The sequence below is a fragment of the Triticum aestivum genome, chromosome 5A (genome assembly GCF_018294505.1).
Source record: "Triticum aestivum cultivar Chinese Spring chromosome 5A, IWGSC CS RefSeq v2.1, whole genome shotgun sequence".
NCBI lineage: Eukaryota > Viridiplantae > Streptophyta > Magnoliopsida > Poales > Poaceae > Triticum > Triticum aestivum.
In genome coordinates this window covers 41,270,933-41,327,753 of record NC_057806.1, presented here as the reverse complement: position 1 = coordinate 41,327,753, position 56,821 = coordinate 41,270,933, and the positions used below count along the sequence as shown (strand labels likewise).

Below are 56,821 nucleotides of genomic sequence, written 5' to 3'. Positions count from 1 at the left end.
TCCTACAGACCATTAGAAGGCGGCGCTTCATCTTGAGGTTCTGAGGGGCGCAACCTTCCCTGATGTCTTGAAAGGTTCAGGGACTCGGGTTAGGCTACCCGTGGCCCATTACTCCAACAGTAGTCCCCGAAGATGATGAGGCACCGCGGCTGAGGAGCCGAGGGGCCTCAGCAGTTTCCTCCCCCAGGTGCTCTGGAAGGAATCTTTGTCCGACTCCCGACAGGCCGCCTAGCGGGAGCCGGCCACGTCCAGTCAGATTTGTCTGAAACTTCGAACGCAGCAGCGGGAACTAGGTGGTGTACTAGCTAAGCCTCCAGGCCCGCCGGCCGTTGTGGGCACGCCATGTGGCGTCAGCCAGCCGGGCCAACCTGCTAACCCACGCGCGTGATGGGACGTGACAACAGGCTGGGCCCATCACCACCGGGACTCGGCACGCGAGCGGATCCACTGCAGCCGAGGCGGGCGGTTGAGCTTCTTCATGGAGTTACTGCGTGCAGTAACTCGCGCGGTAAATGTGGGGACGTGGGGTTGTGGGCTCAGTTAATCCCACGATCCCATGCCTTGCTCCCTCGGCTTCATAGCCCTCCTGGCTATAAGTAGGGGGAGGAGGGGGAGCGGCGGAGCACGCGCGCCCTCCTGCCCCATCTTCGGCACCTCCTTCTTCCCCTCGCTGCTGCCGCACCGTCGTGCTCCGCCGAGGCACCACCGCAGTTCGCCGCTGCTAAGCTTCCCCGCTGCAAGCCTCTTTCTCGATCCTGCTTGGTCGCCATGACGCGCGAGAGGGGAGGGGACTAGGATGGCTCGGTGGTGATTGACGACCACCTCACCTTCCTCCACACGACGCGGTGGCTGCCCGGCCCGGGCTTCGTCAAGGTGCGCATGCCGCCGGTGACGGAGATCTCGCCGGTGCCACAGGGAGGCGAGCGGGTCATCTTCCGCTCGCATTTCCTCTGTGGCTTCGGGCTGCCGGCGAGTGGGTTTCTCTGCTCCGTCATGGAGTTTTACCATCTTTAGCCGCATCACTTGACGCCCAACACCGTGACGCTGCTGTCTGCCTTCGTCATGGCTTGCAAGGGCTACCTCGGCATCCTCCCCACCATCGAGTTGTGGGGTGCCTTCTTCTACACCAAATCGGACACCTCCGTCCGGGAGGTGGCAGCCCAGTGCGACGCCTTTGTCGCGGTGCGCCAGCCATCACCGAAGAACGCCATCCCCACCATCAAGCTATCACAGTCGGTGAAGCTGTGGCAGAAATTATATTTCTATGTGGAGAACGTCGACCCGGCGATCGACTTCATCAACCTTCCGCCCTATGAAGCCGGCCCCCCAGCTGAGCCTCGGGCCAACTGGGGCTATAAGCCAAAGCCCCTATCAGCCGACACCACTGCCGCCATCAACTGGCTCCGGGTGCTGACGGAGGCGGAGGGCCTCATGGCATCTGACTTGCTGGTCGCCTTCATTCAGCGCCGGGTTCTCCCGCTCCAAGGCCGGCCTCATCTGATCTGCCGGATGAGCGGGCATCACGACCCGAGCCGGATGTGCACAAGGGACATGCCGACTGCCGAGGTGGCCCGGATGGTGAATGAGATCGCCGACCTCAAGTTGTGGGAGGGGTCATGGCGGTTTGGCAAGCGGCCATACTCCCGTGCCGACCCGCCACCTGCGGTAAGCTCTTTCAACTCTTTCCTTTCGGCACTTGTCTTGGTCTTGATCTTGGTCTTGAACACTCGATCTTTGGGCCGCAAATCTACATGTCCCTGGCGACGGCCGCCGTCTTGGGGCCGGGTGGTAACTACCAGTCGGCCCGGGAGGAGAGCGATGTAGATGACCCCGACTTGGGGTCGGCTGTCCTAGAGGACAACGCCATAGGCGGCAGCGACGTAGCGGGCGGCTCCGAAGAAGGCGGCATCGAGACTTGGCCTGACGACGGCGATGAGGACAACGAGCCGCGCCCTGTGCAAGGCGCCGGCAAGGTGGACGCGGGCCCCTCCGCCGAGCCGGCTGCTCGAGGCGGCACGCGAAAGCGTAAACAGGGCGCCACCTTATTCGGCAGCGCGCCGAAGAAGGCCAAGAACCTGACCGCCGTTACTAGGCGGAAGGAGGCCGCCGCGACGGTGGCCAAATATAAGAAGCTCCCGTAGGCGCCTCCCATGGTGTCGGCGTAAGTATCTTTTCTTGCGCTTTTCTTTCTTGCTGACTCTGTCTGAGTTTCTTTACTTTACTTTCCTTGGCTTAGGGCCCCGCTCTCTCTTGAGAAGTCGGCATCCGCTTCCATCATTGGGTCGGTGGAGACCTCCACCACCACCCGGCTAATCAATCCGGCCGCCGACGTCCGGAAGGCGCAGGAGCAAAACGCACGGGAGGTGCGCGAGGAGCAGGAAGCCGCCCGCCTGGAGAAGGCGGAGGTGGACAAGGCAGAAGCCGCCACCTTGAAGAAGCTGGCGGAGGCCGAGGCCGCTACCGCGGTTAAGGAGCAGGTAGAAGAGGCCGCGCGCCACCAGTCGGCATTATTCGTCATCCCTCTGAACTCCGCGCCGCCACCACCAGAGTTTGTGGTGCCGACTGGCAGAGCGAGCGACAAGCACCCGATCATGGAGAGGGATGGCGGCGATGTCGTCATGCCGGACGCGGCTGTGCCTTCGCCACCACCATCTGGAGATGCGCGAGACAAGCAGCCGGCGGACGCACCGGTGCCGCCAGCCGGAGACGAGATGGTGACTAGCTTGACTCCCGAGGTCCGCACACCATCGCGCCTCCGGTTTGCGAAGGCGGCTTCGGCGCCGTGCCCGCTGGAGGCCGGTGCTGTGAGCTCTTCGATCCTGGACGTCGAGGCGACCAGCGCCGCGCCCACTGAGTGGGTGCGGGAAGGCGGGACGGGCCCTTTGAATCAGGCGATCCTAGACGTTCAAGGCAAACTCCGAGCCGAGGCTGATGCCTTGAAGCAGTGCAACCAAGCGTTCCTGGAGTCGCGAGCCGCCGTCCGGGTATGCTTCTTGGTTCTTCGTCTTTGATTCTCGTGTTTCTTATACTTCTCTATGGGGGCGCACCCATGCACCCACTGGGTGTAGTCCCCGAGTTTCGGGCCGGCTACTGAGCAGGCGGCTCGGAACTTTAATTGGCGAGCTCCGAGTACTAACATTTTCTGATATCTTCACTGCAGGATTATCATAACCTTCGCGCTGCCGCCTTCAACTCCAATGTCTAGGAGCTGAATCAATGAGCCGCCGACTTGTCGGAAAGCTGGAGTAAGTCTTTGTTTTGTTTCTCCATGGGGGCGTGCTGGCGCACTCGCGGGCTGTAGTCCCCGAGATTCGGGCTGACTGCTGAGCAGTCGGGCCGGATCTCCCCGGCGACTGTTCTTCTTCTTGGTAGCTAGTGATAACTTCTTTCTCTGCGGGGGCACACTGGTGCACCCGTGGGCTGTAGTCCCCGAGACTCGGGCCGACTGCTGAGCAGTCGGGCCGGATCTCCCCGGCAACTATATCTCTCATTGTTGATTGTTGATGTCTTTTTCTTCTTCTACTTTTGCAGAGGCCAACGTCGCCCTGGAGCAGCTGCTGGGCGAAGCCAACACCGTGCTGCATGCCAAGGAGGCAGACTGCAACAAGCTGGCCAAGGAGCATGACCGGTTGGTCATGCAACTGGCGGAGCAGGCGGAGCTTCTCAAGAAAACCCAGAAGGAGGTGGAGGAAAAGGAGGCCGCCCTCCTTGCTGAGTTCGAGACCGAACGCTCCGCTTGGACCAACAAGGAGGCTTTGCTGACTGCCGACTTCGGCAAAATTGAGGACATGGTTGACGGTGAGCTTCCCTCTTTTGTCTTTCTTCGAGCTGCCGGCTACTTGATCGAACCGGCTTCTTGTCTCTAATTGGCTCTTTTGATTTCTGTCTGAGCAGACTTCTTCCCTGGTCACTCTGGCGCTGCCAATCAGGCCATCAAGGCTGATCGCGAAGGGCAGAGGGCGGAAGGTTCGCAGATTGCTGCCAATGCCCCCCGGACCCTTAGCGAGCAGCTTCTTAGCATCCAGGCCTGTCTTCGGCCGGCTCTCGGATGATGCACCATCTTCAGCGTGTCGGCGCCTAGGCGATCGCCGCCCTGTGGCCAGACATGCCGACTTCACGTACACCCAGCCGGATTGCCGACTGGCTAGAGGTGGCGGCCGGCCGCCTTGAGGCTTGGAAGGGTTCCTTGGCCGGGGCTGTGGCATCCGGGCCTTGGAGTTCGTCAAAGCGTGGTACCCTGGGTTGAATCTAGCCCAGTTGGCCACGCTTCGACTAGAAGCAAAAGAGGAGCTGGTGGCGGTGGAGCGTGAACTTGTCCAGCAGGCAGCGGCGATCGCCTAGTACACCAATACCAGCATCTTCGTCCCGGAGCTGGCTGAGAATGACACCGAGGCGCCGCCAGAGTGGTTCGGGCTGAACCCGGAGGATGGCGAGGACTCGGCCGAAGTGATCGACTCCAGCGACGAAGGAGAAGGCGAGGAGGACGAGGAAAGTGAAGAGGAGGCGCCAGAGGTCGGAGCGAACGGCCAGCCTTAGCTTGATCGCGCCTCAAGCAACAAGCAGCGCTCGAGCGTGCCGACTGCTGCTGGAGGCGACCAAGTGGAGACTGACCAGCCGTCCACTCCACCAACCGGCACCACCGACTCCGCCAACCAGCCTGCCCCCTCAGCTCCTCCCTAGGCTGCCGTCTTACCTTTACTTTTCCTGCTTTACCAGTCTCGACAAACTTTGTTAAATTTGCACAATTCCACCTGCGGGGTGTATTTTAAACTCTGTTGAATGCTGGCCAAGGGCCTTTTTATATGTAAATATGCTCGCCGAGTTCTATCTTTCCTTGCTTTCTGCTCCTTGGCTTTTTTCCATTCCCGCCTTCCCCGAGCTGCCGTCTTGCCAGCCAAAGAGCCGCTCTGCGGACTGTGGCTGGGTCAAGTACTTGGCTGCTTTCGGGAAGGCAAGTACTTAGCCGATTAGAGTGTTTAGCAAGTTAAGTAGAAGCCGGCCGGCCGGCTGCTCGGCAGCTGGTCGGCGAAGCGGGAGGCCGGCTTGGACTATGTGCATGCTTTGGGTCCTTAGCCATTTTTCATGCGGACACCCTTTCTGCCTTAAGTCCTGCCCACCGGACAGTCGCTCTGCGAGCTGCGGCTTCCGGCAGGAGAAGGTTTAAGTGCCAACACATTACTTGTCCGGCTGCAGGAAGCATTACATAGTACAAGGCGGCGAGTCCCCGGGTCGACTGGTCGAACCCGGTGCCACGCGGACTAACGAAATAACACATTCATAGGCATAATACTTATCATATAGATAAAAGAGGGCAGTCCCCGAGCTCTTCTCGGGGGACCCGGAGTCTTTGTACTTAATACAAAAGTTGGCGTGGTACATACTGCATCAACTATAAAACCTTCGGAGGAGATTTGCATTCCATGGTCGCTCCGTCTCCTTGCTGGAGTCGTCTCTTTTGCATGCTCGAGGCTTCTGAGCATCAATCATGTAGTAAGAGTCATTGCCCAACACCTTGCTGATGATGAAGGGGCCATCCCAAGGTGCTGAGAGCTTGTGCTAGCCGGATGTTCGCTGGATCAGCCGGAGCACAAGGTCTCCCTCTTGGAAGGATCTTGGCTTGACCTTTTGGTTGTAGTATCTGCGCAGGCTCTGCTGGTAGATGGTGGATCGGCTGAGTGCCAACAGCCGGCCCTCTTCCAGCAGATTGACGTCGTCTTCTCGCGTTTCTTTTGCCTCCTCTTCGGTGTACATGGTGACTCGAGGGGAGTCGAATTCTATGTTCGTCGGGATGACGACTTTGGCACCGTAGATGAGGAAGAAAGGCGTGAAGCCAGTTGACTTGTTCGGAGTTGTGCGTAGGCTCCAGAGGACGGCCGGCAGCTCATCGAGCCAACAGCCGGTCGACCGCTCCAGAGGCTCGACCAGTCGGGGCTTGATGTCGGACAAAATGAGGCCGTTTGCTCGCTCCACCTGGCCGTTTGACTGCGGATGGGCAACGGACGCTAGGTCCAGTCAGATGCCCTGCGTCACCTAGAAACAGGCCAAGGCGCCTATGGCAAAGTTTGTGTCGTTGTCGGTGATGATGCTGTGTGGTATGCCATACCAAATGGTGATGTCGGAGATGAAGGTCACATTAGTCGGACCGTTCAACTTCTTAATTGGCTTTGCTTCTATCCAGTTGGTGAACTTGTCCACCGCGACAAGCAGATGAGTCATGCCACCGCGTGCTGTCCTAAATGGTCCCACCATATCCAGCCCCCAGACAGCGAAGGGCCAAGCAATGGGGATGGTCTTGAGTGCAGAAGCCAGCCGATGTGGCCTCGAGCGGAACTTCTGGCACCCTTTGCATTTCTGGACCAAGTCTTTGGCGTCTTCTAGAGCAGTCGGCCAGAAAAAACCATGGTGGAAAGCATTGGCCACGAGTGATCTTGAAGCGGCATGGTGACCACACTCGCTTGATGGATATCTTTGAGGATTGCTTGGCCTTGCTCTGGCTCCACGCAGCACTGGTAAACACCAGTGACACTGCGCCTCACAAGTTCTCTGTTGGCGATGGTGTATGCTGCTGCCCGACGTTGCACTTGCCGGGCCGAGATCTCGTCAGTCGGCAGCTCTTTGTTCACCAGAAAGTTGAGGATGGGCTGAGCCCAGGAAGGTGCTGCAATTTCTTTGACTGCTAGGACTGCTACTTGCACAGGATCCGGCGAATGCCGAGTTCCTTGGCAAAGTGAACCCATGAATGAGTGCTTCGTATTCAGCAACATTGTTGGAGGCGGCAAAATGGATTTGCAGCACATATCTGAGCTTGTCGCCTTTGGGAGAGGTGAGGACAGAGTCGACTCCCAAACCGGTGCGTATATTGGAACCATCAAAGTGCATTCACCAATGGGTGGAGTCTGGCGCTGGCGGCAGGTACTGGATCTCGGCCCAGTCAACGAGGAAGTCGGCCAGTGCTTGTGACTTGATGGCAGTGCGAGGCTGGTAGTAGATGCTGTATGGTGAAATTTATGGCCCATTTGGCCACTCGGCCTGAAGCATCCCAGCTTCCAATGATCTCAGCAATTGGGGCAGTGCAGACCACAGTGATTGGGTGCTCTTGAAAATGTGGCTTCAGTTTCTTGGCGGCAAAGTGCACGCCGTAGCACATCTTCTAGTAGTGGGGGTAGTTCTGCTTGGAGGTGGACAACACTTCACTCAGGTAATACACCAGCCTCTGGACTGGTAATGCTTTGCCTTCTTCCTTGCGCTCCACAACTATGACTATGCTGACCAACTAACTGGTAGCGGCGATATAGAGGAGCATGGGCTCCTTAGGAGTCGGAGCCTCCAAGACAGGCGGAGTGGTCAACATCTTCTTTAGCTGGAGAAAAGCTTCATCCGCCTTGTCGTTCCACTTGAAAAAAGTGGTCTTCTTCATGAGCTGGTACAGGGGAAGAGCCTTCTTGCCCAGCCGACTGATGAAATGGTTGATGGATGCCAAGCAGCCGGTGAATTTTTGCACATCCAGCAGTCGGGTGGGCACCTCCATCCTCTCGATGGCCTTGATCTTCACAGGGTTGCATTCTATTACGCGCTCTGAGACCAGAAAGCCAAGAAGCTGGCCGGATGGTACTCCAAAGACGCATTTCTCCGGGTTGAGCTTGATCTGGAATCGGCGCAATTTTTCGAAGGTCTTCTAGCCGCGTTCCATGCTTCTCCATCTTCACCACAACATCGTCCACATAGACGTGGGTGTTTCTGCCGAGTTGCTTGAGGAGACACTTCTGCATGCAACGCTGAAACATGGAGCCGACATTTCTCAAGCCGAACGTCATGGTCAGGTAACAGAAGGCTCTGAATGGCGTGATGAAGGCGGTCTTCAGCCTGTCAGTCGGGTTCAGCTTGATCTGATGATACCCTGAGTATGCATCCAAAAAACTTAACAGCTCACATCCATCTGTGGAGTCTATCACTTGGTCGATTCTTGGTAATGCAAAGGGGTCTTTGGGACAAGCTTTGTTGAGGTTGTATAATCAATACACATGCGCCACTACTTGTTCTTCTTCAGCACTAGTACTGGGTTGGCTAACCATTCTGGAAAGAACACCTCCATGATGAAGCCGACTGCTAGAAGTCGGGCTATCTCTTCTCCAACAACTCTTCTCTTCTCTTCCGACAAGCGGCGCAAGGGTTTCCTGACTGGCTTGGCATCAGACCGGACATGTAGCTTGTGCTCGGCGAAATCCGTCGGAACACCCGGCATGTCCTTGGGAGACCATGCAAAGATGTCCCGATTCTCACGGAGGAAATCGACGAGCTCGCTTTCCTATTTGCTGTCAAGGTTTGCACCTATGACAGCGTGCCTCTCCGGGTGCTCCAGGTCCAAGGGTATCTTCTTCGTTTCTTTCGCCGGCTTGAACGAGCCCTCGGCTTCCGACTCCTTGGGATTGGGCGACATCTCCGGCTGCTTGCCTGCCATTGCCACAACCCGGTCCAGGAGCCGCTTCTCGGCCGCAATCACGAGGGACTCGGCTAGCCGGCTGCTATTTGTTGCATAGGCGGATGACTTCTTGTAGTCCCCAGTTATGGTTAGGATTTCCTTGGTGCTTGGCGTCTTCATCTTGTGGTAGGCATAGTGGGGGACCGCCATGAACTTGGCCAGAGCAGGCCGGCCAAGTAGCGCATTGTCGGGGCTCTCAAGGTCCACCACCTCAAACCAGACTGGCTCTCGGTGAAAGTGTTCTTTGTCTCTGTAGAGGATGTCGATCTGTGTCTTGCTGATTGGTGAGTAGGAAAGGCCAGGAACTATGCCATGCAATATTGTCCGGCTGGGCTGAAGACGTTTCTGCTTGATTCCCAACTTCTCCATAGTATCTTTATACATGATGTTGATGCTGCTGCCGTGATCTATCAGAACTCGGGAGAAGCGAGCAGCCCGCCTCTCCGTGGCAAAAGTGGCATCCAACAACAGAGCAGAAGAGCTAGGAGAAGGCATCACCTTCGGGTGGTCAGCTCTGCTCTAGCTGATAGGCTCTCAGACCAATGCATGAACTCGGGGGTCTCTGATGCCAATGCATTTACTTCTTGTTGCCGCTGCCGTCTACTGTGCCTGTCGTCGGCCACGCTGGTGAACACGACATAAGCCCCATGCTCTTCAGGATATTCATCTTGTATCGCGCCGACTGGCTGAACTGTCGGCTGCTGAGGAGGAGGAGGCGGCGGGCCGGCAGGCGGAGGAGGCTGGAGTCCATCACCCTTGGCAACCCTGGTGAGCCAGTGGCACTTCCGAGTGGTGTGGTTGGACGGCTTCACGGCACTGTGGAACTTGCAGGGTGCATCGAGAGTTTGCTCGTACGAGAAGGCAGGTAACCAATTGGGTGTGCCGCCCTTCTAGCGTTTGGGAGGAGGCTGCCCCTTCGGCAGGTGGTCTTTGACTGCCGCCACCTGCCAGCTCGTGGAAGCCGGCTGCATGGCCTTGCGCTTGTTGTCGTTTGGTTGCTGTCGCCGACTGGTGTCATCAGCCGGTGTCCAAGGAGCTTGAGGGGCCACCTTGCCCGACGCATTAACTTGGATCTCCGCCTTCATGGGGGAGTCGGTCATGGCATACTTGTCTGCTATGATCAACAGTTCGTCGAGGGTCGCCGGCTCGTCGTAGAGAAGCTTGTGCTTGAGGAGAGTGCCCTCTCGGCACCCGGCAGTGAAGTACTGGATGGCCTGCACCTCGTGCATGCCCTCGCAAGAGTTGCGCAGCTCGGCCCAGCGCGTGAGGTAGTCGCGAGTCGACTTGTTGGGGCCTTGGATGCACAAGGAGAGCTAGCGAGGCTTGGGCGGCCACTTGTACGTGTTAGTGAAGTTGCGAATGAAGGCTTCAGTGAAATCAACCCAGCTGTTGATGCTGCGGGGCTTCAGGCTATTCAGCCACGTCCGGGCTGTGCCCTGGAGCATGAGCGGGACGTACTTCATGGCAACGCGCTTGTTGCCGTTGGCGATGCTGACGGGTGTGGAGTAGTCGACCAGCCAGTTCTCCGGCTTCACAGAGCCGGTGTACTTGGGCGTATCTCTCGGGAGAGTGAACCCTTTAGTGAAGGGCTCATCTCGGATGCGGGGGCCAAAGCAAGGCGGACCTAGCTCGTCTTCTTCTTCTAGCGCCAGGGATCAGTTGAGGCGGTCGATCCGGTGGCGGGCGTCGTTCTCTTCGACTCCTTCTCGATGACTAAGGCGGTCGCTGAGAGTCGGGTGGTCTACAGGCGGCAGGGAAATGTGCCTATCCCTGTGGGGAGGGGGAGGCGGACAGTCGTCTCGTCGCCGCACTGCTCTTGGGCGGCCATCTTGGTCGCGCTCAATGGTGATGTGAGTCCGGCTGCGGCTGGCAGCCGGCTCCTTGTCTCTTCTATCACGGACGCCACCAGTCGGCATCCGGGATGTCGCGCCTTGGTCCCGGCGAGGAGGTGGATCGTCATTTCGCCGGTTGGGTGCTTCAGTGCGGCAACCGGCCTCTTGCTACTTAGCAGCCGCGTTGAGGAGCTGCTGGACGCGTTCCGTCATGTGGTGACACTCCTCGCCCTCAAGCTTGTCGAGCTCGTCCGCTGCCGCCTGGGCAGCTCGTATGTTCTCTGCGGGCATGCGGTAGACGGGACGATATGTCCCGAACATGCTAGCGATTGTTGCGCCATGCTGCCGGATTAGGCCAATGCGGCTAGGCCCACCAGGAGTCAGCGTGCTACTGACAGCACGGTCCATCTCCGCTGGTAGGCCTCCGTAAGGCCTCTCATGCTGGCCAGCCGGGTGGCGCTCTCGACGAGCCGGACACGGCGTGCCTCCAGTGTCTCAGCATCGGCGTCTTCCGGGATCGGCACAGTCAGGTCTTGCATCACCGCCTGCAATGGATCCTGGCCACCTCCGCCAGAGTGCTCTTCGTGGCTAATGACGAGCATTTCCGTGATGGTGCTGCCATCGTTGTCCGCGCGAGGAAGCAACTCATCGTAGACCACCACGTTGGTGGGAACGCATCAAGCGACGTCGTGTCGGAGTCATCCAACATCGGGTCGTTTGAGCCAATCGAGTCCAAGTCTGCAGCAGGCTCGCTGGCGACATGGAGCTGATCGAGGAGGCTCACGAGGTGGCTCTCGGGGCCTTATGTGCCCGCGTCAGGCTCGGGCTCGTCGGAGAGGCGGAACTCGCCAACAAGATCCGCGAGGCAGCTCGCTGCGCAGGCGACCTCCACTCGGTCAGTGTATCGGCACAGACGCCGTCTGGCGTGTCGGGCTGGCTGCGCTCGCCAGGAAGGAACAAGGTTCCTGTCCAGAACAGGTCTCCGGAAGACGGTGCACCTCGCCCCACGGTGGGCGCCAAAATTCGGGGGTTGGGTGCGACATATGCCAATGGATGGCTTATCATGGTGGGAGCGAGTAGAACGTCGCCGGTGCCTGGAAGCGGGATGAGGCATAGACACGAACGCCGGCGCACTTTACCCAGGTTCGGGGCTCTCCTAGGAGATAACACCCCTAGTCCTGCTCTGCGGGGTCTCCGCATGATCACTAAGACACTAGTGGGTACAGATGTGCTCCTCGAGCTATTTGCTAGAGGTAGAAGGAGGCCAGGCTTACCTCTTCTCCCCCTATGTGTAAGTCTAATTCTAACAGCTTCCAACCCTTTACATGTGTGCCTTGGGGGGTTTATATAGGCCTACCCCCCAGGGGTAAAATGGTAATCTGGCTGGGGTAGGACCCGGCTGTTAGTGTCTCTGGTCACTAGCTTCTCCGCCGGCTGCTGGGGCCCACTGCCTAGTGGGCCCCGCCGACTGGTCTGGTACGGAGGCGACAGGCCGCTCCTGCCGCTCGCGGGTCTTGCCGGCTGCTGATTACTGTTGCTGTGATGCTAATGACGCATGCTTGGTCGGGGGAGCGTGGCTACAGTCCCACCGCCTAACTGGAGATCACTGTAGCCACACCGGGTCTTATCTAGTTAATGGTGCACGAGCCCCGAGGAAGGAACGGGCTGCCTGCTAGAAGCCGGCCTCCCTCGGGTCCGACTGGTGAGGCTTCCGCCGTCTTCCGGGCTCTCGCTGCCTGGTAGGGCCCGCCGCCTGCAGGCCGTACCGACAGGCCATCATGGGAACAGGGCTTCGCCTGCCAGTAGCGACATCAGGGGCGGAGTGGCGACAGTGCCGCGCCGGGCGGAGATCTCCGCCTGTACGGAGCACTGTGGCCACGCCCGGCCCTGTATATGGGGGCGATGGGCTACACTATAGCCTCACCCTGTCTTGTCTTTTTAATGGGGGCGCAGACTCTAAGGTTGCTGTGGGCCGCCTGCTGGAAGCCGGCCTCTCGGGAGGCCACCTGTGAGGAGTCGGCCCATCTTGGCGCCGCCTTCTGGAGCTTAGCCGCCTTCTGGAAGCCGGCCGCTTGGGCCAGCCAGCCATCAGAAGGCGGCGCTTCATCTTGAGGTTCTGAGGGGCGCAGCCTGCCCCGATGTCTTGAAAGGTTCAGGGACTCGGGTTAAGCTACCCGTGGCCCATTACTCCCACACTGCCGCACCCAAGTCCTCTTAATTTGGTGGCGCCCTCTATGGCACGCCGTGCCCCTTAATCTCGACTATCGTCAGCTATCTCTCTTCAATGATTTTGAAATCCCCAGAGCCATCATCTCCTCCCACCAGGGCTCCATTCAAAGCCTCTGCATCCCGTCATACTACCTGAGCAAGCATACCATGCCCTGCATGGTGGATGCCTAGCTGAAATCCCCTGAATTCATAGAACTACAGCTGCTTGAGTTCTACTATTCCCCTGGAAATCACCTACCAGATACCGAACGCCATCTACCTGTGCCCTCAGCACCGATGTCCATCTCACGGTTTTCCTCCTCTCTCCACACCACCACCTTTGCGCTGTGCAACCTACCAGACAATCCGGTACTAAACCTTCGACTCCCATTTCTGAAGAAACTTTCACTTATGCGGGTTTGTATATCGGAGGCCTCATTGCACAACATCATCCACTCCAGTTGCCCTGCCCTGGAGTGCTTGGTGCTTGTTTTCACAGTTAGAATCCGTTGTCTCCAAATAAAGTCACCTAACCTTGTAAGAATTGGAATTTGTTTTCATGGAAGGTAGCTCATCATCCAAGATGCCCCTTCACTTCAAACGTTGATCATTGATTCTAGTTATTCACCGTTGCAAATAACCGTCCTCTCTGCGCCTAAACTGGAGACCTTGGGTGTAATACATGATCTTTGTGCTCATTTCAATATGGTGTTTGGCTCCACAGTTCTTCATGTACTTTACATTATCATCTACACTTGTAACCATAAGCTGCATTTTAAATTTCTGCGCATAAGTTATATGTCATCTTGGAGTACACATTTTGTACTAATATTGTGTTCTATGCTCAATGAAGAGTTTCTCCATGGATGGCCTATCAATGGTGCTGGATTCTGTCAAGATCTTATATATCCAAATGAATAGTTTTGATCTGAACAAGATTATTGGCTTGCTGCAATGCTTTCCATGTCTGGAGAAGTTGTATGTAAAGGTGATAATTTCACGCACATTGGAAGCCCGCATATAGTATACTATAATTAACCGTTCAGTTGTTGCTCTTTTGACACTCCTTTTTTTAGACCTTAACTATTTTCAATCTTCATGTCTATTCAAGCAACATGACGGGGTAAGAAAGTTATAACCAATCGGTGGATTCGTAAGCATCGTGATTTTCTCACTTCTCATGAGATTCAATTGAAGACAATAACGCTAGAACGATATGTAGCCAACCGTGCAAACACTACATTTGTCACATTCTTCCTGCTGAATGCGAGGTTACTATTGTCCATCAGGCTTAAGTTTATCAGCAACATGGTTTTGACGGATGGGTATGTGGAAGAGCAAAAAAGGAGTTTCAGGTGGGCAAAAGAGCTTCTGAACGTGCCGGCTTCTATTTACAACATATTGTGGTCATAATCCAGTAAATTTTACGACCCAGGATGTTCATTCTATGGACCTGACCGATCCATTTGACTGTGACTGCCAAAAACAGTGCTGGAGTTAGATGTTGTTGCCCTTTTCAACCTGGGTTTTTTTGTAAACCTGATGAACAATTAACCCTCGTGCTTTTGTACTGTTTGCAAGCTGGAGTTATATGTTCTTGCCCTTTTCAACTCGGATGAGACTGTCATATTTTCTTTGAAGCAAGGCAAATGGCTTGCCAGTCGTTTAATTTAGAGTGAAATATTATAACTAACAAATCCCAACCAAGGGAAATAACATCACTCTCGCCGGCTGCTTGAGCTCACTGTGCATTACAGAAGCCAAGTGATTAGCCCCCACCAGCACCCACAAACTTATTTCTAACAAGCACATCAAATGGGCTGTAAATTTTCATAGGAAGGGCTGCATGACCATGACAGATTTGGATTCTGACATTTGGGACCCGCGAGGAAATAGCCTATCCAAGGTAGTGTCGACTTACTAGCCAGTCAATAAACGATTCTGCCTACCAGCCGTTGGATTGACATCCAACATCTGTCATGTATCTTCTATCTCTTGTCTTCTTCTTCCTCCACCCACCCAAACCAAACCACCCCGTCGTCTCCGCCTGCTCCCGCCTCCCATAGTTGGCTGCGCCTCCGCCGCCCTACCGTACGTACCCTCCAACGTTGGCCAGTCCCTCCCTTGATTCCCCCACACGTCCTGTTATTCTCCGGCGACGTTAGCCCCAACATGCACCCGCACCCGAACCAGTCGGCCCTCATACTCCCCTCCACCTGCGACTGGACCGGCGCATCTTCCACAGCTCCTATTCATTCCTTCCGAGGCCTTGTCGTCAGCCTCCGCCTTGCGGCCTTGGTTCGCTCACCGTGCACAGTGCGCTGCCCTCTTGCGCTGTCAACGTCGTCAACAACCGAGAGGAACAAGGATATGACTGTACGTGGGAGGATGACAGTAGGGACCCACCAGCATCATGGCAGTACACAAGCAAGTGCCTCTATATTACAAGCCCAAAAATATGGTTCCTCCTAATGGTTGGACATCTGGGGCTCACGCCATTGTCAACATAGTCAATAAACGAGAGAATTACACTACGAGCGGCTGACACCAGGGACCCAGCAGGTCGCGCTGTTTTTTTGAGGAACAAGCAGTTGTTATTTATACTAGTTTTAGCGATGGATTAGGGTAACAACGGGGCTGTGCGGGGGCTGTGGCCCGTCTAGCCAGGGTTTTATTTATGTTTACCACATCATGAGCCCAGTTGAGTTTTTTTCTTCCTGAAAATGGCTAGCCCAGTTCTATTTTTTAAAAGAAATACCTAAACGAGGCCTACTTGCTTTATCAGCCCTGCTAGGCTGCAAATCTTTCAAAACGAGGAGAGTTTCATTCGGTTTGCCCAGAAATGGGTTGTACATTTTTAAAACACATCAAACCGGGAATTAGTTTCAATTTTTTTTCATTACAAGATTTTAATTTCCATTGATTTTTATGCTTGGACAATTATTTGGATTTTATATTTATATAAATTATTTTTCAAAATAGTTTGAATGTGAATCGATATTTTGGGATTAAAAATAGTTGACCGCACCGAAATATGAAAAATATCCGTATACTTTTTAACCATGGACACAATATGGGGTGTAATGCTAACAAAAAGAAGATGGGCTCCAAAAAAAGTCTTAAGAATTAGCAAATGGGATGTACATTCTTAGAAATAATGCACACGAGAGCAGTGACTGTTGGATGTCCATCCAACAGCTGTCGTGCTTCTTCAATCTTTGCTTTTCCTGCTCCAGCCGCTCAGACAAGCACCGGCGGGACTGCCTGCTCCCTCCTCCCGCAGCCGGCTATGCTGCCGCGCAGGCCTCACCGCCCCACCATACTCCCATCGCTGGCCTAGCCATCCCTCTACTCACCCACACCTGCTGTTATTCTCCGGCGATGACAAACGAACCAGTAAACCCTCATACAGTCGTACTCCCCTCCGCGTGGGAAACAACTACTGAGTCTTCCCTGCCTCCATGTCGTTCCCTTCCTAGGCCTCGCCGTTGGCCACCGCCCTGGTGCTCTCGGCGCGGCCTGGTCAACGTGGTCAATGAACGAGATCCATCGGAAGTGGACTGTACGTGGAGAGGCTGACAGCTGGATCCACGGCCGCACGCAAGGAAATGCCTCCTTATTACGTGCAAAATAATGATTCCTCCACCTGACAGCTAGGACCCACGGGAAGGGCTTCTGTATTTCACGGAAAAAATGTTCCCCCCACTGACAGGTCGGACCCACCAGCTATATCTTTGCACGCAAGGAAGTGCCTCCTTATGACGCACAAAAAATGAATACCCCCTGCTAGCTGGGACCCACCATAGTAGGTGGCTAACTTGTGGGCCTACTAAGTTGACGGGGACAAAGGGCGTTGTCAACTTAGTCAATATGAACGATTCTAGCTCCAGTGACCGTACGATGTCCATCCAACGGCCATAGTGCTTCTTCAACCTCTGGTCTTGTTGCTCCAGCCGCCCAAAGCAGCGCCGGTCGTGCCGCCTGCTCCTGCCTCCCATGGCCGGCTGTGCTGCCGCGGAGGCCTCACCGGCCCCATACCACTCCCACCGCTGGCCAGGCCATCCCTCCACTCACCCACACCCCCGTTATTCTGCGATGACGGCAGACTCACATCGCAGACGAACTAGTGAACCCTCGTACTCCTTTCTGCGTGGGCATCCACTGCCACGTCTTCCCAGCTCCGTGTCGTCCCCTTCCTAGGCCTTGCCGTCGTCCACTGCCTTGGTGCTCTCGGCGCAGCGTGGCCAATGTGGTCAACGACTAACTTCCATCGGAAGAGTACTGTACGTGGAGAGGCTGATAGATGGGTCCACAGCCGCAGCTGGGTCCACGGCCACAGCCCAGTTTTTTTGTGATTTTCCAAGTAAGTCGCTTTGTCAGGCCTGTTGGGCTGAAAATCTTTCAAGACGAGGAGAGCTTCATTCGGTTGGCCAAGAAAATGGCCTATGAGTAATGAGGAATGGGTTGTAAATTTTTAAAACACATCAAACCGGAAATTAGTTTCAAATTTCTTTTTTCATTTCAAGATTTTAAATTGCATTGATTTTTATGCATGGACAATTTGTTGGATTTTATATTGATATACATTTACTTTAAAATCAGTTTGAATGTGACTCGAAATTTCGGGATTAAAAACAATTTGGACCGCACCGAAATATGCAAAATTTCGTATAATTTTTTAACCGTGATATTAGAGTCGTGCTAGTTGAGTAGTTGTGAATTTGAGAAATACTTGTGTTATAGTTTGTGATTCCCGTAGCATGCACGTATGGTGAACCGTTATGTGATGAAGTCAGAGCATGATTTATTTATGATTGTCTTCCTTATGAGTGGCGGTCGGGGACGAGCGATGGTCTTTTCCTACCAATCTATCCCCCTAGGAGCATGAGCGTAATACTTTGCTTTGATAACTTGTAGATTTTTGCAATAAGTATATGAGTTCTTTATGACTAATGTTGAGTCCATGGATTATACGCACTTTTCCTCCTTCCACCATTGCTAGCCTCTCTAATACCGCGCACTTTTCGCCGGTATCATACACCCACCATATACCTTCCTCAAAACAGCCGCCATACCTACCTATCATGGCATTTCCATAGCCATTCCGAGATATATTGCCATGCAACTTTCCACCATTCCATTTATTATGACACGCTCCATCATTGTCATATTGCTTAGCATGATCATGTAGTTGACATCGTATTTGTGGCAAAGCCACCATTCATAATTCTTTCATACATGTCACTCTTGATTCATCGCATATCCCGGTACACTGCCGGAGGCATTCATATAGAGTCATATTTTGTTCTAAGTATCGAGTTGTAATTGTTGAGTTGTAAGAAAATAAAAGTTTGATGATCTTTATTTTTTGAGCATTGTCCCAAGTGAGGAAAGGATGAGGGAGACTATGATTCCCCCACAAGTCGGGATGAGACTCCGTACGAATAAAAAAAAGAGAAAAGAGGCCATAAAAAAGAGAAAAGGCCCAAATAAAAAAAAGAGAAAAAGAAAGAAGGGACAATGTTACTATCCTTTTACCACACTTGTGCTTCAAAGTAGCACCATGATCTTTATGATAGAGAGTCTCATTTTGTCACTTCCATATACTAGTGGGAATTTTTCATTATAGAACTGGGCTTGTATATTCCAATGATGGGCTTCCTCAAATGCCCTAGGTCTTCGTGAGTAAGCGAGTTGGATGCACACCCACTTAGTTTCTTTTGTTGAGCTTTCATATACTTATAGCTCTAGTGCATCCGTTGCATGGCAATCCCTACTCACTCGCATTGATATCTATTAATGGGCCTCTCCATAGCCCATTGATACGCACGTTGATGTGAGACTATCTTCCCCTCTTGTGTCTTCTCCACAACCACCATTCTATTCCACATATAGTGCTATATCCATGGCTAACGCTCATGTATTGCGTGAAGATTGAAAAAGTTTTGAAAATATCAAAAGTGTGAAACAATTGCTTGTCTTGTCATCGGGGTTGTGCATGATTTAAATACTTTGTGTGGTGAAGAGAGAGCATAGCCAGACTATATGATTTTGTAGGGATAACTTTCTTTGGCCATGTTATTTTGAGAAGACATAATTGCTTTGTTAGTATGCTTGAAGCATTATTATTTTTATGTCAATATGAACTTTTGTCTTGAATCTTTCGGATCTGAATATTCATAACACAATTAAGAAGAATTACATTGAAATTATGCCTAGTAGCACTCCGCATCAAAAATTATGTTTTTATCATTTACCTACTCGAGGACGAGCAGGAATTAAGCTTGGGGATGCCTGATACGTCTCCGATGTATCTATAATTTTTGATTGCTCCATGCTATATTATCTACTGTTTTAGACCATATTGGGCTTTATTATCCACTTTTATATTACTTTTGGGACTAACCTATTAACCGGAGGCCCAGCCCAGAATTGTTATTTTTTTGCCTATTTCAGTATTTTGAAGAAACGAAATATCAAACGGAGTCCAAACGGAATGAAACCTTCGGGAACGTGATTTTCACACCGAATATGACCCAGGAGACTTGGACCCTACGTCAAGAAAGAAAGGAGGTGGGCACGAGGTAGGGGGCGCGCCCTCCACCCTCGTGGGCCCCACCTTGGTCCACCGACGTACTTCTTCCTCCTATATAGCTACGTACCCCCAAACGATCAGATACGGAGCCAAAAACCTAATTCCACCGCCGCAACCTTCTGTACCCATGAGATCCCATCTTCGGGCCTGTTCCAGAGCTCCGCCGGAGAGGGCATCCACCACGGAGGGCTTCTACATCATCATAGCCCCTCCGATGAAGTGTGAGTAGTTTACCTCAGACCTTCGGGTCCATAGTTAGTAGCTAGATGGCTTCTTCTCTCTTTTTGGATCTCAATACAATGTTCTCACTACAAAAAAAAAGACACATCCGTGACATTTTCGGCCGAACAAAATTATTTTCTGTCATACATATGACACTTCTATGATGATAATTGTGACAAAACCCGGTATCATCATAGATGTGGTGGGCTCCTACTTCTATGACAAAAAATCATGACAAAAAATGGGCTTTTCGTCCTGGGCGGGCCGGAGACGCAGCTGCATGACATTCTATGGGTCGTCCGTGACGGAAAAAAACCGTGGTAGAAGCGAGGGGGAGGAAAATTTCAGGGAGTTCTCGGTTACGGTGGGAGGTCGGGGGCCAAGCGATGTGTGTTTCTCTCGTACACGTACGCGCGTGTGTGCGAGGCGTTGGCTCTAACTAAACCCCAGCGAAGCGTTGGGATCTAACTGAACCCGAGCGATTGCACTGCATGCTACGCGTTACTGAACCTGAGCGATCGATCGATGGCTGTTAACTGAAGCCGATCGAGCGATTCCTTCGCTACTGCTGCTAACTGAAGCCGATCGATGGGATGAACAGTGAGCGTTGCTGGGGGTTTGGATGAACAGTGAGCGGTGGCGTTGCCTCTGGATGAACAGGACCCCGTGGTGTGGTGGAGGGCTGGATGAACAGTAGACGGTGGAGGGGTGCCCGTGGAGGGGTGGATGAATAGGACCCCGTGGTGTGGAGGGCTGGATGAATAGTAGACGGTGGAGGGGTGCCCGTGGAGGGGTGGTTGAACAGGACCCCGTGGTATGGAGGGCTGGATGAATAATAGATGGTGGAGGGGTGGTTGAACAGTAGCCGGTGGAGTAGCGCGCGGTGGAGGCTGGATGAACAGGAGCCCGTGGAGGTTGGAGGAGGTCGACGTTGGAGATGAACAGTATCCCGTGGAGCCCCGTTTTGCGGTACGCCACACCCCTCCCGATGAACAGGACCCCTGTTTCGACCGTAGCGCTCCAACACAAGTCCGTTTCCTCTGTTTTGCGGTACGCCACACCCCTCCCAATCAACAGGACCCCCGTTTCGACCGTAGGAGGTCCGTTTCCTCCGTTTTCCGGTACGCCGCACCCCTCTCGATCAACAGGACCCCCGTTTGGACCGTAGGAGGTCTGTTTCCTCCATTTTGCGGTACGCCACACCCCTCCCGATGAACAGGATACCGTTTCAAACGTGGCCGGTCGAACACAAGGCCGTTTCCTCTGTTCTGCGGTACGCCAGGCCTCGTTTCCATCGCCTGTTCCGTCCAAGCCCTCCTGATGAACACGACGCATTCCGTTGCCTCCCCATGAACACGACGACGATGCTGTTTCTCCGTTCCGACCCAGCCATGTACACGAGCCCTCGTCGTACGTATGCGCGAGTAGGCGTTTGAGACCCCGCCCGTATGTACACATACGTGGTCGTATTTTCTTTCTTGCACCCTGACCGCTGTACGTACATGTACATGCTACGTGCGCGCCTCTACTACGACACATGCGCGCCTCTACATCGACCAGTATATGTGTACATACACGTTCGCGACCAGAATGACAACGCTACGTACGCTTCGACCAGGTGGGTCCCGACTGTTAGGCACTTCCTTGCGTGCGAAGATGTAGCTGGTGGGTCCCAACAGTCAGGGGGGTGAATCGTTTTTTTTGGACGTACTTCCTTGTGTGCGAAGGTGTAGCTGGTAGGTCCCAGCAGTCAAGGGGAACATTTTTTCGCGAAATACGTTGGCCCTTCCGGTGGGTCCCCGCTGTCAGGTGGAGGAATAATTATTTTGCACGTAATAAGGAGGCACTTCCTTGCTGCGGCCGTGGACCCAGCTGTCAGCCTCTCCACGTACAGTCCACGTCCGATGGAAGTCGTTCCTTGATCACGTTGACCACGCCGCGCCGAGAGCACCAGGGCGTTGGTCTGGACGACGGTGAGGCCTAGGTAGGGGACGACGCGGAGCCGGGGAAGACGCGACAGTGGAAGCCCACGCGGAGAGGAGTACGAGGGTTCACTGGTTCGACTGCGGTGTGAGGCTGCCGTCGCCGCAGGGCCTGGCCAGCGGTGGGAATAGTAGGGGCGGTGAGGCCTCTGCGGCAGCACAGCCGGCCACGAGAGGCAGGAGCATGCGGCACGACCGGCGCTGCTTTGGGCGGCTGGAGCAAGAAGACCAGAGGTTGAAGAAGCACTACGACCGTTGGATGGACATCGTATGGTCATTGGAACTAGAATCATTCATATTGACTAAAGTTGACAAAGGCCCCCGTCCCAGTCAACTTTGTAGGCCCACAAGTCAGCCTCCCACCATGGTGGGTCCCAGCTAGCAGGGGGAGTATTCATTGCTTTGTGCGTAATAAGGAGGCACTTCCGATGGGTCCGAGCTGACAGCGGGGGGAACATTTTTTTCGCGAAATACACTGGCCCGTCTAGTGGGTCCGAGCTGTCAGGGGGAAACGTTTTTTTTCACAAAATAAGGTGGCCCGTCCGGTGGGTCCCCGCTGTAAGGTGGAGGAATAATTATTTTGTGCGTAATAAGGAGGCACTTCCTTGCAGCCGCCTGGACCCAGTTGTCAGCCTCTCCACGTACAGTACTCTTCCGATGGAAGTCGGTCGTTGACCACGTTGACCACGCCGCGTCGAGAGCACCAGGGAGGTGGTCTGGATGACAGCGAGGCCTAGGAAGGGGACGACGTGGAGCCGGGGAAGACGTGGCAGTGGATGCCCACGTGTAGAGGAGTACGAGGGTTCATTGGTTCGCTGCGGTGTGAGGCTGCCGTCGCCGCAGAATAACAGGGGTGTGGGTGAGTAGAGGGATGTCCTGGCCAGCGGTGGGAGTAGTAAGGGGCGGTGAGGCCTCCGCCACATCGCAGCCGGCCACGGGAGGCAGGAGCATGAGGCACGACCGGCGCTGTATTGGGCGGCTGGAGCAAGAAGACCAAACGTTGAAGAAGCACTACGGCCGTTGGATGGACATCGTACGGTCACTGGAGCTACAATCGTGCATATTGACTAAGTTGACAAAGCCCTCCGTCCTCGTCCACTTAGTAGGTGCACAAGTCAGCCTCCCACCAAGGTGGGTCCCAGCTAGCGGGGGTATTAATTTTTTTGAGCGTAATAACGAGGCACTTCCTTGCGTGCGAAGATATAGCTGGTGGGTCCGAGCTGTCAGCGGTGGTAACGTTTTTTTCGCGAAATACAGAGGCCCTTTCGGTGGGTCCCTGATGTCAGGTGGAGGAATCATTATTTTGCACGTAATGAGGCATTTCCTTGCGTGCGGCCGTGGACCCAGCTGTCGGCCTCTCCACGTACAGTCCACTTCAGATGCATGTCGGTCGTTGACCACGTTGACCAGGCCACGTCGAGAGCACCAGGGCGGTGGACGACGGCGAGGCCTAGGAAGGGAATGACAGAGAGGCAGGGAAGACTCGGCGGTTGTTTCCCATGCGGAGGGGAGTACGACTGTATGAGGGTTTACTGGTTCATCTGTCGTCGCCGGAGAATAACATCAGGTGTGGGTGAGTAGAGGGATGGCTAGGCCAGCGATGGGAGTACAGTGGGGCGGTGAGGCCTATGCGGCAGCACAGCCGGCCGTGGGGAGGAGGGAGTAGGCAGTCCCGCCAGCGCTTGTTTGAGCGGCTGGAGCAGGAAGAGCAGAGATTGAAGAAGCACGACGGCCGTTCGATGGACATCCAACAGTCACTTCTTGTGCGTCAACCTTTTTTTAGGAAAGCCTCAAATCTATTGAAAGCAGCATACAGCCCATCTGCCATTATTTCTAATAATTTATAGCGCATTTGCTAATTCTTAAGGTTTTTTTGGAGCCCATATTCTTTTTGTTAGCATTACAGCCCATATTGTGGCCACGGTTAAAAAATTAACAAAATTTTGCATATTTCGGTGCGGTCCGAACTGTTTTTAATCCCGAAATTTCGACTCACATTCAAACTGATTTTAAAAATAAATGTATATCAATATAAAATCCAACAAATTCTCCACGCATAAAAATTAATGTAATTTAAAATCTTGAAATAAAAAAAGATATTTTAAACTAATTGCCGGTTTGATGTGTTTTAAAAATGTACAGGCCATTTCTCATTACTGATGGGCCATTTTCTCGGCCAGTCGAATGAAGCTCTCCTCGTCTTGAAAGATTTGCAGCCCAACAGGCCTGACCAGGCAACTTACTTGGCAAATCACAAAAAAACTGGGCTGTGGCCGTGGACCCAGCTGTCAGCCTCTCCATGTACAATACTCTTCCGATGGAAGTCGGTCGTTGACCACATTGACCACGCCGTGCCGAGAGCACCAAGGCGGTGGACGACGACGAGGCCTAGGAAGGGGACGACGCGGAGCCAGGGAAGACGTGGCAGTGGATGCCCACGCGAAGAGGAGTACGAGGGTTCACTGGTTCGGCTGCGGTGTGAGGCTGCCGTCGCCGCAGCATAACAGGGGGTGTGGGTGAGTAGAGGGATAGAATGGGCCAGCGGTGGGAGTAGTAGGGGGTGGTGAGGCCTCCGCGGCATCACAGCCGGCCACGAGAGGCAGGAGCATGCGGCACGATCGGCGCAGCTTTGGGCGGCTGGAGCAAGAAGACCAGAGGTTGAAGAAGCACTATGGCCGTTGGATGGACATCATAGGGTCACTGGAGCTGGAATCGTTCATATTGACTAAGTTGACAAAGCCCTCCATCCCCGTCAACTTAGTAGGCCCACAAGTCAGCCACCCATTATGGTGGGTCCCAGCTAGCAGGGGGTATTCATTTTTTGGTGCGTAATAAGGAGGCACTTCCTTGCGTGAGAAGATATAGCTGGTGGGTCCGACCTGTCAGCGGGGGGAACGTTTTTTTAGTCCATTTGGTGGGCTGGGTGAAACAATGATGTAGCATCTATGCAGCCTGTTTAAATCCCATTTGCATTTTCTCGAAATCCGCGGACTTGCTAGGCTGGGTGAAAATATCATGTTGGGCTAGACGGAGAAATGTTATAAAAACACAAACACATGATTGCACGTCAGTAAAATCTTTGCAAGCTTATGTACGTAATCACTAGGAGTTAACTTGCCAAGTTATATATAAACAATTATTATTATTATTATTTTGTAAGAACTTTCAACTTACGAAATAAAATATCATTTTAATTTGATGAGTTAATAGTACGTGGGGTATTATTATTTTTTAGGCTAGACGTGGGACAGTTGAGTTGGTTCTAGGGGAAAGTACTGGGAGAAAACTCAGTTTACATCGAAAAAGAAAGTGAGAGAAAATTCAGAGACCCGCTAGGTCCACCTGAGGAGGGGAATATGTTGGGAGGAAGGAGATTCAAAGCAAGGCAGCCGAGTGAACTAGTTTTTTTTACAGACATCCGAACTAGTTTACATACATAAGCAAATAGCCACTAAAAAAGCAATCAGGTTAATGGGTTCTTAAAAGAAATATTTCAGACAAAACAGATAATTACGACACATAGGATAATGCATCAAACACTCAAATGATAAAGGTGCTTATAAACAGATAAAGTACAACATCTAGACCTTTCTGGCACGCTTTATCATGACACTGCGGTTGTCCGTGTACTCGTCGGTTACGGGAAGCAGACACAACCTCATGTCCAAGATATGCCTGTACATGTCGTAGCATGCGTATGCATCCTTGGCCGCATAGGTTATGTAGGCTAGATTCAGAGGTACCTCCCACGTGTTCAGGTCGTCTTCTTTCATGTTGGCGTATCAGGGGTCGATGATGGTCTCAGCGAGGTCAACCACGGAGTCCTTCTCCTGCCCATTGCTGATGATCTTGTATTGCTTCTGGATGTCGACAAGCTTGTTGCACCAGATGGCCGAATCGTCACGTTCTTCCTTCTCTCCACCGTAGGAAGGTGCGGTCGGTGCTGCCGATGAAACGGGCGAATGCTCCAGAACCTGGTGCAGCCATAGGACCGAGGCGAGGCAGAGCTTCACCGAGTCCGTATTGTTGGTGTACATCACATTCAACTTGGTGCAGCCATAGGACTGAACGGCGAACTCAAAGGGGAACTCCTTGCTGAAGTCCATATCCAGCAGGCTCACACCTCGGATCGCCATTGGAGTCTCTTCGAGTGAACGAGTGTGTAGGCAGCGGTAGCAGTTAGTTTTTCAGCTCCTGGGGAACTGGATTCAACAGTAAGCTGAGTGTGTATAGGCGACAACAGTTACTACCCCTCCCTCGTCCGCTGCACGCCTGGCAGAAGATGCACCCTCGGCCACACGTCAGTTCACGAGCGGGTCTATATTGGTACTATAATAACAGGAGTTAGTGGTCACTTTACTTAAATATAATTAGCTTTAATAGAAATTTATACTTAAAATAAGCAATGCATTCGCTCGTTCTATCAGTGCCATAGGATCAACATGCACAACAATTAGAATTATTATTCTCAGGACGCACACGATCAACACATTTGTCGCACTTTCACAAAGATAATACTACCAAGTTTGAACTGTTTTTTATGGTTGTTGTCCTCTGCATCATCATGCTGTGTTTCCCAGCTTGCAAGATTCAGAACCAACAAATAAGATCCAAATAATAAGTACAACAAAGATGCCTACACATCTCATTTATTCCCAGCTTGCAAGATTTAGAACCAGCAAATAAGATTCAAATAATAAGTACAACAAAGATGCCTACACATATCACTGATTCCCATCTTGCAAGATTCAGAACCAACCCATTAGAGCCTTTTGATAAAGTGAATATCGGGATTAAATCCATCTTGGCTAGCCATGTCATACAATCGAAGAACTTGGCTAATGCTCTTGACCGTCACAACATCTGTAGTTGAGTATTCCTGTTTGCATAGCACAAACTAGGAGAGCATGATTTCACTTTAATAGTGGCCTCCTTTACTCAACCTGCACCTCCACTCGGATGAAGCCTGCCTTGAGTTCCATGATTCAATTCATGCGCCTTTTTCTGTAGTTCAACTAAAATGAAGCAAAGATTGCATCATTCAGCTAGCAAGAAGTACTTGCTCTCGTGAGCTGGCAGGTTCTTCTTTAGTAGTTGCACTAAAATTGAGGAACATTAAGGTTGGCTGTCCGGCTCATGTAAGGTGCAACTATAATTTTGTTATCCTTTTGTGCAGTTCCACTAAAATATAGTGCCATTGTGGTGATAGTGATGACTCATCTTGCAAAGGCTAATAAAATGTTGCACGAAATTACCAGCAGAACTTGACGGAGATTTTGGAAACTCCAATCACCATTTTGTGCAGTTCCACCAAAATTGAGAGATGTTGCCCACGTGTCATTTTAGTTGAACTGCACAAGACACTCATTCCAAAAAAAGTGTTTTGTGCAGTTCACCAAAAGGTCACAATAGCAACAAGGTGAAATGGATATCCCTATCTGCACAAAAAGATAGAAAGTAAACAGTTGTTGGTCAATAAGAATATACGAAACATATACAAAATGAAAAGAAGCATCTTAATTATGTTCGTGGCAATCACGCAAGGATAGTAGAAATTTTAAAACGTCAGTAATGCTTCATGCTACCAGAAGCATTACGATCAACAATGAGATTCCTCAAATATGGGATTACTTTAATGGTGGCATTGCTTGTTTACCAGACACAGTAAATCAACAACAGCTAAAGAGTTGGTTTAAGGGCATGGGACCATGGGGACACCAGGACACTCAGCAGCGTAAAGGAGAAACTTACTTATCATACTGGGGAAAACAGCAGGAGTGCCATTTGTAACACAGTTTAATTGCATCTTATCACTGGAGGCATTAGATTAACAATAACACTGGTTAGACATGTCCCTAAGGTAACAGTGTGATCGCTTCATTTTATATGCACCCTTACATTAACAACAACAAAAGGTTGGTATAAGGACATGCGATAGTAGATGCATCCGCACAATGTACCTACAAGGAGGCATAAAGTGGTGATGCCGAGTTTGTTCATGCTATGTGAGGGCAGCAAACCTAATCCTGGAGACCTTGTACTATGTGAGGGCAGCAAATCTAATCCTGGAGACCTTTTACTATGTGAGGGCAGCAAATCTAATCCTGGAGACCTTTTACTATGTGAGGGCAACAAATCTAATCCTGAGAACTTTTACTATGTGAGGGCAGCAAATCTAATCCTGAGACCTTTTACTATATGAGGGCAGCAAATCTAATCCTGGAGACCTTTTACTATGTGATGGCAGCAAATCTAATCCTGGACATACTCTGTTGACTTGTCCACCAGCCGCCACTTTCTATCCTTTTTTCAACCAATAATAGATCTGTTCCTTATCCAGTTTGTACTGCGTTTTCCCATTATCTCCCCTTTCAACCAAGAGACCGGTTGGGTATCTGGTCTCTACTACTTTCACCATATTATTTCCTCTTTGAATTAAGTCCTAGATTCATGCTACAACTTTCCCCCCTTTCTTCGTTGTTTGAACAAAGCCCTAGATTCGAATGCATGAAGTAGCTTTACCTCTAATAATACTAAAAATTTAGGTGGCTTTGGAAGAGCTGATGGGAGTAGCAAAAGATGCACATGCAGACACGCGGGGAGCTGGGGCAGTAGAGCAAGGCCGCTTTCGAAGAACTTATACCTGAGGGTCGCCGGGATGTCGGCGGTGGCAGGTCGGATCTGTGGACAATACGACCGGGAGGAAGAAGGGTCGGAGGACCTCCCGAGCCGGTCCTGTGTCGGAGAGAACGACATGGGCAGAGGATCGGGCCCCTCCGACAGCTGTGTGTTTCCTCCCTCGGCGGCGATGACCGCGTGAACTGATGCACCTTTTAGTCCTCTACACACATCGGTCGAAGGGATCCGGCCGGATTTGTGACCAGCGGTGAGCAGAGAGAAAATGTCGCTACCGCTGTCTTGTTTATATCTGGAGAGGATGAGAGAATGAAGAGAGCAACCCTAGTAAAGCAAGCACTTAGGCCCCTGCATCCATATATAGTGGAGTGATTATCTTTTTCTCTCCACAACAAGCGTTTCAATTTGTGTACGTGGCATTAAAGAAAAGAAACTCTCTATTTAAGGTGACTACTGTAGGACTCCTACTTACTACTAGTAGTACTACAGTATTGTTCACTTGTGCTCCCCGCCCCTCCATTCATTGAACAACCACACGGGTGAATAAACATACAGTACTTACTATATTTATATAGAACGAACAAGCTGGAACTATTTTCGCGTAGTTAAAACTTGAGGGCGGGGCTTTTTCCGAGCAGTACGCGCGGCAGTTTTTGGGTAGGAGGTTTGACAGAGAGGCGAGCAGGGTGAGCGAGTGGGGCTGTGTGATTTGACGGTGCGTTACTGCTGGAAAGACTTGTGATATGACCACTCACTATAGTCATGAATTACAGGCGCTCCGACCGGGGTGATGCCCCCCTTCCGTTCCGCTCTCTAATCTGGTGCATGAGAGCATCACCAGTGTGTAGAGGCAGACTTGCCTCTAAGGTGGGCCCTACACCTCAGCCTCTAAGCATGAATAAAAGCCTGGCAGTGTGTAGCATCCGTCCTTGCCTCTAAAGGTGAGTTCCATATAAAATAAACAACTCCAATACCACAGCTGATCCTAACCTTTTCATGCACTTGTCAGCGAACAACCATACACTGGCATGTAGGTCCATTGTATTTTTTTGTTCGCTGGAGGCCGCCTCCAAGCTTAGCGACGATGCTAACAAATTTTCGCTTAGAGGCAGAGTATGCAGTGTATAGCGCCAGCGCCAAAGAGCATAGAGGCAGCAATAGAGGCGGCTAAATCTTACACTGTGGATGCCCTGACACGTCGACCTGGATGCTGGCTCTCCCACATGTCGGAGTAGTAAGAAGGAGCAAAGAATGATGCGGTATATACTAGTACTATACTACTCCCTCCGTTCCTAAATATAAGTCTTTGGAGAGATTTCACTATGGACCACATACGGAGAAAAATGAGTGAATGTACACTTAAAATGCATCTATATACATCTGTATGTGGTCCACAGTGAAATATCTACGAAGACTTATATTTAGGAACGGAGAGAGTACTACTCAGGTCGGAGGAGTGCGAACCACGCAGCCCGGTGAACCAGCAGTGCGAACCACGGTAGCCCAGTGAACCAGCAGTAGAAAACAATTTGGTGATATGGCCATAAAAAACAATGTGCTACGGTCCACACTGTAGCAAGTACAATAACACTCCTCTTTGTTTGGATCCCTGAGTTAGAGCTAGTTTGGGTTGAAATAGCCTCAAATTATCGAAACAAGAGGGGTTAGTTTGAGCTAGTTTGCTCTAACCCAGCTAAAAAAACTAGCCCGATGGAGAGGTTTTAATTGGGTTAGTTATCCTCGGGCCCACTATAAGAGAACTAAAAAAATCTCCCATGCCCGCACCAGATCGCTCCCCCCCACCTATCAGACGACTCCTCTCTGTTCCCCATAGGGTCAATCACCCTCTCTCTCCTCCGGCCGCCCTCTCCTTCCGGCCTTCGCTGCCCTCACTACTACAGGAATTAGATTTGGTAACACATCCCGGTAACACAAGAAAACATGTGTTACTGGGTGAAATCCCGGTCAGACAAAATTTGTGTCCACACCTAAGTTGTAACACGTTCTGTGGGAAGTGTTACGATGTTGTAACACATATTCCACATATGTCGAATGTGTTACAGTGTTGTAACACATTATTTAAGCCGGTTGAGAGAGTGTTACAAGATTGTAACACATACATGATATGCAATGTTGTGTTACAAGTTTGTAACACATAGGTGATCTACGTAGGTAAATGTTACACACGTAATAATATTGGATTAAATTTTTCTTTCTTGTCATGAGAAGACTTGTTGCAAGATGCATGCGATCAATTATTAGGTCGATCCCGCCGTAGCACGTGGCCTCTGAGGTAATAGTTATGGGCTTGTGCCATTCACATGTTAGCTACGTATAGAAGTTTAGAGGATGCGTGTTTGATTACTGGTGGGATATATTAGGATAAAACAATTGGCGTAGCCCACCTACCAAAGCCCAGAGAAGGTAGGACTCAAACTATAGCAGCTAACTTTTTCCTGTAAGTTCTTCTAAAAAAGATATTTCCCTGTACAAAATTCTAAAAAAGATTATTTCCCTTTACGTGGGTACGTATGACCCTATTTTCTAAGACTGGATGAGAGTGCAAACTCAAAGTTTTGTGCTTTGTACTGTGTGTGTTCATAATCTTTAAATATTTTTTCTCTTATCTTAATATAAAAGATGTGCAGCTCTTTTGGGTATTGGAAAAAAATGTTTTCTGCTACCGGAATTTGTTAAAATTAAAAGGTGTGCTAGCTACTTTTAAGTAATTTTGGACTTAATTAATTTAATATGCTTTGAAGATTTATTGATCCATATTTTTATTATAAAGTATAAAAGTATGTTGACGTGTTGTATTTGGGAAGCGGTTTTCGATCAAAGGTATATTGTATGTTGACATGTTATATCTGTGACTTTTTTATTAGTTGGACCACCCTGATCCAGAATTCATGCTAATTCGTCCAGATAGGGAGACATATTCAATAGATACTATTTCGTGTAATTGGAATAATGAAAACCTAAATTTGAATGCATTTTGATAGCTGGGTTCAAAGAGCAAAAATCATGAGAAAGCTGAGTGTCGTTGGTAGAACACTGAACTTTCTACTTGGTACAGAATCTGCCTTCAGCCTTCGGAGAAAAAGACTTCAATCAACATTGAACTTTCATCTTGCACATGAGAGTCTAGTCTTTTAATCATCTAATCTAATCATCAGCAAGAGAATTATGTGTAGAGAAACTAAAACATATATACTGCTTCAGGATAGATTCAGACTTTAAAAAAAATGGCAACATGTGATCGCAAAACAAGATTTTTGAACACTGCAAGAGTATGCCAATTCTGAACTGTTAACCAATGTATACAAAAATAAAGTTCCAAAGAAGCTGCGTGTATCTCAATTCTGAACTGTTGTTGACCAAAGTACAAAATGATGTTCCAAACAAGCATGTGGTGTCGCAGCGGACCGAATTACCAAGCATGAATATAAGAGTATACTATGTTTTGACCAACACATGGACTCACACAGCAGTATATCACCAAGCAAGTTGGTCAAGTAGTCAGTAGAAAGCCAGCAAGCAGAAAAGAGTAGGATGTTTTGTACTAACACAAAGCACACAGCCGACCACCCCCTCCATGCCTCCATGTAGCATTGCAGTCTGAACCTGTAGCATGCAGCCAAAATAATTCAAAACACGAACAAGAAAATAGAAGAGACATTTTGTGCTACTTTTATCACTAAATTTCATATTTGATATGAAAGTGTCAACCCAACATAAAAGAAAGAATGCACAAAACATAATTGAAGAATAGAAAGATTGAACAACAAAATATATTAGAGGTAAAAACACATCTTGCAAATTGAATATGGAAACACAAGAACATATTGCTACTAACCTCAGTTATTCTTCGTTGCTCGAAGCATTATTAGCATCCACTATTGTCCCCTCAACGTCTGTTCTAACCCAATGTTCTTCATTGTTCTTTATTTTCAAACTCTCTCCAAGCTGTGAAACATGGAATGGCTCATTTTCTGTCTGCGCTTCCCATTCCAAGTTGCCTAAGTCATATAAATCTCTAGGCTTTGGCAACTTCATTACCACAGACCAACCTGGATTCAATTCATCTTCCACATAGAACACTTGATTCGCCTGGTTAGGGAAAATAAAAGGCTCATGCTCAATCTTTTCTCCTTTGTGTATTAGATGTGAGAAGTTGACAAGTGTGTAACCGTACTTGTCTTTTTTCATTCCTGTTTCTGAGAACACACTGAAAACTGTCCAGAGTAGTTTAGCTCGACAATATCAATTACCCTCCCGTAGTACGTCACATCACGTAAAACAGGATTGGCATCATGTGCTGAAGCATAACTAGAAGTTTTTGCAGTTACCATGACTCCACTATTTTGTGTCTCTTTATCCAAGCGTTTAGGCCTAAAATGGTAGCCTCGGGAGTTGAAAGCGCAATATGTTTTGGCTGCATTTACTGGGCCCCGGGCGAGCAATCTAATATCCTTTTCAATGTTGTGGATGCCATTTTCCTTCTCCAATTTCTTTATCTGAATATTTAGAGTTTGATTACAACTAAATGTAGTGATACGTGTATAGTATATGCAAAATATGGCACTTACATGAGCTTGGAACCATTCGTGGAACTTATCATTTTGAATCCTCTCGACAACATCAGGGTTTAAATTGCGTCCATTAGTGATCTCATCAGCATGAGCCCTGCAAAGTAATTCATAAACAAAGGTAAAGTAGGGGAAAAGGGTAACTAAGACAATTTATAAGCATGAGATATTACCTAAGGTATGAATTCACATCAGAGCAATTGAACAAGACATATCTATGTGCCTGTACTTTTGCCACACCGCTTAGTACATAATTCCTAGGCTTTCCAAGTGGATTGCCAGAATGTGGAAATAATCTTGATCCATGTGCAATATCATGATGCCCAACCCACTCGTCGTTATCTTCATTCTGCAAAGGCAAGTTATGTTTGGTCTCAAAACCGACAATATATCTTGAACAGAATGTCATGCACTCATCTGCCAAAAATGCTTCAGCGATAGATCCTTCGGGACGAGCTTTGTTACGGACATTTGACTTCAGCTTACCTATATACCTACATAAACACAAACACAAGGAAGAAGAAATTTATTGAAGAATGATTTTCCTGCAAAGATATTTAATGCATCCCCATATTTATATAAGAAGCTACCATACCTTTCCACAAACCACATCGAACGGTAGCACACTGGACCAACCTGGTGGGAATATTCTCTCCATATGACATAATGTCATTATGATTCGCTCCTCCAACTTCTCAAGATCGCTAATGTATAGGACTTTTGCACTCACTTCTCTAAAATACCCACACAGGTCGAACAACACAGATGTGACATGATCTGGGAGTAGACCTCGAATAGCAAGTGGTAGAAAGTGTTGCATTAGTATATGACAATCATGACTTTTAAGGCCTGAGATTCTCCCTTGAACAACATTTGCACATCTTGAGATGTTTCCTGAAAACCCATTCGGACCCCTTGCACGATGAAGGACTTCGCAAAATTGTTGCTTCCCTTCTTTAGATAGGTTATAGGAAGCAGGTGGCAGATAATACTTATCATTAGGTTTTTTTTGTGGATGCAGCTCTCGTTTAATGTTCATGTGCTGTAGGTCTTGTCGTGCCTTTAAATTATCTTTGGACTTGCCTTCTATTCCTAGAAGTGTTCCATATATGTTTTCACATACGTTCTTCTCAATATGCATGATATCAAGATTGTGATGAAGTAAATTGAAGTCCCAATAAGGCAAATTGAATAGGCCACTGACACACTTCCATGTTTTGGATTTTTGAAAATCTGAAATTGATTTTATTTGATCTACAACTCTAGTTTCCGCATAAGCACTAGGTGCCGCTCTATGTTCTTCAGATCCATCAAACGATCTAGCATCAAAACGGAATTTGTGATCTGGGGGCAGAAATCGGCGATGCCCCATGAAACAGTACTTCTGCCCATATTTCAAGCGTTTAGAACATGTTTCATCACGACATGGAAAACAACCAAACTCACCATTTACGCTATATCCTACAAAGAGAGCTAGCCCGGGGTAGTCACTCACGTTAGACAACACAACAGCATAAAGTTGAAACATCTCACCTCGAGATGCATCATATGTATGTGTTCCTACCATAAACAGCTCGGTTAGTTCTTCATAAACTGGTTGCATGAATACATGGAAATTCTTTCCAGGGTAAGTTGGACCAGGAATAAGCAGAGTGAGCATAAGAGAAGATGCCTTCGTGCACAACCATGGTGGAAGGTTATTGGGTACTAGGACAACAGGCCAGCAACTATGTTTACTATTCAGCTTACCAAACGGATTGAATCCATCAGCTGTGATTATGAATCTAATATTTCGAGAATCTGATCTGATGTGCTTATACTTAGAGTCAATCTCCTTCCATGCCGCTGAATCAGCTAAATGTCGCAATTCTCCATCTTTTATGTGTTCCTCATCATGCCATCTTAATGCTATAGCAGTTTCCTTGTGCATAAAAAGCCTCTTAAGCCTTGGCTTAATAGGGAAGTACCGGAGCACCTTCTTCGGGGTTGCTTTTTTCCTTTCCTTGTTAGTTAGCACGGTTTTATCAGGTTTGTTTTTCCACCTTGATGCTCCACATACTGAGCAAAAGTCATCATTAGCCTTCTCTTTCCAAAAAAGCTGACAATCTTTTTCACAAACATGAATTCTCTCATAACTAAGCCCAAGCTTTCCAATGATCTTCTTGACCTCGGTAAAAGTTCCAGGTAAATTCTTGCCATTTGGAATTGCTTGTTGTAGAACTGCTAGCAAATCATTTATAGATTTATTACTCCATTTGTTACTGGATTTTATGTTGAACAGAAGCACAAGGAAAGAAAGTTTTGATAGTTCACACCCGTCCCACAAAGGTACATCTGCATCTCTCAACAAGTCATAAAAAGATTGGGTTTCAGGATCTGGTCCATGTTCTGGAGGGTTTGGGTCATCGAAGTCATTCACTTGAGACCCATTATCTATGTTCCCGAAAACATCATGGACTAGCTGGCGCATATTAGAGTTTATGCCTTCCTGTTTTGACCTTTTTCGTTTGTTAGAGGAGATGTATCCTGCAGTTTCACCATGACAACCCCAAACTGTGTATCGAAGTAGCATTCCATTACACACCAAATGATCATATACGGTGTCTCGCTTCAACAAGTTCCTATTGACACATCTGACGCATGGACAATGGATCTTGGCATCTGAACTTTTTCCAGTGTATGCAAAATCAAGGAAACCATCTACGCCAGCCAAGTAGTCTGCACTTGGTCTACGAGAACTGAGTAACTTTTTAATGGCTGTTAGATCCATCGACTCGCTGTGTTAAAGTAGCAAATGTCATTAGTGAATTTATTATAATGCTAAAAAATTGAAATTGTATTGAACCATCAGTACTTTCAAACAGCTAATTTATTATAATACATAATTAATTTTGCACTGATGGGCTCAACGCAAAATACATGGTTGTGCCTTTTATGACAGAGGTAATAAAATTGTCTGTTCTAATGGTTGCAGACAGAGGATTGGGGTTCTCAGGAATACATCCTAATCTAAATGATAATGTTGCAGCATGCATATTGATTTCTGAATAATTTTGTAATACTGAGCTAAGCCAAAGTCGACATCATATTTTGCAGTATGCGTTGTGACTCACAACGCTCTAAATGCAAGATTTCATTTGTAGCTCTAACAGCACAACAAGGCATTGAGATGTGGTAGGTTAGTTTTTCACAAGTTATGGGAAACACAATTGGCATTGTGTGAAGGCAATGGAATTCTGAATTCTGAACATTATGATCCAGCGATATACCCAGTACTATTATGTAATGGAATGCGTCGTGTGGTCCTTTAAAGACAAAATTAAAAGAGAGGCACAGCAGGGAGTTCTGAAGCTCGATCTCTCAAACCTTAGCTGCCGTGGTCTGACGACGTGGAGAAGTAGCCCCCCCCCCCCCGCCAGATTGTGGAGAAGCAGCGTCCAAGGTAATGGTCGGGCGGAGGCGATGTCCTGCGCTCCCGCCGTCTCCCTGTCTTCCGTCCGTGGACACGGGCGGCAGATCTTGCGGCCGGTGGACGAGTGGATTCGAGAGCCGATAGGAGGCGGCGTGGGCTGTGGACTAGAGCGGCGGGTGGAGGTATGGAATTGAGCGGATGGGACGCTGGGTGTGGACTCGAGCAGAGGCGGCGCGACTTCTCTGTGGCGGCGATGCGGCCAGCGGCCAGCGCTCGGGTTGGGCGGTGGCGGAACAGGGGATCGAGGTAAGAGATGAGGAACGAATCGATAAAGGTTTTTTTTGTGGTGTTTTCTTTTTGGGAAATTATTATACAACTCAACCGGCTGATTGAAGCTTCGTGTCGGTCGTGCAGGAGCCGTCCAACTCTAATCGTGTGTGCGTGTGCCCACCTCCCAAAGCTTGTTGCCACGTCTCTTTTCTCTACAAGTTTCTTATATCCGGTATGTGTCAAAAAATGTTTCTTATCCGTATAGCAGTTGTCTTTTTTTAACACAGACGCAAGTACTCATATACATGTGCATACTCTCATCCCTAACATACAGACGCACATCTTACTCCTATGAGCACCTCCGAAAGACTGAGCCGACATATCATCTTCAAGTTTACGAAGTCACCATACGCACTTCATCGTTGACCGGAACGTCTCCTCCCACTGAATGCGCATCGTTGAAAATCCTGAAAGTCCTTCTAATCATCCAATCACAAGTTGGTTCGTATAACAGTTGTCTTTTATCATGTATGTACACATTCTTGTATTGGCGCGCGGCTCATGTACATGCCAATCGCACATAAGTAATCGATTGGGACCAAATTGTGTTACAAGCAAGTACATTTATTTTAGTATAAGTTGACTAAAAATGGATTTGGGTCAATCGAATTTCATGGGAAGGACGTGTGGCGAAGCACGAGGTAGTCAACTGTAGCACCGAGGCAAGTCATAGCGAGGCATGGAGACACCGATAAGACCTTGGCCAGAAACAAGTGTAGCACGCGACAGTCGGCGAAGGCAAGTCCGAAACTTGACGGCTCTGATGAAAGGGGTGCAGGCCCGCTGGAAAAAATATAGTGGTTCCCTGGTTTAAAGGGATGGCCGGGGACGATGGTGAGGGGAGGCCGGGGCTGCAAGGCTGGCGTGGGAGCACCACGGGAGACAGAGGCTAGCGATTTATCCAAGGGTCTGTGGCGCGTTTTGGCGAAGAAGATGAGCAACAAAGGTAGGATGTTGTACAATGCCATCTGGGCGTTGATTTTGCATTAGATGACTCAAAAAATGAATCAACTGATCCAAAAACACCTTGTAGTCCAAAGGTCTCTAACCTATCCTTTATAAGAAAATTGATCAAAATAGAACAGTTAGTTCTCACTTGAATAACACTTAAAATCACACTGCTGATTCATGGGGTGGTACTAGCCAATTGATGCCTACCGCAAATTTTCTTGTTTTTTTGGGGGGGGTGCGGATTTGTGGTGGTTGAAGTGAACCTATCGGTTTAGAGCAAACATTGTTTTCAACTACCCGTGTAAGACCTAGCCAGCCGTCGCCTCCCTAAAAAGTCATGGGGCGGAGTCGATCCCGATCCTTGGCGGTGGGAGGGCTCTGTTTTGAAATCTTTTTTCGAGTCTTGTTAGGGTTCATGTCCTGTTCTGGTGCGTTGGCTTTATGGGGCCTTAGCATGACGACTTTCTGACTGACTACTACAGGAAGGTTTGCCTCGCTCCGGCAAGGGAGGGGCGATGACAGCGGCGCACCTTTGGCTCGCTTCAGTGCTTATAGGCGTGTCAGTGCCTTATTTACATTCCATCAATTAAATCACAAACACAACTTGGTAAATATAAACCAGTCATTGGTTCGGAGGTTCCTTGCTCTCTCACCGTCAGAGTCGCCAGACTTGGAGGTTGCAGTACGAATGAAGGTAAGTGCGTTTTTACCATGTTTTGCAATACAAATTCACAAAATTATATTGTTATATTCATTTCATAAAGAAATTACTATTTATAAGTATATATTAGTTCCTTCTCAGTAATGAAATAAATACAAAACATGCTCCATTTTTTCCCATTATAAACATTTCCCGAATTATTTATAGATATAATATATTTTTCTCCAAACAAAAAATTAGTCAAACAGTCTCCGGATTATTCCCACAAAAAATTCCTCCACATCTCGATTTCCCTCCTCCACTTCTCGATGGACAAAAAGTTCCCTCCAAAGCTCTCAATTTAGTCCCGCTTAATTTTCCCTCCGGTTAACTAACGAAGCGCTAACCGCAAAAAAAATAAACTAATGAAGTGCTAAATAAATTAGATCGCCAATCCCATCTGCATCATTCGCGCCGCCCTAAAAGCCTCACCTCGGCGGCCTCCGTCGCTGCCCCTCAGCGGCCACCTCGCCGCCCCTCCAACACTCGCTACATCGTCATCCAACGTCGCCTTTCAGCGGCCACCCAGGCACCCATGCGCCTGCTTGTACGTCAACGCCTGATTGAAACCATCGCTGCCCAGATCTGCCTCAGTGTGGTTTGCATCGTTGCGGCAACGACATCTTCGATCCTCAACTCCGGAACTAAATCCAGAAGGACTACACCATTCTCGCGGCTGGTATCAATCTAAACTCCCATTTTGTTGATTTCTCCCTTCTACGCTTGACTGAGTCTCTTTCCTCCTCCCTTTGTTTTCCTCTCTGAATTTGGTGTTAGGTTTGTGCGTACCAGGAAGTAAATCAACCAGTGGTTAATTTAGGATAAGAATGGAGGGTGGGCTATAATCATTAGTCACTATGTTAAACTAAGATACGATTTATAGTCTGGTTTTCATGCACTGCAGAAGTAGTACCATGTTCTCTGAATTTTTATTCCTCTGCAGTTTTGTGTACTACCATCGACCTTAGCATCTATACGTGAGATGTTTGCTGCTTTTCCCCCCTTCTTTACAGTTTAAGGTTTCAGTCTTTAACCCCCTGATTTTGTAGGCTATAATCCCCTGATTAGTACTGATATATGCAGTAGTTATACAAAACTGGGGGCCCCCGATCTTGTACTCTGAAATTCATAGTATATCTTGTACAGTAGTGATAGTACTTTGAAATTAATAGTACTCAGGTTAGTACTGATATATGCAGTACTTAGACAAAAATTGGGACCAAAGATCTTATACTCTGAACTCTGATTAGTACTGATATATGCAGTACTTACACAAAATTGGGGCCAACGATCTTGTACTCTGAACTCTGATTAGTACTGATTTTTAAAATTTATGTAACCTGAAATTCATAGTACATGTTACACAGTTAGTATTCAGTTTATACCCTTGATTTAGGAAGTTAGTATGTTCACTATCTACTAGAACTAAGCTTGGTCAGAGCAATAACAACCTTGGCGAGTGGCTTGACCGGCAGTCTGTATCCTCCATCATGTAAAACACTTCCATTATCATGTAATTTCCCTCCATTTCTGTATGAATAAATCCTAGATTTTAACAACAATATGTCAACCTTCTATTCACTTTCATGCCACTGTAAAGTTGGTTTGGTGCTGATATATGTCAACCTTTTATTCACTTTAATGCCACTATAAAGTTGGTTTGGTGCTGATACTTCTTACATTCATGTCATTGTAGATGGCTGTGGAAAAATGGAAAATTAGCCTGTCCTATGAAGATGAGAATCATCAGCATAAAGTTCTTGAGGGATTAATGGACAGAACAGATATCTCCTATTATGAGTTAGTCAAATTGATCGAAGAAGTTGGCTTCTCACCGGCATATGATTTCTTGTATTATAGGAAGAAATACCCGCGTGGTAGAGGCTATTTGGTTCGCATTGATAATGACATTCATGTGAGCAGAATGATATCAGAACATACCAATGAGAAGAAGGTCCAGTTGTATGTGTTCAACGAGGAGGCAAACATTGATGTTGCTCCATCAGACCCTCAACGTGAGGATGATGGACCGATTACCAGCTTAGAGGAGGAGGAGGTTGTCTTCGATAAAGGAGCAGCAAAAACTAGGGCGGCGACGTCACAAAGTAATAGCAACCGTAAGCTCAATAACGATTTCAGTTTTGTAGGAACATGTCATGCTTAGCCTACTTGGTCAAATAAATTACTATCTATCCTTGTAATTAACAGATTAAATGGTGCATGAATTGATTGTCAGGAACGGTGCGTAAATCAAAAAGGTTGAATGTGGTTCAGAGTCGTGCTGAGTACACCAATGGGGATTGTGACAATAGTGAGCATTCTCTGCTGTCACGTGATTCAGTGTCCGAAACACAAGAATTGGAGGATAATGAGGATCAAGTTGGTCGTCGAGATGATCGCGTCGACAATATTTCTGGTATGATATTAATTAAGAAGGATCAACAATTTTAAGTTGGCTTGCACTTACTTAACAAACAAGCTCCATATATATATATACTTACCCAATTTTCTTTATTAATCCGACAATACATGCATGTCAAATCTAAAATGTACTTTGCTATTATTGGCCTTTGTTCTTGGCCATTCCATTAGTAGCCTTACTTTCCTTATTCACTCAGTGCTTTGCAAGCACATAATGTAATATATGTGGCCTTTAGTTAATTAGTATTGTTGTAAACAAATTCCACAGGTGACGGTAAGCGTAGGGGAACATCCTTACCGGCTGTTTAGAACATGCCAGATGGTGCGCGGATAGTTGTAAAATGCAATCATCTTGGCCAGCCTATTGGGGACGAAGGTGGAGTCCTGGGGAAATTTCTTGGCACAATAGCTAGACTTGGGGGTTATTGTCCACTTGACAAAAAGGACTGGCGTAATGTCAAGAAGGATGGAGGGGCTGACACAATACTTCAGTGTGTACAGGTAGTCTTATCTGACAGAAGAAGAAAATCAGTTATATTAGCTAGCATATTATTAGTTTGCCTTCGTACATTTGTTGTTTACGCTTATTCATTATTTCCTGAAATGCAGACAAAGTTCTTGTACCCTGCTAAGTGTGACAAGTGGATACTAAAAACTACCGGGCGAGATCGGAGAAGATTCAAGGCTGGTCTGAAGAAAATTTTCTTTAATGCAAACAAGAAAAGAAAATCTTTGTATAAGCTTTGTCCAGAATATGTGGATAGTGACCAATGGCGTGAACTTGTCAAATTTTGGAAGTCTAAGGAAGGAAGGGTAAGCTCTCTGTCATTTAGTTGGACTATATGTGCTGCTGTTAAGTAGTGCATTGGCATTATATTTTAATTATAATAGGAAGTAAGTGAGAAGAACAAAATAAGTCGTACAAAGGTGAAGACAACTCATACAGCAGGGACAAAGAGTTTTGCTCGTTGGGCTGAGGACCTTGTGAGTATATATTTTTTTCTAACTTTTCACAGCCTTTTCTTTACATATCAGCGCACTTCTGGTTTTGCAGCGTCAAGAGGACCCTGAGAAGAAACAGCCACATAGAGCGAAGGTTTACTTAGCGACTCACAGAAAACCAAAAAAGGCCAAAGATAAAGATAAGTTTGTGGTACGTTATACATTCAATTTTTACACAATCAAGTCAACACGGAATACAACAAGTACAATATGCTTTATTCTTCTCTTTCAGGTTGAGTTGGAAAAGGTAATTGATGAACAACCAGAGTTGGCACAAAGTGACCAGGGAAGAGTTGCATGGAAAGGTGATGCCTTGCACAAAGTTTTGGGGAATGAAAAGCCTGGACAAGTACATGGAATGGGCTTGCTTCCTGTTCCTAACCAAGTTTATGGTCGAAAACCTCGTTATCTCAAGAACATCAATATGACCACAACAAATGGTTCATCACATGATGAAGAGGCTGATGCTAGGGAGGAAATAGCAAAGCTAAAGCAACGCATAGAACAGCAAGACCAAATCATTGATGCATTAAGAAACAAAGATGAAGTGTGTGGGACGAACAAAATGGCAACGGTAAATATCTTTTTTGTTGCATTCATACAAGTATTTTACTGAAACATGTTTAATTTCTATTGTAGGAAAATTTCCAAATCGTAGGTAATGGTGAATCTCATCCAGAAGTACTACATAATAATAAAAGAAAGGTACTGTCAATATATTCGACATGTTTTGGTTCATTTTCATCTCTATTTATAAATATTTCATTTTGCAGAGAGTTCATGCCAATGGACCTGATGCAAAACACATAGTGGTCAATCCCAGAGATACAACAATGGTAAATTTGTTTATTTATTAGTACACTTTATAACTTTCTATAAAAGAATGCCTCTTCATGTAAAATGCAGAATAAAACTAACACACATCAACATGGCACACACGAAGATAATGACATTCTGTCGGGCAAACAAGTTAGAATCTTCTCGTTACTCATGGTATAAATGATACACTATACTTATTAATTTATTTATATTGTTGTACAGAAGCATCATCTTGAAAATGAGGGTTGCAATAAATTCTCATATCAAGTACCATCATCACCAGCCCATGCTGTTTTTGATAGAGAGGTAATGGTTATCTCTTGAGAAATCTGCTTGCTAAGCATTGATAGGAAACAATTTTTCCTAGGAATGATGAATGAATGAGTTTTTGCATTTTAAGTTTGATTTGCATGGAATGGACTCTCCTGATGTTAGAAAATGATGTCGGCACATGTAATATTTGATGAATAAAATGCACTGTGAACTTTACATTGCAAGATCACAATGATAAATCATTTTTTCCTCTTATGTTTCTCTGTAGATGAGAAAGAGCAGGGAGAATATGGATGGAAATTTGACTAGAGTACACAAACAAAGCACTCAAGACAAGTCTGTAGTCCATGTGCCCTCTAAGCAGAAACGTAGTCCTTCCATGGAGGTAACAAAAATAGTGTGTTTATACTAGATTCGTGTTCACAAAATTGATTTTGATTAATGCCAATTATAATTTGAACCTTTTTTAGGTTGGCACAAAAGTGATTCTGAAGTCTTCAATATATCCAAACAAAAGGCATGTGGCACATGCTAGCATTTTGGGTTGTAGTTCAAAAAAAATGGTTGGTGGCGTTGAGCTAGGTCGGCAGTTCATAGAAGTGCAAGTTGATCAACCTATTGAGGAATGTGAGCGCTTGGTAAGGGAAAGGGAAAATTGTATGACAATTGGCGATGCTTTCACCTCTGGATTAACAATTGCTTGGCCTTCAGCTTGTGTATGTCAATATTTAACTTCTTGAGTTTTGTTAAATTATATTTGTAATATACTTAATGTAGTTGTGACTGTTTTTCCCCAGATTGAGAGGTTCAATGGTTGAGTTGATTCGGATGCTTCTGCTCATGAGGAATCAAGATGCAAATATGACATATTCATGCAAGAAAGATCCGAGGGGCACATTCTAGTGAACATGGATAGGGGTGTCACATGGTTTCAGTTATAGGAAATCTTTCGCGTACTATAGTTTACATTAATGGGTTGAGAAATGTATTTTATTTTTGCTACAATATGGATCTTCTATATGTTCATTGTTATAAATGCTATGGAATGGCAAGAACCTTATTGATATTTTATATCATTTTTCTTGTGCATATTCTAGCTTTATGTCCATGGTCCTTTTATATAGTATACACTGTGTATCCATGTCATATTGCTTATCGATTTTCACTATGAGGAAGTATAAAAACAAAAAACTATATTTATACAATATTTCATACAAAAATTTTGCAGTACCACATTGGACTAATTATGCCGTGTTACTATAGTTAGGAAAATATGTTACTGTGTTTGCTACCAATCACCACTAGAGATGTTCCAATATGTACAAAATTATGTTACTACTGTGTTGCTATAGTAAAGAAATCGTGTTGCTGGAATATCAAAACGCGTTACAAAGCCCTATTGTAATTACTGCCAATGATTACTAATTGTGTTGCAGTTTTGTTAAAACATGTTACTAACGATGTTGCTACGCTAGGAAAAACATGTTACAAAGTGTGTGCCTATAGTTCTAAAAAGGTGTTACCAAGGCCTTCGGTAACACATATGGCTTGTGTTGCAGCAATACAACTGTAACACCTGTAAATACATATAGGAACAATGTTTATGTGCTACAATAGACACCACCTAGTAACATAGCCTACAGGAACACATACAAAAACATGTTACTGCGTGCTTCAGTAACACAATATCTAAGCTGTAGTAGCACATCAACGTGTTACAAGAGACCAATCCTGTATTAGTGCCTACTCCGGCCGCCCTCTCCCTCCGGCCTTCGAAGGTCGCCCCGCTCCCCCTTCACCGGTCATTTTTCTCCCTCTTTCATGCGCGGCGGTGGCGCATCTACCAGGGAGGTCGCGAGAGGGGTGAGTTTGTTGGTTCCTTCTCTGTCTCACGGCCAGATCAGTGATCTTGCTTGCTCTAGCGCTAATTCTGATTTGGAAAAGTAGATCCTGATCAAACATGGTATAGATTTGTGGTGCACGCATGGAATTGTTTGATGCTGCTTGAGGAGGTAATAAATCTTTCTAGAGGCCCAAAGATTCAGGTCACCTTTCTAGGTATTTCAATTTCAGGCTTGCATTATTTCTAGAGGCCCAAAGATTCAGTTCACCTTTCTAGGTATTTCAATTTTAGGCTTGCATTATTTCTAGAGGCCCAAAGATTCAGTTCACCTTTCTAGGTATTTCAGTTTCAGGCTTGCATTATTTCTAGAGGCCCAAAGATTCAGTTCACCTTTCTAGGTATTTTAGTTATAGGATTGCATTATTTCTAGAGGCCCAAAGATCAAGTTCCTAGTCGGCGGCAAGCGGCCCTGCTACCCATGTCGGTGTCGACCTCAACTCGCAAGGGCCGGCGTCGGAGGGGTTCCCGGGGCTTGGGCTCTACAGAGCCTTCCTCCAGAGCGACAATGGAGAGCTCCTCCCTCGGTGCGTGAGGGGCTCCGGGCTCCCTCCCTATCGTGAATGACTTCCGTGATGAGTTATCTCATTCTTTGTTTCATGAAGTGTTTTTTTATTTTGTGAAGCTTGATTGACGACTTGTATGTTTAAGTGGGATATCTCATTTGTATGGACAAAATAAAAATTATCATGTTTTGCATGCTTGATTTGTATAGATGGTTTGTTTATGTCAATTGTGAGCGGGAGGAGGCCACAGAAGAGCCGGCCACACCAAGAGGGTGCTTGGATCCAAGGGACTTATTTTAGTCTGACTAAAAATAGTCTCTTTAAGAGGCTAAAAGTTCCAAGCACCCCTGACTAAAGAGGGGCTAAAACTAGTCTTGAGACTAAAAAAATTTAGTCAGGGGTACCCCTACTAAAATGTCAATTAGTCATCTCTCTCCTCATTTAACTCCTCTCCTTTAACACAGGCGAGTTCTGGATTGGAGGGTTTGGAGGATAATAAATGCTCATTAACTTGATTTTAGTCTCTTTAGTATTTGGATCCAAGCATGGGTGAGGCTAGCAAGTTTTAGTCTCACTACTTTTAGTCATGGAACTAAAACGTATCCAAGCACCCTCCAAATCCGGCAGGAAATAGGGTCCAAAGTAGTGAAATGATTGAGATAGAGCATTTATTGTCAACCTAACCGTGCCATCCATACACCTCTTTGGTTTAGAGTTAGTTCAGGGTTAGAATCTAACTCTAACCTCTAACTGAGTTAGAGTTCTCCTCGTCTCGGTTCATCGCCATCATACTTTCCCCATTCCTGTGTTTTCAGTATCCTACGAATCAAAGAGGCCCCTTTTTTGCGGGAAAAATCAAAGAGGCCCTTAGACTGTTTTCGGTCCGGTCATTTTTTATAAACATGTTATGTCCAAAATTTAATAAACGTGCTCCGGTTTCTATGAAAATAATCAGGTTTCATGTAGTAATTCATTCATTTATTTATTCTTCTGCGGGGGGTTTGCATGAAATTCATGAGGTCTGAAATGTAAAGTACCCCGGCATATGCTCCGAGTCGTGCATGCACTACGACCTAGATGCTCTATGTCCCACATGTCGGTAAATGGGAGCACGTGGAAATAACCTAGGAGTACATATAGGAGGATAAATGTGTGAAATAATATGTACTGTGAAGCATAGCCGTGGTTCAAAAAGGAGACCTAAAGTGATGACAGCTATAGGTCGCACGCACCCAACTAGTGGTACTAGACATACGACTAATTTTCACTCAAAAAAAGAGGCACAAGTGCTCAGTACTCCTATTCTATAAACACGAGTCCCATCTGACAACAGCGTCCGTGCTACAGCTAGCTCTCCTCCGTCTTTTCTCTCTTCTAATTCTAAACTAGGCCGACGCACGGTGGGCGGGGTGGGTTTGCTCAACTGCGGCCCCACCTCATAGTGAAAACATTACGACTGGAATAAAAATGCCATATAATCCCTCCGTTCATAAATATAATCCTTTTTAGATACTATTTCAAATGGAATGCAACATACATATGTATGTAGACATAGTTTAGAGTGCAGATTCACTCATTTTGCTCCGTATGTAGTAGTCACTTGCTGGAATCTTTAGAAAGACTTATATTTGGGAACGGAGGGAGTACTATAATAATAAAACATTAAGGCCACGAGCCGATGCAGTGCTGGTTACAGGAGGCAAGAAGAAGAGATGCATCCATCGACGACGTCCACATCCTCGACTCAGGGCGCCGGCCCACCGAACGGCGCCTAAGTAGCAGCGGCTTTCGTGGCCAGGTCGACGTGCTTTTGAACAATGGCGTCCAAAGATTCCAGCCGCTGGAAGAAGGCCAACGTCTTTCTGTCCTCGCTTGCCTTGTAGTTGCCTATGTAGACGATTTCCTTGTAGACGTGGATGTGCAGGTCGACGGTTTCTTGCATGGTGAGGTGCTGCGCGGCGAGCGCGGCCTCGAGGTGCACATTCTTCGTCACGACCTCCGACACCTGCAGGGCCACCAGGGCTTGAAAGAGTTCGTCACCATGGAGGCCGATGAGGGTGGCAGGCAATGAGGATCCTGGGCACGCGGGCTGGAGCAGTACGGCAAGGTCGTCCGTGCGCTTCTTGACGGTGGTGAACTTGCGGATGGAGTTGACCATCATGTCATCCATGCGAGAGGCGAAGCCGGCGTCAGCGAGGGCTACGATGCCTGCGGTCGCCAGCACCATTTGGAAATGCTGCGCGGTGCGGGGCCGTAGGCCGGCGCCTTGGATGATTTGGCACAGCCGACTGCTGCTCGCGTCCATCACCTCTATAGGTGCTTGTGGCTTCTGGTCACTTGGTCTTGGATTGGAGTGAGCAGTGTTGCGCAGAGACTTGGGAGTAGATGGATTGGAGTGGTGGGGCGCCTTTATTATATGAGAGTCCAAACTCAGTTGCATTCACATCGTGCTGGCTCTATTCTGCTTCTCCAGTTAATTCCCTCTGCCTGTAATTGAGGATGCATCATTGACCGTTCAATGTCTCGGGAACCGCTACCCTCTCCCTCCTTGGCGTTCAAGCACCTATGGACCCGTCGACAATGAGGTGCCTATGGTGACTTCGTAAATTTCAAGATGATAGTGTCGTGCGTGTGTGTGTTCATAGGGGTGAGTGTATGCACGTGTATATGAGCGCTTGTGTCTGTACTGTGTAAAAAACGTAAATGCGTGTCAAAAAGAGACTAGTCAGTATACTCAATATTGTGCACCTAGGAGAGGAAAACGATAGAACTAGTACGTATTTATTTACGGTGCAGATTCACTCATTTTGCTCCATATGTACTCCGTCTTGGTGTAGTCTAGTCACTTGTTGAAATCTCTAGAAGGGCAAATACTCCTTTCTGGTTTACAAGGCTATACTAGCAAGTAGTTGTATGTACTAGTACAATAGTGGGCTCACATAGCAATTTTGTCTCATGCAAAAGCCTGGCTATATGCGTGCTCCAATGTTCGCAACTGCAACATTCGGTTTGCGCTTGGCTCTTCGCCTCTTTGAGAAGACGAACAATGATGTTACTACTACTGCTTCTACAGTGTCGAATCCACTGCTGCATGTCCGTCCACCGTGAGCAGGACGGATAGCTTGTTGTAGAAGTCCTACTAAGTAAAAGCCTATCCTCATTTGTGAGCAACCGCGCGCATGGGTGAGGGAGAAGGCGTGTAGTAAAATCAAGCTTCTCCTCGTTGTACGAGTTGACGCGACACATCATAGCACTGGCCCCACATGCTTGCCTCTAAACTTGGCTGAAAGACCCGTAGTGTACAATATATTTGCTGCAACCTCTAACATTTACCCACCACAAATTAAAATATATGTGGCTGTATGCATCGTTCTGATGCAGAGGCCAGGGAGTCCCACCTTTTCGAAGAAAAAAAACAAATTAAAATATATATTCCTGTCTTGACCAGATGAGCGTGCAAACTACAATCACCAGGGTGTCAGGTAGGGCTAGAAGACTATTTTAATTTTTTTTAAAAACTTCGAGACGGCCACATAGCATGGAGCCGACCCCAACGATTTTAAGCTTACAGGCACGGTACACGCTATCCTAGACTACTCTACACGTGAAACTGCCACACGAGCGTCCGGGCTGCGCTTGGCTCTTCGCCTCTTCGGGAAGTCGAACAATGATGGAGTACTACTGCACTGGAGGAGTACTACAGTATGCTTCTGGCCATCTGACACCGATTGAACTGCTGCATGTCCACCGCGTGCGGGAGGGAGAGCGTGTAGCGAAAGCTTCTCCTAGTCTTGCCAGCCACCACGCTCATGGGCGAGGGAGGGACACTCCTGCCTTTGCGTGTATGACAGGTGGGCCCGGTAGGTGTGTGGCCAACCTGTCATACAGCCAAAGGCAGGTGCAGTTAAGTCGGTGAGGGAGAGGATAATCAAACTTCTCGTGCATGTACAAGTTGACGCGACACATCAAAGCACTGCACTCGATACATTTCAATAATTTGCGTTTACCGATGCATTAATTACAACGCATGCATGCATGCCGTGACTCTCCTTTTGATACTTGCATGTGTTGATTTAATGCACCTTGAAGTAGTATAAAATATGTGACGGTAAAGCTTTGTAATACCCCGGCCCAAGTCGAGAGATGGTTGTGCACGAGGAGGGCGAGATCATGCAGACCGAACAGGACCCGACGATGGAGCTCTCTAAGGTCTCGATGGACCTCACCGTGCTCCACTGCCCCTTGTGCCTCCGCCCCTTGACGCCTCTAGTGTATGAGGTTCGAATACACCTCGTCCATTCGGCTGATTGAGCAAGGTGCAGGTTTCTTGATTGATGTGTTGTTCGATTGATTTCTGCAGTGCAAGGGAGGGCACCTGGCCTGCGCGGACTGCCGCGTCGAGCGCCCGGGGAACCAGCGGCAGTGCCAGAAGTGTGAGCGCGGCGGTGGCTTCGACTTGCGGAACACGGCGGTGGACTCTGTCCTTTCATCGGTGAGGGTGGAGTGCCCGCACGAAGGCTGTGGGCTCTACGTCACTTACCACAAGCTCGCCGATCACCAGAGTGTGTGTCCGCTCGCGCCCTGCAAATGCCCTGTTCCCGTCTGCGGCTATGAAGGCCCGCCGCCGGCTCTCTACCACCACATCAGCACCGCGCATCCCATGCCCGTGCACGGGATCCAGTATGGCAAGGTGCTCTAGCTACAAGTGCCACTGTCGGAGCCACTGATGGGGTCATGTACCTAGGGTAGGGTCATGGACCTGGTCTAAGTTCCTTGCCCAAGGACACCCTTAGAAGAGGTCGCCTTCCAGTCGACCAACGAGGGACTCACTCGACTGACTTGAAGGACTCGACCATGAAGACTCACTCGACCACCAGGAGGTCAAGAGGCACTCTGCACTGCAACGGCCTGTAATTAAGTAGGCTTTATGATAGTAAAGACACTTTATGTGGGGCGTTACCAGTAACGCCCCAGACTTAACTCACCTTAAACCCTCTCCTACGTGGGCTGGCTGGGGTCCTGGCGCACTCTATATAAGCCACCCCCCTCCACAGGTAGAGGGGTTCGGCATCTTGTAACTCACATACTCATAATCCACTCGACCGCCTCCGGGCTCCGAGACGTAGGGCTATTACTTCTTCCGAGAAGGGCCTGAACTCGTACATCTCTTGTGTTTACAACCTCTCCATAGCTAGGACCTTGCCTCTCCATACCTACCCCCCACTCTACTGTCAGCCTTAGAACCACGACAGTTGGCGCCCACCGTGGGGCGGGCGTTTTAGCGATTTTGTGGAGAAGTTGCGATTCTTCCGAGTACTTTCATCATGGTGTCTGCTGGAGTTTTGGTCGAAGGTCGAGAGATCTGTCTCGGCACTCTCACCTTCATCGCCGACGACTCCGCCTGGCTCCAGGAGGCTCCACTCGACGTTGATGCGCTCCCCGTCCGCGGTGCGACGCATTTTCGCGCATGTGTCCGCGGCGTTCTGCTGCGGCAACCGTCGACCCCGTATCAGTCGACTCCTCCATCGTCCACCCTCCCGGTCTCCCGCCAGTGCAAGCGCTCGGGCCGGTCGAGGCTTCAGCGATGGGTGAGGCACGCGGTGGCTCGCCAATCGGCCACCACCCAAGTTGCGGCAATCGAGCCCGACGAATCTCTCTACGGCTTGTTCGATCTATCGACTGGCTCCGTAGAGACTGCATCCGAGTGCGGTAGCAGTGATCCAGCGGCGGAAATCTTGATGGTTGACGGGCCCCGCAGTCCCCCTGGCTTCGCCCGTGATGGTGGAGCAGGTGACGGAGGCGACCCCGCACGAGGCCATGAAGAGTACCAGCCCGAGCCACTCGACTCTCTGCAAAGAGAGGAACTTCGCCGCAGGAACGTGGATGCTCTGCGTACTCCCATCGCAGGAGAAACCCCCGAGGCTCGTGCCTTGGAGGAGGCACGCCTGGCCAATTTGGCCGAGCGCACTCGACTGGAGAATCTTCAGCGAGCACTCGACGAGCGCGCGCGGCAACGAGTTCCCGACACCAGTCGACGTCAACTCTTCCCGCCGACTCAGGTATATCGAACCCCAATCCAGAATTTAGCAGCTGCGACCCGTATAGCAGAGTCCATCCAGCCTTCGCAGTCGGAAGCTGGCAGAGGTTTGCTGCAGATCAGGGATCTGCTCCGGGCAGCAGGAGATCAGAATTCAGCCGTGTCTCAGTCGCGCAATAGAATTCACAGTCGATCCGTCACTGGGAATACGGTTCAGTCGGCTCGTAGCCCCAGATCGCCTCCGCGGCGTGAGGGGCACGATAATCGGCGAGGCCAATATGGTGACCGACTCGACCGAGATGATAGGCGTCGAGTGCCCCATTCCCCTCCGAGGGGTGGGTCTTACGCTCCTCGGCAGCAAGATGACAGGCGTCAGTACAGTACAGGGCGAAGGGTTCCAGTCGACTCCAGAGAACCAGGCTTCGACGCGCGATCCATTATCGTGCAAGGTTTGGTCGACCGGAACAGAGCCCATCGGGGCGGACTCGACAGAGATGCGCCCACGAGCAGTCGAGTGCATGTTTCTGGTCCTGAATGTTTCAGCAGAGCTATCAGAGCCGCAGTTATCCCTCCCAATTTCAGGTTGGCAACAGGAGTCAGCAAGTTCACTAGTGAGCCTAAGCCTGAAACTTGGCTTGAAGACTACCGAGTGGCAGTTCAGATTGGTGGTGGGAACGACGAGGTGGCCATGAAGCATTTGCCCCTCATGCTGGAAGGTTCTGCCAGGGCGTGGTTGACTCAATTACCTCCTAGCAGCATTTACACTTGGGAAGATCTGTCCCGAGTGTTCATCAGAACGTTTGAAGGAACTTGCAAGCGACCAGCTGGATTGACAGAGTTGCAAGTCTGCGTGCAGAAGGCTAATGAGACTCTCAGAGAGTATATTCAGAGGTGGATCACTTTGCACCACACTGTGGAGAATGTGTCCGATCATCAGGCAGTCTGCGCCTTCAAAGATGGCGTCAAGAACAGAGAACTGAGTTTGAAGTTTGGTCGAACCGGTGACATGACCTTGAGTCGGATGATGGAGATTGCTACCAAGTACGCCAACGGCGAAGAAGAAGACCGACTCCGAAGCGGCAAACACAAGCCGAGTCAGTCGGAAAAAGGAAACACCAGTCGGAAACAGAAGCGGAAGGCTGAACCGGCAGCTCCTGGAGAGGCTCTGGCCGTGACTCAAGGAAAGTTTAAGGGGAAACCAAAAGGATCCTGGAACCCCAAGAAGGTAAAGGATAAAGAAGGGAACGACGTAATGGATATGCCATGTCACAACCACACGAAGAAAGACGAAGAGGGGAATATCATCTACCCAAAGCACACCACTCGCCAATGTCGACTCCTGATCCAGCAGTTTCAGGGAAAACAGTCTAAGGACAAGGAGAAGGAGTCGGACAAGGCCGAAGACAAGGAGGACAGTGAGGAAGGATATCCGCATATCAACTCCACTCTGATGATCTTTGCAGATGTGGAAAGCAGGAGTCGACTGAAAGTCATTAACCGAGAGGTGAACATGGTTGCCCCAGCAAAAGCAAATTATCTGAAATGGTCTCAAATACCCATCACATTCGACCAATCTGATCACCCGACTCATATTGCCACCCCTGGGAGGCAAGCTTTGGTGGTCGATCCAGTTGTCGAAGGCACTCGACTGACAAAAGTGCTGATGGACGGTGGAAGCGGGCTGAATTTGTTGCATGCAGACACACTGAAAGGAATGGGCATTCCGATGTCCCGACTAAGCACTAGTAACATGAGCTTTCATGGAGTTATACCAGGGAAGAAGGCCGAGTCACTCGGCCAAATAGCTTTGGACGTGGTGTTTGGTGATTCGAAACATTTTCGCAAAGAAAAGTTGACGTTTGAGGTCGTGGATTTTCGGAGTGCATATCATGCCATTTTGGGGAGACCAGCTTACGCACGGTTCATGGCTCGACCATGTTACGTGTACCTCAAATTGAAGATGCCCGGCCCCAAAGGAATGATCACTGTCACCGGTGATCGGAAAAAGGCAGAAGAGTGCTTTCAGAAGGGCTCAAAGATTGCCGATTCCCAGGTGACAGCGGTCGAGTTCGAAGAATACAAGCAAAATGCAGATCCGAGTGACTTGCTGCGATCAAAGAAACCCGCCACAGAGTCTGCATTCCAGTCGTCCGGTGAGACGAAGCCTGTTCACATTCACCCGACCGACCCCGATGCAGCTCCGACCAGCATCTCCACAACACTTGACCCAAAATAGGAAGAAGCGCTCATCCAGTTCCTCCGTGAGAACTGGGACATTTTTGCATGGAAGCCCGCTGACATGCCAGGTGTTCCCAGGGGACTGGCTGAGCATCGCCTAAGAGTCGACTCATCTGCAAAACCAGTCAAAGAGCATCTTCGGCGGTCTGCCGTCCAGAAGAGAAAAGCCATTGGTGAAGAAGTGGCTCGACTGTTGGCGGCAGGATTTATCCGAGAGATATACCACTCCGAGTGGCTCGCTAATGTCGTCATGGTTCCTAAGAAGGACAAGTCGCTCCGAATGTGCATTGATTTCAAGCACATCAACCGGGCCTGTCCGAAAGATCATTTTCCTCTCCCTCGCATAGATCAAATTGTTGACTCGACCGCGGGATGCGAGAGGCTATCTTTTTTATATGCCTACTCCGGATACCACCAGATCCGTCTGTACGGACCCGACGAGGTAAAAACAGCTTTCATCACTCCATTCGGGTGCTTCTGCTATATCACCATGCCATTCGGCCTCAAGAATGCCGGAGCCACATTTATGTGAATGATTCAGAAGTGTCTACTCACTCAAATCAGTCGGAATGTGGAAGCATATATGGATGATATTGTTGTCAAGTCATGAAAAGGTTCCGACCTGCTCGCTGATCTCGCCGAAACATTTGCCAACCTCAGAAGATATGATATCAAGCTCAATCCATCAAAGTGCACATTTGGAGTTCCTGGTGGCAAGTTACTCGGTTTTCTCGTTTCCGAACGGGGAATCGACGCTAACCCAGAGAAGATTGGCACTATTCTCCGAATGAAACGCCCTGTGCGAGTGCACGATGTCCAGAAGCTTACTGGATGCTTGGCCGCATTAAGTCGATTCATCTCACGACTCAGTGAAAAGGCATTGCCTCTTTACCGACTGATGAAGAAGACAGACAAGTTCGAGTGGACTCCAGAAGCTGATGCAGCGTTTGCCGAGCTAAAAGCTCTGCTCTCCACCCAGCCGGTGCTTGCTGCTCCAATCAGCAAAGAGCCTCTGTTGCTCTATATCGCAGCCACAGGACAAGTCGTCAGTACTGTGCTTACGGTCGAGCGGGAAGAAGAAGGAAAAGCTCTCAAAGTTCAGCGCCTAGTGTATTATTTGTCTGAAGTCTTGACTCCATCCAAGCAGAGATATCCTCATTATCAGAAGCTTGTGTATGGAATATACATGACCACAAAGAAGGTTGCTCATTATTTTTCTGATCATTCCATCACAGTCGTCAGCGACGCTCCACTATCAGAGATTTTGCACAACAGAGATGCAACTGGTCGAGTGGCCAAATGGGCGATTGAACTTCTTCCCCTTGATATCAAGTTTGAGGCAAAGAAAGCCATTAAGTCCCAGGCAATAGCAGATTTCCTCGCCGAGTGGATTGAACAACAGCAGCCGACTGGAGTTCACTCGGAGCATTGGACCATGTTCTTTGATGGCTCTAAGATGTTGAATGGTTCCGGTGCTGGGGTTGTCCTGGTTTCCCCCAGAGGAGATAAGCTCAGATATGTGCTCCAGATTCACTTTGATTCCTCCAACAATGAGGCAGAATATGAGGCCCTTTTATATGGGTTGCGCATGGCCATTTCACTCGGCGTCCGTCGCCTGATGGTCTATGGCGACTCGGATTTAGTGGTCAACCAGGTGATGAAAGAGTGGGACGTGAGAAGCCCAGCCATGACTGGATACTGCAGTGCAGTGAGGAAGCTGGAAAAGAAGTTTGAGGGGTTGGAGCTCCATCATATACCCCGACTGAAAAATCAAGCAGCTGATGATCTAGCAAAGATAGGTTCCAAGAGAGAAGCCATTCCGAGTGGTGTGTTCTTGGAGCATATACACACTCCGTCAGTCAAAGAAGATCCTTTCACCGAAGAAACTCCACAGTCCAAGAGTGCCACAGATCCGACTGAGGTCGAAGTCCCAGCGGTGGTCGACTTGATCATGGAGGTCTTGGTGGTCATTCCCGACTGGACAGTTCCATATGTCGCGTATATCCTGAGAAAAGAGCTTCCGGAGGATGAGGAAGAGGCTCGACAGATCGTCCGTCGATCTAAGGCCTTTACCGTAATCAAAGGACAATTATACAGAGAAAGCGCGACTGGAGTTGGTCAGAAGTGCATAACACCAGAAGAAGGTCGACTCATCCTCAATGATATCCACTCGGGGACCTGTGGTCATCATGCGTCCTCTCGGACCATTGTGGCCAAAGCATACCGAGCCGGATTTTACTGGCCAAAGGCGAATGAGATGGCAAAAGAGATAGTGGATAAGTGCGAGGGATGTCAGTTCTACTCGAATATGTCGCACAAGCCTGCGTCAGCTCTGAAGACCATCCCACTCGTCTGGCCTTTCGCAGTATGGGGACTGGACATGGTCGGTCCTTTGAGAACAGGACGAAGCGGCTTCACGCATGTACTGGTGGCAATCGACAAGTTCACCAAGTGGATCGAGGCTAAACCAATCAAGAACCTTGACACCGGTACTGCTGTTAGCTTCATCAGGGAACTAATATTCAGATATGGAGTCCCGCACAGCATCATTACGGATAATGGGTCGAACTTTGACTCGGAGGAATTCAGAGATTTCTGCAACTCCCAAGGCACACGGGTCGACTACGCTTCAGTCGCCCATCCGCAGTCGAATGGACAAGCGGAGCGAGCTAATGGACTGATTCTTAAGGGATTGAAGCCCCGACTGATGCGTGATCTCAAACACGCGGCTGGAGCTTGGGTCGACGAACTTCCCTCAGTGCTTTGGGGGCTGCGGACCACACCTAATCGGTCGACCGGAAGAACTCCATTCTTCTTGGTCTACGGAGCTGAAGCAGTCTTGCCGAGTGATCTTCTCCACAATGCTCCTCGAGTTGAAATCTACAACGAAGCAGAGGCTGAACAAGCGTGGCAGGACGCAGTCGACCTTTTAGAGGAAGAAAGGGAGATGGCTCTGATCCGTTCGACCATCTACCAACAAGATTTGCGTCGTTTCCACGCCAGAAATGTGAGAGGTCGAGCCTTCCAGGAAGGAGATTTAGTTCTCTGAGTGGATCAGCACAAACCACACAAGCTTGCTCCTTCTTGGGAAGGTCCCTTCATCGTCACCAAGGTTCTCCACAACGGGGCGTACCGTCTTTACAACGTCGAGCATAATATCGACGAGCCCCGAGCTTGGAACGCAGAGCTACTCCGCCCATTTTATACTTAAGTTTTATCACTCGGATGAGTTGCAATAAAGTACTTCTGTAGTTCATGGACCTCAAAATAATAGTGTCATAGTTCCTCCATAATTTCTGTCACTTTTTATTTTTGTCCAATAAAATTCCCCCTCAGTGGATGACTTAGCCGCGAATCCGTTTCGCCTAAGTTTGTAAAAATCCTACCGAGTGGTGAGCCAGACTCCCACTCGGAGGCTTAGCCGCGAATCCGTTTCGCCTAAGTTTGTAAAAATCCTACCGAGTGGTGAGCCAGACTCCCACTCGGAGGCTTAGCCGCGAATCCGTTTCGCCTAAGTTATCAAAATCCTACCGAGTGGTAAGCCAGACTTCCACTCGGAGGCTTAGCTGCAGTCCAAGGACTCGCCTAAGTTTGTCAAAATCCTTCCGAGTGAAGAGCAAACCTCTCACTCGGGGGCTTAGCTGCAGTCCAAGCACTCGCCTAAGTTTTAAAAATCCTACCGAGTGGTG

General features: G+C 48.6%; 2 protein-coding genes and 1 long non-coding RNA gene across 4 annotated transcripts; 2 read left to right on the top strand and 1 right to left on the bottom strand.

Annotated features, from left to right (window-relative positions):
- Positions 1-31,229: 31,229 nt before the first annotated feature.
- On the bottom strand, positions 31,230-36,291 carry LOC123102189 (uncharacterized). Of its 2 annotated transcripts, none has more exons than XM_044523494.1 (5): positions 33,139-36,291; positions 32,717-33,037; positions 32,544-32,640; positions 31,811-32,064; positions 31,230-31,578 (listed from the first exon to the last, which is right to left on the bottom strand). In XM_044523494.1, the coding sequence occupies exons 1-4, from the start codon at positions 33,153-33,155 to the stop codon at positions 31,816-31,818; spliced, it is 684 nt and encodes a 227-aa protein (XP_044379429.1). In that variant the 5' UTR covers positions 33,156-36,291; the 3' UTR covers positions 31,230-31,578; positions 31,811-31,815. The 2 variants fall into 2 exon arrangements, with proteins under 2 accessions (XP_044379429.1, XP_044379428.1); XM_044523493.1 differs by having other exon boundaries at positions 31,231-31,578; positions 31,811-32,471.
- Positions 36,292-38,354: 2,063 nt separating this feature from the next.
- On the top strand, positions 38,355-40,100 carry LOC123101188 (uncharacterized). The gene is made up of 2 exons (XM_044522756.1): positions 38,355-38,615; positions 39,633-40,100. Exons 1-2 carry the CDS (start codon positions 38,472-38,474, stop codon positions 40,098-40,100), a joined length of 612 nt encoding a protein of 203 aa, XP_044378691.1. The 5' UTR covers positions 38,355-38,471.
- Positions 40,101-42,401: 2,301 nt separating this feature from the next.
- Positions 42,402-43,158, top strand: LOC123106498 (uncharacterized). Its single transcript, XR_006451361.1, has 3 exons — positions 42,402-42,484; positions 42,720-42,836; positions 42,922-43,158. It is a non-coding gene; the product is annotated as an uncharacterized lncRNA (long non-coding RNA).
- The last annotated feature ends 13,663 nt before the right edge of the window (positions 43,159-56,821 follow it).

Bases quoted from the DNA above. Each gene is read 5' to 3' on its own strand.
- LOC123101188 (XM_044522756.1), top strand. From the start codon at position 38,472: ATGCGCCTGCTTGTACGTCAACGCCTGATTGAAACCATCGCTGCCCAG. The intron at 38,616-39,632 runs GTATCAATCTAA...ATGTCATTGTAG, and splicing joins CTACACCATTCTCGCGGCTG to ATGGCTGTGGAAAAATGGAA.
- LOC123102189 (XM_044523493.1), bottom strand. The intron at 32,641-32,716 runs GTAATATCTCAT...ATTACTTTGCAG, and splicing joins GATGTGAATTCATACCTTAG to GGCTCATGCTGATGAGATCA. The intron at 32,472-32,543 runs GTAAGTGCCATA...CTAAATATTCAG, and splicing joins ACGAATGGTTCCAAGCTCAT to ATAAAGAAATTGGAGAAGGA.